The sequence below is a fragment of the Euprymna scolopes genome, chromosome 46 (genome assembly GCF_053919585.1).
Source record: "Euprymna scolopes isolate OS-2025 chromosome 46, ASM5391958v1, whole genome shotgun sequence".
Lineage (NCBI taxonomy): Eukaryota > Metazoa > Mollusca > Cephalopoda > Sepiida > Sepiolidae > Euprymna > Euprymna scolopes.
In genome coordinates this window covers 68,247,065-68,319,153 of record NC_136527.1, presented here as the reverse complement: position 1 = coordinate 68,319,153, position 72,089 = coordinate 68,247,065, and the positions used below count along the sequence as shown (strand labels likewise).

General features: G+C 31.2%; 1 long non-coding RNA gene across 2 annotated transcripts; it reads right to left on the bottom strand.

Moving 5' to 3' along the window:
• Nucleotides 1-31,538: 31,538 nt before the first annotated feature.
• LOC145270524 (uncharacterized) lies at nt 31,539-71,766 on the bottom strand. 2 transcript variants are annotated; one of them, XR_013865419.1, is made up of 3 exons: nt 71,677-71,766; nt 71,080-71,376; nt 31,539-31,661 (listed from the first exon to the last, which is right to left on the bottom strand). It is a non-coding gene; the product is annotated as an uncharacterized LOC145270524 (long non-coding RNA). The 2 variants fall into 2 exon arrangements; XR_013865418.1 differs by lacking the exon at nt 31,539-31,661 and adding an exon at nt 62,178-65,659.
• Between the last annotated feature and the right edge of the window lie 323 nt (nt 71,767-72,089).

The window sequence follows — 72,089 nt, the reverse complement described above, 5'->3', positions numbered from 1 at the left end:
TTTAAGCGTAACAGACATTTTCTTTCTTAAGTCACTGTAACATCTGTATACATGGCCCCAATTAGTAGCTCGTCATGTCCTGCTTGTTTAGGTTAAAAAGTAATAGAAACAAGACAAAATCTCAATTTCTCTCAACAAGAGAAAGACTTGAGTTTGCATTACCAATCTACTTTTTAAAGTTTGGTTGCTTTACATCTGCATGCAACCGTAATTGTTTTCAAATCTTCATTCAATTATCGTTATTCTGAATTTATTGTAATCAACTGCTAATTTTTAATTCAGTTGGCATAAATGTTATGTAACGTACAGTTGATCCTGTGTCCATTACTGCAAAAGTGGAGTAAGCTCTTCCTATTACAATTGGGTGTAGTCGAGACGTTGTATGTCCGTCATCAAACATCTGACTCGGAATAACTTTCAACACATGAAATATAATTTGTTATTCTTATTATTCCAAATAAAATAACGAGCCTAATTTTATTACGGAATATTTTTTCCCTTAAAAGCTCATTTGAATAAAGAAATTTAGTTATTAAAATTTCTTATGTTTTTAAGGATTTATAAAAACAACTATGGCAAAATATTTTTATACAAAATGACGATGCATTTATAAAATATTTAAAAACATGTTTATTCAGTTTCAGATATTGTCATTGTTTACAATATTTTACGTACATTTTAAAACTCAGTAAATGTGATTTTGTGAAAAAGAATATATCTGTTACACATTTCGATTCATTTTGAATATCTTTATTGTTTCTTAAAAAACTTAATTCTATTTTTATTTAAATAAAATTCATATTAAAAAATATAATTTTATTCAATACAATGAAATATCAAATTAGGAAATATTTGATAACATGTGAAAAAGATGAATGAATTTATTTGGTATTTTCTGTAATGTAAACAAGTATGGGTTATTTTGGTGATTTTGATATTTACCTTAGATTAATAAAAAATCCTTTCTAGAAAAATTTTAACGAAAATCATAAAAATGATTAAAGAAGAAATTAAAAATTCCCGTCACGCACACGTTTTAAAGTGTTTCTACGTATTTTTAAAATGTTTGAAACTGATGACCCCACCCGCACCCTATTCCCTCTTCTGCCCCAACCCCTGCTCCCAAACTTTAAAAAATGCTAATGATTACATGTCTGGCTATGTCGCCAAGATATGGGGGTCTCAATTTATGTTAAATTCATATAGGAAAGTTATCCCCTACGCTAAAATGTTAAAATTTAATTATTTGAAAAAAATCTCTTTTTTATATTATTTATAAAGGTCGTTGAAGTGTATTAACCACGAAAAAGTAGATTTTAATGTCTTTTGTGGGGTAAACTACGCTGGATAAGCCATAAAAACCAAATATTTTTTTAATATGTAAATTGACCTAGTAGTTGTTTTTACATTAGAAAAAGATTTGCTTTTGTCTTTTGTTTGAAAACAATTCCAATTCGCAATGAAAAATACAAATAAAATAATCTTAAATAATTTTTGGACGCGAAAAATGTCTTTATAAACTATTTCTGCAGGTTGTTTCGTACTGAACTACCAGATTATAAAACAATTGGAAAACATCTATTTAGATATTTGGAAGCGGGTTCAGTTTTACATACAACATTCAAGTAAATCGATCGCCCATTTTCAGAACCATTTTATAGCCCAAATTTGAGTTTGGCTCTTTCAGCCACACCCCGCCTCAATTATTAAAATTTTGTTTCCTTTTTTGCAACTTTTCACTTGTAGAAAAGTTCGGGTTGCCCCCACTTCATTATTTTATATTAATTTATTTACAAGTGTTTAAGGATGTTTTTGTATTTAATGACCTGTGCTACTTTTCAAATAGTACTAGTCTACGTGGTGGGCCATTTTGTATGTAATGACACGCACTACTTTTTAAATAGTACTAGTAATTCTGGTGGCCATTTTGCATTTAAATGCTTCATCATTTTATATTTATTTTGATCGATCGATACCTTCATTCAACGTTGAAAAAAGAAGCAACTCATATTTCACAAGAATGTAGTTTCTTACATTTGTTTTTATGTAATTCAATCATCTGTTAACAGGAGCCAAAAGCCTTTCCAGCAATATAGTATCAATTGACTATGCCACACAGCATGTAGCTTATGTGTAAGACGAAAACAATATTGTTTCAATCATAGATTTATTTCTGTTCGAACATATGATGTTACATTGTATATGATGTTTCAAGATCCAGCAGGAACCGGTGTGCCAACATGATTATGCCGTACTTAATATTTTTTTACAATTTTTCAGAAAATGATTTCGTATTTTATGACCTGCGCTACTTTTTAGATAGTACTAGTCTACCTATTGTCCCTTTTAGGGTAAGATGAAAAATATTCAAAATAAAAACGACTAAAAGCACTACTATGACCAATTTTATACCCCCTTCCTTAAGAGAAAATATTTTTAAAGTAAGACCTTAATTGTTAATCCACAGGCGCACCATTAAAAGCAGTAAATGTAGTTATAAATATGGTTATGGTTATATAGTGTATATTGATATTTAAATCAGTTTTTTAGGTCCATAGGATTAAATTACATTTATTTGTAAGGAAAACACGTTGAAATAAGTTAAAACATATTGTTAACCTTGTGTATGATTTGATTACCAGCAGTGGATTTGATATTGGACTTAAGACGGCGGCCATAAAATCGGTAATTCCAATGATTGCTTTTAGCATACAATATGAAATTATTTCTAATTTATTTTTTATGAAGAACTTAGTCTATACCTGAACGTCATAAAAATAATTATGTTTGCAAAAACGTATAAAATTAATATATTTTAATGAAATTTATCTTTTAATTGTTTTTAATTTTGCAGAATACCAAGTAAACAACACAAGAAAACAAATGAAAATGGATGAAACTTAAAAGCCGGAAATTACAGAAATGTGAACTATAAATTTTTTATCAAATCGCCTTTTCTGAGGATCTATTAAAAAACAGCTTTGTGTTTACTAAAAATATTTTTTTTCTTATCATAATCTTATTGAAACACAACTTAGCTTGAATGCTTTTTTTCATTTCATATAATTATTGTAGTTATGGCTGCATATGACTTGCATAATTACAAGTGCATATTATTAGTCTTTACATGTATGCATATGACTTGCATAATTATGAGTTCATTTGATTAGTCTTTACACGTGTTCATATGACTTGCATGATTATAAGTTCATATGATTAGTCTTTAAACATGTTCATATGACTTGCATAATTATAAGTTCATATGATTAGTCTTTAAACATGTTCATATGACTTGCATAATAACAGGTTCATATGATTAGTCTTTACACATGTTAATATGACTTGCATAATTATAAGTTCATTTGATTAGTCTTTACACGTGTTCATATGACTTGCATAATTATAAGTTCATATGATTAGTCTTTACATGTGTTCATTTGACTTGCATAATTAAAGGTTCATATGATTAGTCTTTACACGTGTTCATATGACTTGCATAATTATAAGTTAATGTGATTAGTCTTTACACATGTTCATATGACTTGCATAATTATAAGTTCATATGATTAGTCTTTAGACATGTTCATATGACTTGCATAATTATAAGTTCATATGATTAGTCTTTACACGTGTTCATATGACTTGCATAATTATAAGTTAATATGATTAGTCTTTACACATGTTCATATGACTTGCATAATTATAAGTTCATATGATTAGTCATTGCACATGTTCATATGACTTGCATAATTATGAGTTCATTTGATTAGTCTTTACACGTGTTCATATGACTTGCATGATTATAAGTTCATATGATTAGTCTTTACACGTGTTCATATGACTTGCATAATTAAAAGTTTATATGATTAGTCTTTACACATGTTCATATGACTTGCATAATTATAAGTTTATATGATTAGTCTTTACACAGTTTCATATGACTTGCATAATTATAAGTTCATATGATTAGTCTTTACACATGTTCATATGACTTGCATAATTATAAGTTTATATGATTAGTCATTGCACGTGTTCATATGACTTGCATAATTATAAGTCCATATGATTGGTCTTTACACGAGTTCATATGACTTGCATAATTATAAGTTCATATGATTAGTCTTTACACATGTTCATATGACTTGCATAATTACAAGTTCATTTGATTAGTCTTTACACATGTTCATATGACTTGCATAATTATAAGTTAATTTGATTAGTCTTTACACATGTTCATATGATTTGCATAATTATAAGTTTATATTATTAGTCTTTACACATGTTCATATGACTTGCATAATTATAAGTTAATGTGATTAGTCTTTACACGTGTTCATATGACTTGCATAATTATAAGTTCATATGATTAGTCTTTACACATGTTCATATGACTTGCATAATTATAAGTTTATATTATTAGTCTTTACACATGTTCATAGGACTTGCATAATTATAAGTTAATGTGATTAGTCTTTACACGTGTTCATATGACTTGCATAATTATATGTTCATATGATTAGTCTTTACACATGTTCATATGACTTGCATAATTATAAGTTTATATTATTAGTCTTTACACATGTTCATATGACTTGCATAATTATAAGTTAATGTGATTAGTCTTTACACGTGTTCATATGACTTGCATAATTACAAGTTCATTTGATTAGTCTTTACACATGTTCATATGACTTGCATAATTATAAGTTCATTTGATTAGTCTTTACACATGTTCATATGACTTGCATAATTATAAGTTCATATGATTAGTCTTTGCACATGTTCATATGACTTGCATAATTATAAGTCCATATGATTAGTCTTTAGACGTGTTCATATGACTTCCATAATTATAAGTTCATATGATTAGTCTTTAGACGTGTTCATATGACTTGCATAATTAAAAGTTTATATGATTAGTCTTTACACATGTTCATATGACTTGCATAATTATAAGTTCATATGATTAGTCTTTAGACGTGTTCATATGACTTGCATAATTATAAGTTTATATGAGTAGTCTTTACACATGTTCATATGACTTGCATAATTATAAGTTCATATGATTAGTCTTTACACATGTGCATATGACTTGCATAATTATAAGTTCATATGATTAGTCTTTACACATGTGCATATGACTTGCATAATTATAAGTTTATATGATTAGTCTTTACACATGTTCATAGGACTTGCATAATTATAAGTTTATATGAGTAGTCTTTACACATGTTCATATGACTTGCATAATTATAAGTTTATATGAGTAGTCTTTACACATGTTCATATGACTTGCATAATTATAAGTTTATATGATTAGTCTTTACACGTGTTCATATGACTTGCATAATTATAAGTGTATATGATTAGTCTTTACACGTGTTCATATGACTTGCATAATTATAAGTTTATATGATTAGTCTTTACACGTGTTCATATGACTTGCATAATTATAAGTTCATATGATTAGTCTTTACACATGTTCATATGACTTGCATAATTATAAGTTTATATGATTAGTCTTTACACATTTTCATATGACTTGCATAATTATAAGTTCATATGATTGGTCTTTACATATGTGCATATGACTTGCATAATTATAAGTTTATATGATTAGTCTTTACACATGTTCATAGGACTTGCATAATTATAAGTTCATATGATTAGTCTTTACACATGGTCATATGAATTGCATAATTATAAGTTCATATGATTGGTCTTTACACATGTGCATATGACTTGCATAATTATAAGTTAATATGATTAGTCTTTACACATGTTCATATGACTTGCATAATTATAAGTTCATATGATTAGTTTTTACACATGTTCATATGACTTGCATAATTATAAGTGCATATGATTAGTCTTTACACATGTTTATATGACTTGCATAATTATAAGTTCATATGATTAGTCTTTACACATGTTCATATGACTTGCATAATTATAAGTTTATATAATTAGTCTTTACACATATTCATATGACTTGCATAATTATAAGTTCATATGATTAGTCTTTACACGTATTCATATGATTTGCATAATTATAAGTTCATATTATTAGTCTTTACACATGTTCATATTACTTGCATAATTATAAGTTCATATGATTAGGCTTTGCATGTGTGCATATGACTTGAATGATTATAAGTTCATATGATTAGTCTTTACACGTGTTCATATGACTTGCATAATTATAAGTTCATATGATTAGTCTTTGCATGTGTGCATATGACTTGCATAATTATAAGTTCATATAATTAGTCCTTACACGTGTTCATATGACTTGCATAATTATAAGTTCATATGATTAGTCTTTACACGTGTTCATATGACTTGCAAAATTATTAGTTAATATGAATAGTCTTTACACAAAAATACGAAAAACGAGGTATCCAAACTATTTAAAAAACATACTACTTATTGTAAAAACTGTAATTTTCGATTGATGATTGGTTACAAAAAATAGTGCATAATCATCTCTTAAATATTTCGACCTTTAAAATTGACTATGAATTTGATATTTAAATGAAACCTTACTCTTGTAGCATATGCAGTTAATCTTTGCAAGGAAATCACATAATTTGCAACATATGAAAACACATACTGGAGAGAAACCATATTAATATAAAGTATATGGCTCTTCCTTTTCAAATAAATCCGACATGGTGAAACATATGCCAATACATACTAGAGAGAAACCATTATGTTGTGAAGTATGTAGCTCTTGTTTCATAAGGAACCCCCATATGTTGCTACATATGTAAACATATACTTGAGTGAAGCCATATTCTTGTAGAATGTGTGGCCCTTCTTTTGCAAGTAAATCAGATATGGAGACACAAATTCATACACATACCGGAAATAAACCATATTCTTGTGAAATATGTGGCTCTTCCTTTACACAGAAGCCAGATATGTTGCGGCATATGCGAACACATACCGGAGAAAAACCATATTGTTGTGAAGTATGTGGCACTTCTTTTGCACTGAAATCCGACATGGTAAAACATATGCGAATACATACTGGAGAGAAACCATATTCTTGTGAAGTATGTGGCTCCTGTTTTACACGGAGAGACTATATGGTAGAACATATGCGAATAAATACTGGAGAGAAGCCATATGCTTGTGAAGCGTGTGGCTCTTTTGGAAGAAAATCACACATGGTGACGCATATACAATCACATACTGGAGAGAAACCATATTCTTGTGAAATATGTGGCTCTTCTTTCGCAAGTAAATCACACATGGATGCGCATATACGTACACATACCGGAGAAAAACCATATTCTTGTGAAATATGTGGCTCCTCTTTTACACAGAAGCCACATATGTTGCAACATATGCGAACTCATACTGGAGAAAAACCCCATTCTTGTGAAGTATGTGGCTCTTCTTTTGCACAGAAATCCGACATGGTAAAACATATGCGAATACATACTGGAGAGAAACCATATTCTTGTGAAGTATGTGACTCTGGTTTTACACGGAGAGACTATATGGTAAGACATATGCGAATACATACTGGAGAGAAGCCATATGCTTGTGAAGTGTGTGGCTGTTCATTTTCAAGAAAAGCACACATGGTGACACATATGCGATCACATACTGGAGTGAAGCCATATTCTTGTGAAATATGTGGCTCTTCTTTTGCAAGTAAATCAGACATTGAGACACATGTACGTACACATACTGGAGAGAAACCATATTCTTGTGAAATATGTGGCTCTTCTTTTACACAGAAGCCACATATGTTGCAACATATGCGGACACATACTGGAGAAAAACCCTATTCCTGTGAAGTATGTGGCTTTTCTTTTGCGAATAAATCCAACATGGTAAAACATATGCGAATACATACTGGAGAGAAACCATATTCTTGTAAAGTATGTGGCTCTTGTTTTACACGGAGTGACTACATGGTAAAACATATGCGAATACATACTGGAGAGAAGCCATATTCTTGTGGAGCATGTGGCTCTTCTTTTGCAAGAAAGTCACACATGGTGAAACATATGCGATCACATTCTGGAGAGAAACCATATTCTTGTGAAGTATGTGGCTCTTCTTTTACACAGAAGGCACAGATGTTGCGACATATGCGAACACATACTGGGGACAAACCATATTCCCATGAATTATCTTGCTCGTCGTTTTCAAATAAATCAGAAATGGGTAAACATATGTGAACACATACTGGAGAGAAGTCATATTCTTGTGAAGTATATGGGTCTGCTTTTATACAGAAGGCAAATATGTTGTGACATACATGCACATACTAGAGAGAAACTATATTCTTGTGTAGTATGTGGCTCTTGTTTTACACACACCACATGATGCAACATGCGAACACATACTGCAGAGAAGCCATATTCATGTGAAATCGGTGGGTCGTCTTTTACACAGCTGTCAAATATGTTGCAACATATGCAAACACATACTGAAGAGACAACAAATGCAGGTTCTGCCACACAGAAGTAGAGAGTGTGAGCCACCTGATTTCTAGCTGTAAGGTTCTGCTGGGGGACGGCTACTATACAATGCGACACAATGAAGTATGAAAATATCTCCACTGGACGATCTGCAATAAGTTAAATATCGAATGCAGCAAGAAGTCATGGGAACATATACCCGAAAGAACAGTCGGAAACAAGTCATATACCATCCACTATGACTATGAAATCCCTACAGCCACGTACCTAGAAAACGGAGCTATAAAACCCGACATTGTAATATGGGACAAGAAGGAGAAGGAAGCAACCTTGGTGGAAGTTAGTGTCCCGAATGATGCTGGGTTAAACAGAGCTGAGAGGGAAAAGATTACTAAATACCAGGGTCTTATGTATGACATGAAAAGAAACTGGAACCTTAAGAAGATCTCTATCATTCCAGTAATTATAGGAGCAACCGGACTTATGAAAAAGAATTTTACAAACTATCTTACAAATATACCAGGTAAACCAAGTGCAAAGGAGATTCAAACAATTGCACTTAAAGGGACGGTTAGAATCTTAAAAAGATCTCTCGGTTGGAGTGTCTAAAATAGCAGGTGTATGTTTGGCATCTGGTAGGATGCCCCATCCCTGGCTTAAACAAAATGATAAGAAAAATGAAACAAAAAGAGAAGCCATATTCTTGTGTAATATTTGCAGGTTCGGCCATAGAGAATTAGAATGTGTGAGTCATCTGATATCAAGTTTAAAGATTCTTTTAGGAGACGGCTACTATACCGTGAGACATAATGGAGTATGTAAGTACCTCCACTGGACCATCTGTCAAAAATTATACATCCAGTGTAGCAGCAAGTCCTTGGAACATTAAACTGAAGAAAAAACAGTTTGAAATGACTTATATATCATACATTAAGACCATGTAATCCCTACAGCCATCTACCTTTAAAATCCTGCTGTGAAACCGGACATAGTTATATGAAATAAGTCAGAAAGAGTGGCAACCTTGGTTCAAGTGAGTGGCTCTAATGATGGCGTTCTGAACGGAGCTAAAAGAGAGAAACAAACCAAATACCAAGGTCTTATGTATGATATGAAAAGAAACTGGAATATCAAGGAGATATCAATCATACCAGTTATTATAGGTGGCAGAGGGCTTATGAAGTCCTACCTAACTAAAATGCTTGGTGAACCAAGTGCAAAAGAGATCCAGACAATTGCACTTAAGGAAACAGCAGGGATAATAAAAAGAGCTCTCAGTTAGTTTCAGTAAAAAGCAGCGCAATATTGGCAGCTGGTTTGACTGCCACACACTCATCATTACAATCTTCAAAGGAACAATATTTAAAAAAAAAGATAAACTATATTCTTGTGAAGTATGTTACTCTTCCTTTACTCAGAAGCAAAATGTGACTCGTGTTTTAAAGTTTGTAATATAGGCGAACTCATACCAGAGAGCTCTATTTTTGTGAAGTATGAGGCTCTTTTGCAATAAAATCATACGTGGTTATGCATTCGAACACATACTGCAGAGAAACCAAATACTATATGCAGCGACATATGCGACCACATACTGGAGAGAAATTATATTTCTTTGAATTTGTATTGCATACAAACATATACAGTAAACAAAATAATATTGTAATGTATATCTCAATTATTTTTCATTGTGTATAACAAGCTACATAAAAACTCTATGGTAACTATGTACCTCTTCATTTTCAAATGTAATATTCTTGTGCTAATGAACAATCTCATACAGATTTGTGTTATTTACAATTTTACAGAAAATCTTTCAACATATGTGAATGAATTGGCATCACATGAAAATCAACTTATTTTTGTGGCGTGTATTTAAAATAATTTCAACTAATTAATTAAATTTATTAAATTCCACTGGGGTATAATATCTTGTAGTTCATATGAAATATGCCCCATAGAAAGTAAAATGTCTTGAAGTATGCTGCTATTGCAATAAAAAACCTTATCTTCTACATGTTGATTTGGATGCATACAAACATACTGAATTGCAATTCCAGTAATCATGAAAAATGACTTTAAAAATTACCTGGCGTTTATTAATTCTGGACTCATACAGGACAGCGTAAATTTTTTCTTAAAGGAACAATTGTAATTCTAAAATAATTCCTTAAGGTTGAATATTTTTAAATTCTCAAAAAATTGCTGATGCAGATGGAAAACATATTTAAGACAAAAAGAGTTTAGTTGACATACAAGGCCAGTTAAAATTTGACAATATTTATAAAAATTTTAATTATTTTAAAAATACACTGTTTAAAAGTACCAAAATATGCTAAATAATACCCTTATAAATAAAAAAAAACAAGTGATATAAATTATTTCATAAATGAAAAAATTTTAACATGACAAAATATGCAAAATATTAATTTAACAAAGAAAATAAGCAAAAAAATATTAGATAAAAAAAATACTTTTAAACAAGAAACCGAAAGTAATTTATTTGATAAACAATAAACAATTTTAAAATGTACAAAAATATGTAAAATATTAATTTAGCAAAGAAAAAAGAAACCGAAAGTAATTTATTTGATAAACAATGCACAATTTTAAAATGTACAAAAATATGTAAAATATTAATTTAGCAAAGAAAAAAGAAACCGAAAGTAATTTATTTGATAAACAATGCACAATTTTAAAATGTACAAAAATATGTAAAATATTAATTTAGCAAAGAAAAAAGAAACCGAAAGTAATTTATTTGATAAACAATAAACAATTTTAAAATGTACAAAAATATGCAAAATATTAATTTAGCAAAGAAAAAAGAAACCGAAAGTAATTTATTTGATAAACAATTTAAAAATGTACAAAAATATGTAAAATATTAATTTACCAATGAAAAAAGAAACCGAAAGTAATTTATTTGATAAACAATAAACAATTTTAAAATGTACAAAAATATGTAAAAATATTGATTTAGCAAAGAAAAAAGAAACCGAAAGTAATTTACTTGATAAACAATGAACAATTTTAAAATGTACAAAAATATGTAAAATATTAATTTACCAAAGAAAAAAGAAACCGAAAGTAATTTATTTGATAAACAATGAACAATTTTAAAATGTACTAAAATATGCAAAATATTAATTTAGCAAAGAAAAAAGAAACCGAAAGTAATTTATTTGATAAAAAATAAACAATTTAAAAATGTACAAAAATATGTAAAAATATTAATTTAGCAAAGAAAAAAGAAACCGAAAGTAATTTATTTGATAAACAATAAACAATTTTAAAATGTACAAAAATATGTAATAATATTAATTTAGCAAAGAAAAAAGAAACCGAAAGTAATTTATTTGATAAACAATAAACAATTTAAAAATGTACAAAAATATGCAAAATATTAATTTAGCAAAGAATAAAGAAACCGAAAGTAAATTATTTGATAAAAAATAAACAATTTAAAAATGTACAAAAATATGCAAAATATTAATTTAGCAAATAATAAAGAAACCGAAAAAAATTTATTTGATAAAAAATTAGCAATTTAAAAATATACAAAAATATGCAAAATAATTATTTAGCAAAGAAAAAAGAAACCAAAAGTAATTTATTTGATAAACAATTAAAAAATGTACAAAAATATGCAAAATATTAATTTAGCAAAGAAAAAAGAAACCGAAAGTAATTTATTTGATAAATAATAAACAATTTTAAAATGTACAAAAATATGTAAAATATTAATTTAGCAAAGAAAAAAGAAACCGAAAGTAATTTATTTGATAAACAATAAACAATTTTAAAATGTACACAAATATGTAAAAATATTAATTTAGCAAAGAAAAAAGAAACCGAAAGTAATTTATTTGATAAACAATAAACAATTTTAAAATGTACAAAAATATGCAAAATATTAATTTAGTAAAGAAAAAAGAAACCGAAAGTAATTTATTTGATAAACAATGAACAATTTTAAAATGTACAAAAATATGTAAAAATATTAATTTAGCAAAGAAAAAAGAAACCGAAAGTAATTTATTTGATAAACAATGAACAATTTTAAAATGTACAAAAATATGCAAAATATTAATTTAGCAAAGAAAAAAGAAACCGAAAGTAATTTATTTGATAAACAATAAACAATTTTAAAATGTACAAAAATATATAAAATATTAATTTAGCAAAGAAAAAAGAAACCGAAAGTAATTTATTTGATAAACAATGAACAATTTTAAAGTGTACAAAAATATGCAAAATATTAATTTAGCAAAGAAAAAAGAAACCGAAAGTAATTTATTTGATAAACAATAAACAATTTTAAAGTGTACAAAAATATGCAAAATATTAATTTAGCAAAGAAAAAAGAAACTGAAAGTAATTTATTTGATAAACAATTTTAAAATGTACAAAAATATGTAAAATATTAATTTAGCAAAGAAAAAAGAAACCGAAATTAATTTATTTGATAAACAATGAACAATTTAAAAATGTACAAAAATATGCAAAATATTAATTTAGCAAAGAAAAAAGAAACCGAAAGTAATTTATTTGATAAACAATAAACAATTTTAAAATGTACAAAAATATATAAAATATTAATTTAGCAAAGAAAAAAGAAACCGAAAGTAATTTATTGGATAAACAATAAACAATTTAAAAATGTACAAAAATATGTAAAATATTAATTTAGCAAAGAAAAAAGAAACCGAAAGTAATTTATTTGATAAAAAATAGACAATTTAAAAATGTACAAAAATATGCAAAATATTAATTTAGCAAAGAAAAAAGAAACCGAAAGTAATTTATTAGATAAACAATGAACAATTTAAAAATGTACAAAAATATGCAAAATATTAATTTAGCAAAGAAAAAAGAAACAGAAAGTAATTTATTTGATAAACAATGAACAATTTAAAAATGTACAAAAATATGCAAAATATTAATTTAGCAAAGAAAAAAGAAACCGAAAGTAATTTATTTGATAAACAATGAACAATTTTAAAATATACAAAAATATGTAAAATATTAATTTAGCAAAGAAAAAAGAAACCGAAAGTAATTTATTTGATAAACAATGAACAATTTTAAAATGTACAAAAATATGTAAAATATTAATTTAGCAAAGAAAAAAGAAACCGAAAGTAATTTATTTGATAAACAATGAACAATTTTAAAATGTACAAAAATATGTAAAATATTAATTTAGCAAATAAAAAAGAAACCGAAAGTAGTTTATTTGATAAAGAATGAACAATTTTAAAATGTACAAAAATATGTAAAATATTAATTTAGCAAATAAAAAAGAAACCGAAAGTAGTTTATTTGATAAAGAATGAACAATTTTAAAATGTACAAAAATATGTAAAATATTAATTTAGCAAAGAAAAAAGAAACCGAAAGTAATTTATTTGATAAACAATGAACAATTTTAAAATGTACAAAAATATGCAAAATAATATCTTAAAAAAAAAGAAACTGAAAGCAATTTATTTGATAAATTATTTGACAAATTTAAATATACTTTTAAAACGTACAAAATATGCAAAATATTTATTAAGCAAAGAATAAAGAAACAAAAATTAATCTATTTAATAAATAAAATACACTTTTAGAGTGTATAAAATATACAAAATAATATCTTACAAAGCCATATTCCTGTGAAGTATGTGACTCTAGGTGTATCAGAAATTTCGTGAAAATAGTGAATAATTCCACCCCATCTTTCCAAGCTTATAACTCCTCGAAAAATGTAATTCAAGCCCTAATTTTTTTTTTCAATTAAAGGAGCAAGGACCAAGGTTTCATGAAAAAAAACAAAAAACAATGTGTTTTTTAAAAAGGTTTTAAACTTCGGACTTTACAGGTAAATTTCTAAAAACCGTTTTTTTTTTTGTTTTAAACTTGAATATATTATTTATTGACCTTTTCTCTTCAATTTGTGATAATAAGACTTTGAAACAAATTAATTATTTACTTTTTAATAGAAACTTGAAAATGGGGGGAAGCGTGAATTTAAAAATAAACGTTTGTCTAAAATATTATATTCGGTTTATTGGAAAGAACATAAAATTTCACATTGACCCTGAAAATATAGTAAAAATAGAATCAATAGAAAAATTTTGATAGATTTTTAAAGTTTAAAAATTGAAAAATATTGAGTTCGAAAAATTCATTACTGTTTTAAAAAAAAATATTTCTATTACTTTTAAAACAACTTTAATAGTTTATTTTGGAAGTAAAATCAATAAAGAAAATAAATAACCCACTTTTAACAGAGAAATTTCGAGATTTTTATATTGTATTCGCAGTTTCGTGTTAGGGGTGTCAAAAATTCCTACACAAATTCTGATACACCTAGTGACTCTTCTTTTTCAAATAATTCAGACATGGGTAAATATATGCAAGTACAACTACCTTGAAAATGCTGCTGCGAAACCTGACAGTTATATGTAATAAGTCAGAGTTGTAACCTTGCTTAAAGTGATTGTTCCTAAAAATGACGGTCTGAACAGAGCTGAAAGGGAGAAACAGACCAAGGTCTCATATATGATATGGAAAAAAACCCTGAAATCTTAGAGAGATATAAATCATACCAGTCGTTATAGGTGTCACGGGGCTTATGAAGAAGAACCTGGAGTCCTATATAACTAATGACTCTACTGAACCAAGTACAAAAGAGATCCAGACAATTGCACTTAAAGGAACAACGAGGATACTAAAAAGAACTCTCGGTTGGTTTCAATAAAAAGCAGGACAATGTTGGCAGCAGATTTGGCTGCTCCGTTCCCAGCGTTACAATCTTCAAAGAAAGAAAATTTTTAAAAAAGCAAAAACGAGAGAGAAGCCATATTGTGGAGTATGTGGCTTTTTTTACAGCTGCGAGGATTGTTGAGAGATGAATTGAAAATTGGTTGGTGTGTGCTGGCATAAAAGTGACCGTGGGAGACCACTAGACAGATCGTTTGTAGTGAACTACGAGGCGATGTTGTTATCGCGTGCAAAGTTTAGGTAAGTTTAGAGGTGATTGTTTCTGTAACGAACCAACAAAGTTGTGCAGAGTGGGGTTAGCTTCGTCTTCAACTTTGAGCTGTTTTTGTCCTCACTAAACACTGTGCTTGTTACCGAGAACTGAGACTTTTCAGAATGTCAGTCATAAAGTTATTTTAATCGAACTGTTCAGCAATTGAATTGTGAGGAGTGGGTTTCCTTTTTTCTTCCTTTACGAAAGCCCGGACTTTTATGTCCTGTTGCCTTCACTAGAAACTGTCCATACCGAAAATTGAGACATTGCAGAATGTCTACCTTAAAGTTATTTTATCGAATTGTTCAGCAACTGAATTGTTTTGACCAACCAGTTTTGGAGCTGAGAAGTCTATCTCTTCTGGTGTTGGGTGGTGCTAAGCCGTTACTTTCCTATTGTTTGTTCCTGATTTTAACGTCTATTCTGCATGTTTAAATTCTTTAAAAAATATACATTAGATGTTATTTAAAAATATTAATTTCTACCGATCGTAAAAAATAAAAATAAAATTATTGTATTAGACGTATATTCGTTTTCTGTTTAAAGCTTAGAATGTCGTTTTTTTACATTTATTAATCTTGATGAAACAATAATCTTTCTATTCGTATTAGTAGTAGTAATAATAATAATTTCGAAATTTATAATTTAATAATCATAATCTTTTATTGAATTAACCGGAAATTGATTTTTTGTAAATTCTTGCTTTTCGCATGAAACATGATTTTAAAAACAATCATTATGAAACAAACACAAAAACAAATGAAATTAAAATACAATTATATAGGCAGATGTGCCGTTTATAGTTGTATAAATATCTTTGAAGTAAACAGAAGTTTGTTTGTATTAGAAAGGTTTCACAAACTTTAAATGGGTAAAATTTAATCACAATATTATTTCACATGTGAGGATGTGATTAAAATATTAAATTAATTAGGTTGTTTTACAAATAAATAAGAAATAATGAAAGATGAAGTTTTCAAAGAATAAAATGTTTTATTTTATAATTTATTATTTAAAAAAATTGAACAATACAAAGTAAAATTTTTGGTACTTTAGTATTTTTGATATTGTGCTGAAATTATAATGTTATTATTCTGAAAGCAATTCTTAACCTAGGGAGAGGAGTGTTTCTAAGTATTCTATGCTTCCACCTTACAAGTGAATAAAATAAATATCGTGAAACTTGAATTTAACCTGAAAAAACTATTTACAAATAGTATGGTATCGAGAATTCATAAGTACTAAAGTTTGGTTGAATGTAATCTACTTATTAAACTTTAAATGGGTAAAATTTATTCGCGTTATTATTGAAAATGTAATCATGCGTCATTTTAATTTAAACTATACACGTTGTTTAACAAATAAAATAATTAAAAAAAATGCGAGATGAAGTTTGTAACTTTTGGGTACTTATGTATTTTTTTGTTCCGTGCTGAAATAATAATATTATTTTAAAAGCCATTTTTACATAGGTGGGTGTTTTGTAACTATTCTGTATTCAGCCTTACAATTACAATCTTTTAATAATAATGATAATAATAATAATGATAATAATAATAATAATAATAATAATAATAATAATGATAATAATAATGATAATAATGATAATAATGATGATAATACTACTACTGCTATTAATAATGATAATAATAATAATGATAATAATGATAATAATAATAAAAATAATGATAATAAAAATACTACTACTAATAATAATACTAATAATAATAATGATAATTATAATAATAATACTAATAATAATGATAATAATAATACTACTAATAATAATAATGACAATAATAATAACAATAATGATAATAATAATAATGATATTAATAATAAAAAAATAATAATGATAATAATAATAATGATAATAATAATAATGATAATAATGATAATAATAATAATATCCTAAAAGAGAATGTCCGATGTTGACGAGAAAAAGAAAAGAGCACAGAGTGAGATAACTCATCGTTTATATATTTTTCAATCGGCTCCGATGTTTTGCACGTGTAATTGGGTTTTTGTTTATTTTAAACTAGAAATGAATGCATTTTTAAGTGTGTTTACCCACACACACTGTATTCAGACAACCTCGTAGTGGCCTCGTTGTGACATGGTTAAAGAATAAGAGACAACGAAATAAAGGTTCATTTTATATTCAAAAGCAACTTTGTCATCCACGTTAGTAGCGTGTACAGCAGAGAAACGGATTAGTAGATACCCCCTTGTTGGATTGGTTTTTGGAAGAAAACCAAAAAAGCTTAGCGAAATAAAATAAAGGTTATTTTATGTGTGTCAGTTGTAATTCAGAAAATTCAAAGTAGTGACGATTTTGTAACATGTCCGTCCGTGACAGCTGCTTATAAAATCCGGGGTTTTTGTGTCAACACGAGACTTGATGCTGTGTTATCATTTGTTTTGAAGAATTGTAAAACATTCCTTTAAATTTGAACAATTTCTGTGGAAACTGAAGTTGTTAAGTTTCTCGTTACTGAACACTGTATTCAGACAACATCGTAGTGGCATCTTGTGACATGGTTAAAGAATAAGAGACAACGAAATAAAGGTTCATTCTATATTCAAAAGCAACTTTATGAAAAACAAATAAAAGTCAAGTGTTAAGAGTTTTCATACACAAAGAATTTTTTTTATATGGAGCTGTTGCGAAAGAAACGTTTTCCTTTGTTTTGTTTGCTTCAAGGAAACGTATCCGATTGAAACGTGTTATCATTTTCCATGATACTATGGGAAGGATTTCTAGTGAAATATGTTTCCGCTAAAATGTTTTCAGCTTTGTTTATGCGACACGTGTCTTTGAACATATTTCAGCTTTTTAGTTTCAAGTGTCTAGCTATGATATTTTGTTTTTCTTTGGGGGGGAAAACGTCCTGTGTAAGAATAGTGTTCTACAGAATTCTCAAGTGATGAATAAGCGACATCGGATGATTGCTTTTGCCTTTAATAAACTGTAGAAGGTTTCATATTCCGAAATATAGAATAGGTTTCATATTCCGAAATACAGAATAGGTTTTGTATTCCGAAATATAGAAAAGGTTTCGTATTCCGAAATATAGAATAGGTTTCATATTCCGAAATATAGAATAGGTTTCATATTCCGAAATATATAATAGGTTTCGTATTCCGAAATATAGAATATGTGACAACAAAATGGAGTTTCATTTTATATTCAAAAGCAACTTTATTTGTTATCTTCACTAGTAGCGTGTTCAAGAGAGAAACGGGTTAGTAGGTGGAAGTGTTCTTGTGTACAGATATATTTAATATTTTGCTGGCTTGTTGAGGAGACAATAATTCCGTTTGCATTTGTTTATAGCTAGTAGTCGTCGGGATGAAGGCGGTTGGTTAAAGGAGAAAGAAAGAGCAAAGTAACATTACAAGCGTATGCTGTATTTTCAAAGCACTAGCAATATTACATACCTAATGTGCTACAACAAGTCATATCTTTTTTTTATTTTGGGGCCAATTTTTAAAAGAATTAGAATCATGGAAAAAGTATAAAATAAGCAATCAAATGATGTTACTTTATATTTCTTTTATGCGTTCGATGTTTTTGTGCTCCAAGTTAAAAATGAAAAAAAAACGGTAAAAATGACGACAGCAAAAAGGGAAACTGGTTTTTCAATGTTCACATTTCATACGTTACGTTTGGATACATATACGCAGGGTCAAATTTGATTCGATATTGCTAACATTATACAGGCTATATAAGCATAGAAGTCTCTTACTATTGGAATTTGATTTATATTTCTACAACCACAAGAAACAAAGTTACGATCGAGCAAATTTGCTGAAGAATATTTATGGTGAGCTACGGTGTTCACTCTTTCGCTGGCGGAAGTTCAAGTGCCCCGAGACGTTTTCTGCGCAAGCGGCTAGAGACGCCTTTTTTTTTTTTACTGAATTGCTTTGGAGGTTCAATGTTTTGATTTTCTGACCAATCAGAGAGTTTTCCGGGCTGTCGGAAATTCGGTATCTGGGAGCCGATGAGAATCTTTAAAAGAGCTCTGTATTTTCCAAAAAAGACCAGTTAACAAAAATTCAGAGATAGTGTTGGAAGGCATATATCACTACTGTCTGCCACTCAAGTCAACTAATCAGACAATGTAGGCGAACACACAGACACAGAAACAGTAACTAACTTTTGCATTCCCCTTTTTTTATCGTATGCTCACTTGAAATTAAATTTATGAAAATAATTATTTTAAAACTTCTCACATTTTTTAATGAACCTTCCAGAGTGATTAATTAACTCTACTCACAAACTTTCAGTGAAAATTATTTTATATAGTTGAGTGAGGAAGTTTTCTTTACGATTTACAGACCCGTGAACTAATCACGGCTCTTGAATTATCAACTCAAACTTCCTCGAAATCTCAAACTAATTTCCCCCTTTTGTTCACTCATAAATGAACTATTATTTTCAATGAAAATATTTCTTAAAATGTAATAAATCTTTTTTCTTTTATAAATTGAGAAAAAAAAAACGGAAAAGGCCAAATATTTAAAAATTGATTCGATAAATCGGTACATATCATCCATTTGCATGTAGATAATAGTTTCATAATTATTTTTATGTATAATCTGTAAACATTTGATAATTATTAATTGTGCGGAAATTTATTTAGAATGTTATCTTTTATAGAAATTCAAACCCGCTTAACGGGGTAAAAAGCCTTGCTATGCGCTCAGCTGACTAAATTAAGCGCATTAACGAGTTTCATTGTATTCTCTTAAAAATAAAAAATAAACTTTTTTTCTGCTTTCAAAACGAAAGCACTAAAATCAGTTTCATTTTATTCTGAGTTTGTCAATTAAAAAAAATATTTTCAAGTTTTTCAAATTTGATTTCCAAAACAATACTATTTTGTTGTTTTTACGCTTTTAGTACACGTGTACCTAAGGTAGATTTTTTTTAGTGATAAACAAAACAGAAAAACACAAAAAACAAATAAAAGGTACTTGTGCACCTATGCTATAATGCTGAAATAATAACGTTATTATTTAGAAATCCATTCTTAACATGAGAAAGGAAGGGTGTTTTGTTAATTTTATTTTTATTTCGGACTATTAGTCTCATCTTTATTAGTTGTTGTTTGTTTGTTTTTATTGGTTCACAACGTTTCGGCCAACTTCCTCTGGCCTTCGTCAGGTGGTAACCGCGACGGATAGGAACTTCGAATCTCCTAACTGCTTTCTCAGCCATCACTGCCATCCGTAGTTATCGTAGTCTCTCCACATTTTTGACCAATTACCTCTGGCACGCTTTGGGTGGGATTGAAACCGCTATCTTCAGACAATGTTCATCTGGAACCGTAGAGATTCAACGCCTCTATCAACTGTGCCACGGGCCCCGAAGGGCGATCAAGGTTAGATTCTTTGATCTTATAAATCCACATTTATTCCTTATCTGATCTTCCATAGTCGGGTCCGTACCGATTGGTATATATATATATATATATATATATATATATATATATATATATATATATATATATATTATTCCTTAATTGGAATTTTTTATTTATTTTGAGATGAGCATTTTTATGTTAATTTTATTTTTATTTCGGACTATTAGTCTCATCTTTATTAGTTGTTGTTTGTTTGTTTTTATTAATTCACAACGTTTCGGCCAACTTCCTCTGGCCTTCGTCAGGTGGTAACCGCGACGGATAGGAACTTCGAATCTCCTAACTGCATTCTCAGCCATCACTGCCATCCGTAGTTGTCGTAGTCTCACCACATTTTTGACCAATTACCTCTGGCACGCAGTTGATAGAGACGTTGAATCTCTACGGTTCCAGATGAACATTGTCTGAAGATAGCGGTTTCAATCCCACCCAAAGCGTGCCAGAGGTAATTGGTCAAAAATGTGGTGAGACTACGACAACTACGGATGGCAGTGATGGCTGAGAATGCAGTTAGGAGATTCGAAGTTCCTATCCGTCGCGGTTACCACCTGACGAAGGCCAGAGGAAGTTGGCCGAAACGTTGTGAACCAATAAAAAGAAGGGTGTTTTGTTAACTATTCTGTACTTTCACCTAACAATTAAATAAAAAATATCATGAAACTTGATTCTATTTTTAACTCATCATCAAGACCATTTCTTGGAATCTGTAAAACAACCCCGTTTTTTAACTGAGGATATCTAAATGATAATAATAATAATAATAATAATAATGATAATTATTATTATTATTATTTTTATTATTATTATTATTATTAAGCGGTTCGATAAAGAATTTATTGTGATGCATTTTGTAAATTTTTACCTTGTTTCCACTTTAACATTTTTCTTTAAAATGACTACCTTTTACTGTTTTCAAGTATGCTGAAAACAAATATTGCATTTAAATTTTCCGCAAATAAGTAGCTTTCCAGATATTAAGCAATGTAATTTCTTATGTTATTGCTGGTGGCCATCTTGTTACATGCATTTGCACATAGTTTTTCTGAGTTATGTTTGCATGCTCCTGCGTACCAAGATGGCCACCCACCAGCGATAACATAATAAATGACATTGCTTAATATCCGGAAACTACTAATTTGCAGAAAATTTAAATGTGATATTCGTTTACAGTATACCCTAAAACCTATAAAAGCAATAATTTTAAATGTTAAGGAGGAAATAAGGTTAAAAAATTACCGCTTTATTTCTTTGTTTACATTGTTGAATTTTCAGTAAAACAACAGAATATATATTACGAAAATTACCATCAACACTGGTTAATATACAGTTGTTGCTTATCAGGATTCCTGGTATCCTGGTACTGTGAAAGCTACATCGAGGATTCGTGTAGAGTACGATTTATGGTTGTATCTCAGAAAATAAAGGTATATTGTGGGCCAGATAGAGAGGGTTTACAAAATTGAAAATTGGACTGGTCCCAAAATGCATAAAATCTGGTAGACTATGGAAATTTTTATCTTTTACAGAAATTCAAAATCTATATGAAAATTTTTCTTTGATTTATTTCTGAGATTAATTCATATCTACTCTATATTTTTTCGTTGAGGGGAGTGGTAAATATCGGCCATGAATACTCTTTAGGCATTCAATGGCTACACCCAAGATTAAGCTCTTCTTTGATGAGGAGGCAGGAAAATTCCTGCTCTCAAAGAGCTATATTTAAATACCACTATAATACTTATTTTTGTTCATGAATAGACACCCACCGTATAATACCATGCACCAGTCTAAAAAAAAGAAATGTGTACATCTGAATTCATAATTCATGACTTATGGTAAATAGATACATCAGATTTGACTGCATAATCAGAAAAAGCACACAATGTTACATAAGAGTGCCAAGTTTCATGAGAATAGCTCGAAAAATAAAATAAATACCGAATTTCTTAAAATGTTGAGGCCCGTAAATTAGCCCACTTTTTCTAAAGAAAAATGTCCACGGAAAGGCATAAATGTTGGCACTTAGAATTCTCATAACTTTTAAACTACTGATGGTATTTGCATAATTCAAACGGTTTTAAGCATCTTGTACATAACTTTTTTCATGCAAGTTGATAAAATAACAATTATCTAATAAGAAAAAAATCAACTCGTAATGCTAAGTCTTCAGTGTATTTACATGTTGTAGTAGGTGTGCGTGTGTGTGTAGGTGTATCGATGAGAGCAGTTCTGCAGCATGATAAAGAAAGTTCGTGTAGGCACCGCACATGGAAATAAGTGTTGTAGTAGGTGTGTTTCAAATCTCGAGCCGCAATAATTTACTCCTGCCCGTGATTGTAGTAAGTTTCGGCTGCTACAGTACTTTCATTTTCAGGTAACAAATTCTGGAGGTGAAAAACATAAAAGAATCCCTGATGGATGTTTCAAATTGTTCAAACAAATTCTACGGAAAAATATTTTACAAGGTTTTATATTTCAAAATGGCAACGCCTAGAAAGAAGAACGACATGTACCAAAGTATTGATAGCTTGGAATGTAAATTTATCAGTTTTTGTCAACATCTACTTGGAATATTTGAAAATGAACTTTACTATTACTATATTGTCCAATTTCTACAGTACACTCTTTAACCTTATCCTCGAGTGGCCTCTTGATCTTGATAAGTGGTGATGTCTATGTAAAAATGTATGCGTTAAAATCGATGAGAATAACGTGAATAAAGTGTAAATTGTGGAATTTAGAATCGGTGTCAATTTCGAAAACGTCTGCCATATTTGCATTTCATAAGTTTTGACTTTCGATCGAACAATATTTTTTATTAATTTAAAGCATGGTTCTCCTTACCCTTTTGTCTCCCAATTTTTCGTCTACTAAAATTGCAGCCACGTGATTACGGTGGAGCGACAATAAAATAAACCATTCATTCAAGTGCCGTTTGTTATGGATGTAGCTGAATACGAAATTAAAAAATCACTTTCTTGGTACTGATGCACTTATGTTTCCGGATGATTTAAATTTGTAATTTCTAATAAAGAAAATAATGTTATTTTCAGTTGCGTGCACTCGTGTTACCGAACAGGCAGTAACTAATCTGTACTTTCACCTAACGATTTGATAAAAAAGATATTATTTGTTTGTGTTTGTTTTTATGTTTATCTGTGACTTCTCTGCAATATATCCCCAAGAGTTTTCTTAATAAAGTAATCCATACGGTTTTAACAACAGAAAATTCAAGTTTTATAATTTCTGAATTGCTAGGTGAAAGTACAGAATAGTTACGACGCAACTGAAAATATTAGTTTCTGATTCCAAATTTAAACCATTGTGAATTGAATCAGACGGTCCTTATTATGCATACGCTTCTTTTTTATTACATTCTTAGGTGGAAGCACAGAATATTTACAAGACACTATCCCCATATTATTAATGGCTTGCGAAATAATGTTAATAATTAAGCACGGTAACCAAAATGATTTTTATCCATAATTTTAAACGTTAAATAATGAGTTTTGTTTATGTTTTACAAAACAATATATACTTAAGTTCGAAAACAGGAGTATATTTTGTTTTTATAATTTTGAATGAAATATTGTTTACATAATACAGTGAAGAAATAAAGCAACTTCCTAAGTTCAAATAGGTTCTAGGACCGTGCTGAGCAAACGAAAAAAGTATGCTTAAGGGTGTGGCCAATGAATTGAAAAACAAATCCCCCAAAATAAAGTTACCAGTAGTTCCAAGACTCGAACACAGAACGATAAGTTGTAGACGAGGCAAATCAAAAATAAACAATCGTGTGACACTTACGTCACCCGCGTGTCGTCTAGTGGTGGAACGCTCCCCGATCGTTGGTCTCCGTGTCTCCTTGATGAGAATGTCAGCGGCCCGTACCTGAAAGAGACTCGTCAAGTGCTTCTGCAATCATGCAAAACAAATCAAAAAGACAAGTCGATATTTGTTTTTTTCTTATGCAAAATTCCTTGTTATCCAGAAAGGTTACAATCGTCGTTTCATAATTCGCTATTAAGTTAGGGGCTGGCCGTTGGTTAACTGCAAAGTTCTTTCTGTTTTGATAAAAACTAAATAGCTACGGGACAGGGTCAATCGATGAGGCAGTCGGCTTTTTTGTGGTACCCTTCCTTCCACTCAAGTATCGGGCTGTCATGGTCAATTAGCGTTTACCGCTTTCTTAGCCAAAAGAAGTATCCTTCGCACATACTATTCTGGCCCTTATCTACCTTTTTTCTCCTTTTGTTTTTTCTCTTCTGTTTACAACTGTTTTTTTCTCTGCCTGTCATTCGCCCCACCACTACCTCTTTTCTCGATCGCCTCTTACCTTTCTCGGTGTCTATCCCGTTGGGTGCATTTAGCTTGCAGTTTACTGCACCTTCGAGCCTGTCTCATTCTGCCTCCCTCCCCACGACCTGTCTTTTACATCGTAAAATACATCTTAACTCTCTCAGGTGAATTGTTTCTCTGCACCTTCGAGCCTGTCTCAATCGTACCGAATGTGCCATGATAAATTATCGCTTTAAACGGTCTAAAAAAAACTTTGTAATGCATGAATAACCTAAATAGCACTGTAACATGACTAATCTCTTCCTCCCTCCCACTCTCTGTATCTCTTTATCTCTACCTGACCCTCTCTCACAGTGAGTGGAATTAGAAGTAGTTTCACGGGTGTCCGTTGATGTTGAATAAATGTAATAGCATCGTTAATGATTCGATTTAATATCGGAATAGTACAGAAATAAAAAAAAAGTTAATGTATTAATCAGTAAATATTGAATGTAGTGTGGAAGGTTCGTATATGAGTGAATATGATATGGAGGAAAATGGCGGCGTCTTTTTAGTTGTTGAACTGTTCGTTTAATAGCATAATTTGAGAATGGCTACTGATCAACCAATAAGATGGGCCGGATTTAGGCATGGGAGAAAACCGACAGCGCTAGTTAGTTTGAGTGGATGTCTTGCAGTATTATGTTTTTTAAAAAATATTTTTAAGGCATTTTAAAAACGAAATATTTACATGTCAAATCGCGGCTATATTTTTGTTCTCGCATAACGCTCAGCATTAAATTGTTTTCGAACCAAAATAATGTTGGAGATTGAGTAAAACAACCAACCACTTTTCCATGTAAGTAGAAGAGTAAATTCTCTTGCTTTTGATAATGTTTGTGTCATATACTTGCATTTTTTCCTATATTTTTCGAATCCCAGTTCATTGTAAAACAAACCCGTTATTCTTTATATTGTATCTCTTTTATAAAATAAAACACTATTTTGTATATATATATTTTATTTTTAAGTTATTTTCAAACTTTAAATAATGAGATGTCAAATTGCGGCCATTTTTATTTTCACGGTGCGCTTGATACTATATATTTTTGGAACCGAATAAACGTTTTAGAGTGATTAAACCAATAAAAACTTTTCTAGATAAGTAGAAGAGTAAATTATTTTGATTTGATAACATTCATTTGTTATATATTTGGATTTTCCATCACTTTTTCCTGTGGATTGTAAAACAAACATGTTATGCTTTTTATTGTATTTTTTGTCATAAAATAAAATTTTAATTTACTTCATTAAATTTGAAGATTTTATTGAAATTCGATGTTTCAATTGCTGGTAGCCATGTTGCCTGAAAAATAGATTAAAAAAAACTTTATTACTTTTGCAAGTTAAGTGTTTTCTGATTATTATTATTATTATTATTATAATAAAAACGTTGGAAAATAGCATTTTTGAAAATTATATCTTCCCCAATTACGTTCATAAAAATCTATTTTCTATCAATAATTCTTGGAGTATTTTTTACAATAGAAAAGAGAACAAGAAAACTGATAAATAAAACCGGAATAAATCTGATCAGTTACATGGTCATGATTCTTGTATACTCGACATTACTTGTTTTCCGAACTGAATAAACGCTTTAAAAAATGTTAAAACACTTAAAACTCATCAAAATATTTTGCCTTTCGTAACAGATGTGTTATATATTTGTTTCTTTTCCACTTTTTCGGTTTATTGTCTATAGTAATAAATGATCCGTTTTTGTATTATTCTATTAATAAAAAATTATTTTATATATTTGGCAGGGGATAGTCTCTTTTTAAAACTCTGGAACGGTCATAAATTTCATTTTCAATCGATATTCAATAATGGCCCATTTCCCCTACACAACAAAACATGCTTTTTTTCCTGTGGCCGTTTTTCCATGGAGCTTTCTTTTTTTAAAACTTAATTTAATTCTCCATAACAGACACATGCAATCTTTTTTTCTTTATGTTTCAATGAGTATTTTTATCTATAAATTTATTGTGAAACTTAAATTTAACCTGAAAAAATATTTACAAATAGCATTGTATCAAAAATGCGTAAACACCAATTTTACAATATTGTTCTCAGATGCATATGATGGCAGAGCACGATGACAATAAAAATTGTAAAATTAAGCCAAAACTTCAAAAATGTATCAATTTATATTTTGGTTTTTCTTAATTCATATTTAGTATATTTGATACTTTTGAAAAGTGTATTTTAATTTACCAAATGAATTGTTTTTTGTTTCTTTTTTCTTTGGAAAGTTATTATTTATGACATAAATTGTTTTTTTCTTTGGAAAGTTATTATTTATCAAATATATTGGGTTTTGTTTCTTTTTTCATTGGAAAGTTATTATTTGTCAAATAAATTGCTTTCGGTTTCTTTATTTCCTAAAATATTATTTTGCATATTTTTGTACGTTTTAAAATTGTTTCTTGTTTGTTCTTTCTTTGCTAAATTAAAAAGTGTATTTTAATTTATCAAATAAATTATTTTTCTTTCTTTTTTTTGCTTTTTTGCTAAATTAATATTTTGCATATTTCGTACTTTTTAGAAGTGTATTTTCCTTTATCAAATAATTTATCAAATAGTTCTTTGCTTTTTATTTGCTACGTAACTATTTTCCATATTTTTGTAGATTTTAAAAATGTATTTTAATTTATCAAATAATTTGTTTCTTGTTTTTTTGGCTAAATTATTATTTTTAAAAGTATTTTACTTTATGAAATAATTTATATTTTTTGTTTCTTTTTCTTTGTTAAGATATTATTTTGCATACTTTTGTAATTTTAAACAGTGTATTTTAATTTATCAAATACATTTCTTTGCTAAGTTAATATATTTCATATTTTTGTACGTTTTAAAATTGTATTTTAATTTAGTAAATAGAAGATAAAACTGAGCAAATTGAAGAAAAAGGAATCAGAAATAGACATTCTTCCTCGAGGTTCTCTCCTTTTGATATCTTCTGTTACTACGTTGTTTTGGGTGAGCTGGTCTTCAACTGTATTCCGGTCGATCATATCACAAATCTGTAATACTCTTGTTTTAATAACGTTCATAAAATGTTCCACTACATTCCCAATATTCTGCGTCTGAGTTGGGTTCTTGATGCTCAGCAGTCACTCAAGTGAAGGACCTGGATGTTGAGTGGTCCTGTCTGTTGAAAAACCACTTCTTCCTAGGTTGTTAAATAATTTTAGTTTTGTAGTCAAGTAAAATTCATTTATATAATTTTCGAATTTTTTTCTATCAGTAAATATTGATCTGATGTCATATCAGAAAGAGTTTTAAACGTTATGTAAATTTCCTATTATAAAAAAAGTTTCTAAAATAGTTTTCATTTTTATATTATTTTCAAATGATTAAAGCTTTTTATTAATATCGTAAAATTGTTACTGGTCTGGTATGTCAACTCAAATCTTTTTCTCTTAAATAGGTTTTTCCATCATGAATCAACATTTTTTTATTGCAATTTCAGCATACTTCAAGACATTTTTCTTTCTATGCAACACATTTCATATGAACTACAAGATATTATATAGCAGTTGAATTAAATAAATCAAATTAGTATAAGATTTTTTAAATACACACCACAAAAATAAATTGATTTTCATGCAACACATTTCATATGAACTACAAGATATTATATACCAGTTGAATTAAATAAATCAAATTAGTATAAGATTTTTTAAATACACACCACAAAAATAAATTGATTTTCATGCAACACATTTCATATGAACTACAAGATATTATATAGCAGTTGAATTAAATAAATCAAATTAGTATAAGATTTTTTAAATACACACCACAAAAATAAATTGATTTTCATGCAACACATTTCATATGAACTACAAGATATTATATAGCAGTTGAATTAAATAAATCAAATTAGTATAAGATTTTTTAAATACACACCACAAAAATAAGTTGATTTTCATGCAACACATTTCATATGAACTACAAGATATTATATAGCAGTTGAATTAAATAAATCAAATTAGTATAAGATTTTTTAAATACACACCACAAAAATAAATTGATTTTCTATGCAACACATTTCATATGAACTACAAGATATTATATAGCAGTTGAATTAAATAAATCAAATTAGTATAAGATTTTTTAAATACACACCACAAAAATAAATTGATTTTCATGTGATGCCAATTCATTTCCCTGTGTTCACATGTGTTGCAAGATTTTCTGTGAAATTGTAAATGAACGAAATACTGTATGAGAATATAGTTATTCATTAGCACAATCTGCCAACATTGCCCTGCGTTTTATTGAAACCAACCGAGGGCTCTTTTTCATATCCTCCCAGTTTCCTTGAGTGCAATTGTCTGGAAATCTATTGAACTTGGTTTACCAGGAATATTAGTAAGGTAGGAATAACGGCTCTTGTTCATAAGCCCTGTGCCACCTAAAATAACTGGTATGATTGATATCTCCTTAAGATTCCAGTTTCTTTTCATATCATACATGAGACCTTATGATTTGGGTCTGTTTCTCTCTTTTAGCTCTGTTCAGATCGCCATCATTAGGGTCATTTACTTGAACCGAGGTGTCCAGTCTTTCTGAATTATTCCATATAATTATTCCAGTTTCACAGCAGCATATTTAAAGTAGGTGGCTGTATGCATTACATGGCCGTAATGTATGGTATATAAGTCATATCCAACTGTTCTTTCAGGTTGATGTTCCCAGGAATTGCTGCTACACTGGATGTTTTATTTTTTACAGATGGTCAAATGGAGGTACTTACATACCCCATCAAGCCTCGCTGTATAATAGCATTCCCCTAAAAGAACGTTGCAACTTGATATCAGATGACTCACACTATCTAATTCTGTATGGCAGAACCTGCATTTGTTGTCATTACTGATAACTGCCATCTTCTTGAATGCATTGGTCCTTTGTCTATGTACTCCTGAGAGAGTTCTGCCAAAAATACTTTGAACGCTAATGTTGGTCCCATTCTTTAAGGCTCATCCCTATCATTCTCCAGTGTGCTTTTTCATATGTTGCAACATATTGTGTTTAACTGTAAAAGAAGTACCACATACTTCACAAGAGTAAGGTTTTTCTCCAGTATGCATTCGGAAATGTTGCACCATATGTTGCTTCCTTGTAAATGAAGAACCACATATCTCACAAAAATGAGGTCGCTCTCCAGTATGTGTTCGCACATGCAGCAACAAACTAGATTTTTGTGTAAATGAGAATCCACATATTTCACAATAATATGGTTTCTCTCCAGTATGTGTCCGCATATGTCGAATCCTACCTTGTTTACTTGTAAAAGAGGAGCCACATACTACACAAGAATACGGTTTCTCTCCAGTATGTGTTTGCGTATGTCGCAATAGATGTTCCTTCCGTGTAAAAGAAGAGCCACATATTTCACAAGAATATGGTTTCTCTCCAGTATGTTTTCTCACATGTTTTATCCTTTCTTGTTTACTTGCAAAAGAAGAGCCACATACTTCACAAGAATATGGTTTCTCTCCAGTATGTGTTCGCATATGTCGCAATAGATATGCCTTCTGTGTAAAACAAGAGCTACATACTTTACAAGAATATGGCTTCTCTCCAGTATGTGTTTGCATATGTCGCAACAGATGTGCCTTCCTTGTAAAACAATAGCCACATACTTCACAAGAATATGGCTTCTCTCCAGTATGTATTCGCATATGTTGCAACATATGTGCCTTCTGTGTAAAACAAGAGCCACATACTACACAAGAATATGGCTTTTCTCCAGTATGTGTTCGCATATGTTGCAAAACATGTGCCTTCTGTGTAAAACAAGAGCCACATACTACACAAGAATATGGTTTCTCTCTAGTATGTGTTCGCATATGTTGCACCATATGGTCTTTCAGTGTAAAACAAGAGCCACATACTTTACAACAATATGATATGTCTCTAGTATGTGTTTGCATGTTGCAGCATACGTTGCTTCTCTATATTTTACTTCAGTGTGCATTTGTATGGGCTGGAACATATGTGATTTCCATATAAACGACTAACTGCATATACTACAAGAGTATAAATATCACTTTGGCTTAGTATGAGGGTTATATTTCAGTTTATGTAACTCAATAAACATAATAAAAAATAAACAATCAGTAGTATTTTTTTTCAAAAAGTTTGCATGCCTCATATTTTGTATTCATTAAATGGTACATAACTGTATTAGTCATATGCACATGTGTAAATTTGCACACATACCTACATTAATCATATGAAGTTAAAAAGTATTCAATCTAGGTTGTGATAGAATAAGATTATGAATAGAAGAAATACTTTACTAGTAAACATGAAATTGTTTTTTCAATATATTATCAGAAAATGTTCAAATTTCTCTCATTTCCGGTTTTTAACTTTAATCCATTGTCGTTTGTTTTCTTGTGTTGTTTACTTGATATTCTGCAAAATTAAAAACAAAAGATAAATTTCAAAAAGATATATTAATTTTATACATTTTTGCAAACAGAATTATTTTTATGGCGTTAAGGTACAGACAATTATTCATAAAAGATAAATTAGAAATAAGTTTCACTATAGTATGCTAAAAGCAAACATTGGAATTTTCATAATCAACCGATATTTGTCTATTAATTAAATAAATTAATACAGTTCGAATTAATAATCTATATAATCATAAAACTCAGATCAGCATGTTTGGTTGGGCGTTTAAACTGTCCATCGGGTTCTGACTTCAGCTTTAAAAAAATTGTCAGCTTACTGATTTTATGGCCACCCTGTCTTACGTCAGATATTAAAACTTATGCTGTTATTCAAAACGTACACAAGGTCAACAATGTTTTGTTTTGAGTTATTTCATATGTTTTCCTTACAAATAAATGTAATTTAATCCTGTTGAGTTAAAAAGAAACTGATTTAAATATGAATATAAATATGGTCCCATGGAAGCTTTCGGAGTTTTATTTTTCACTTAATAAATGTTTCCTCTAGAAAATAATCAACAATATAATTTCAAAATCAGTTTTTATTTTGAACATTTTTCCTCTTACCCTGTAAGGCCAAATGGGTATACTAGTACTATTTAAAAAGCAACGCAGGTAGTTAAATGCAAAAACATCCCTTAAAAGTTGTAAATTAATTAATATTAAATAATGAAATGGGGGTAGACCGAATTTCCTAAAAGGGAAAAGTCGCAAAAAAGGACACAAAATTATATTAATGGCGGGGGGATTGGGTGAAAGAGTCAATGTCAACTCAGGGCTGTAACTTGATTCTGAAAATGCGGGATCGATTTACATGAATGCTGTATGCAAAACTGGACCCACCTCCAAATATCTAAATCTTGATTTTTTTTCAATTTATTTTATAATCTGGTAGCTTGGTCTTTATTAATTAGCAGAAATAGTTGATAAGAGATGAAAAGGAAAACATTTTAAATGTGGTGCCAATTGTCCAGGTGCACTTACATATTTTTTTAAAAAACTTTTTCTGTACCCAAGTTGTGTTTGATTCGAACTAGATTTTTAAAAAAGTACATCTTTTGTATCCACAATTATTTATTCACGATTATTTTAATTTGTATTATTCATTGCAAGTTGGAATAATTTTCAGACCAAAATCCAAAGCAAAGCAAATGTTTTTCTAATGCAAAAATACCTGATCACTTTACATATTAAAAAAGTATTTAGTTTTTTATGACTAATCAAATGTAGTTTACCTCCTAAAAAACATCAAAATCTAGATTTTGCTTCAACGGTCTTTAAAGATAATACCAAGAAGGGATTTTTTTCCAAATAATTAAATTTTAACATTTTAGCGTAAAGGATCACATTCCTATATGAATTTCATGTGAATGTAGACCCCACTTCTTGGCGACGTAGCGAGACATGTAATCGTAAGCATTTTTTAAAGTTTGGGAGTGTAGCTGGGGGCAGAAGTGGGAATAGGTTTCTGAAATGTTTTTGACTCCTGATGGAAGGTATGAGACAAATGATTTCGACGATCGTTTTTATAACCACAAGTCATGGTGAGCAAACAATGAAAAGCTTCTAAAGTTACTATAAAAATTGTCGAATTTTGGATAGAATCAGTTCGCCGCCATCTTTGTTACTGGCAATTACACTCAGGATCTGAACTACACTGCTTCTATGCCACCATCTTTGTTACTGGCAATTATACTCAGGATCTGAACTACACTGCTTCTACGCCACCATCTTTGTTACTGGCAATTATACTCAGGATCGTACTACACTCTGTTCAACATAATGTCTCAACACTAAACAGTAGGGTAAAGTCATACATAGAACCACTTCAAAACGAATGTTACGGAGACTTTTAATTATTTTTAAGATTTGCTTTGAAAATGTTTCATCATTAAATCATAATTATTATTTCCTGGTACTTTTAAGGCTGTAAACACACAAAAAACTAGGGTGAACCTGTATAATTCACACTCCTTCTTTGTATTTTGTGTGAAAATGTTTCATCATTAAATATTAATTATTATTTCCTGGTATTTTAAGGTATTTAACACACAAAAAAACTAGGCTGGACCTGTATAATGCACAATCCCTCTTTGTATTTTTTTTTCATTCTTTTCATTCATTTTTATATAGAGGATTTTTGATTTAATCTAAAGGCAATGATGTTAAGGCCTTTATTATCCAATGTATTCTGTATTGTTTTTATTGATCACCATCTTTGTTTTCATGCGCGCATTCATTCAACTTTTTTGTGCACATGGAAAACTGTCTATTGTTTTCACTCGTCGCTCTGTTTGTTCTTGCATGCATGTGAATTGATTTTTGCACTTTTATACATTAATTCTGTATACTCGCACTTATTATTATTATAATAATCTCGTGACATTTGCAATACATTGACAAATCCTTTCCAATGCATTCAATACATCTGTCAATTCTTTACCATTGCTCTTAGTTCAACAAATAAACTGTCTATTGTTTTCACTGGTCTCAACATTTGTTCTTGCATGCATATGAATTGATTTTTGCACGTTTACACATTAATTCTGTATACTCACTTTCACTTTCATACATTTATTTTGTATAATCACGATTCCATAACTATCTATAAAATATACTGACTCCACAGGTCCCAGGTAGTTTAGTATTTAACCAAATTTTCCCCAAACCCTCAATGAAATCCAAAATCCAAATTTCATCTTTTTAACATAATTTCCATATTTGTATTCAGTTCATAAACGAAATAAATAATTTATAATATTTTAAAAGCATGAATACCTTATTGATGATCTTCAAAAACTGTTATAATATTCTTGATACATTTGCAACACATTGACTAATCCTTTCCAATGCATTCAATATATCTGTCAATTACTTACCATTGTTCTTAGTTCAACAAATAAATATATATATAAATGTATATGTAAATTTTTGAAATCACGTAAAATTGGAGAACATATTAAAATCACCAAAATTATCACCACTAGTTACATTACAGTAAATACAAAGGAAATGCATTCATCCTTATAACATTTTATCAAATATTTCTTTATTATTTTTATTATATCAAATAAAGTTATTTTTCATATGAATTTTATTTAAATAAAATTATTTTTGAATTTATTATTTTTTCATTATATCAAAGAAAGTTATATTTTTTATATCAATTTTATTTAAATCCAAATATTTATAATTTATTATTTTTTATTGTATCAAATAAATTTATATTTTAATAGGAATTTTATTTAAATCAAAATATTTATTAATTTACTATTTTTTCATTGTATCAAATAAAGTTGTATTTTTTATATGAATTTTATTTTAATCAAAATATTTATTAATTTACTATTTATTAATTTACTAAATTTTCTTATTAAAATGAGTTTTCATGCAAAAATATATTCTGTAATAAAGTTAGACTTTATTTTATTTCGAATAATAAAAATAACTAATTATATTCATGGGTTGAAAGTTATTCCCATTATTTGGAAGTACAGATCCCAAAGTCCATCAGTGCGAGGAAAAAAAAGAATTATTAAAATAGAAAGCTGTTCAACATCTCAACATTGAAGCAGTGAGATTTTACTGCTTATCGGTTATTCAGGAGTACTTATGCTAAATGGGTACAAGAGCTATGAGTTCATCAGAGCACATTCATTTAACATATAAAATAGGCAAAAAGATAAAATATTGCAACGATACGACAGATATTGGAGCTTGGTTGAGTGCAAGACTGTGCTGTTGGACCTTGTTAAAGAGGGTAAGACTAGTAGTAGATACACCAACACAGACATCATGGTTAAGTGTTGTGGCATTCCCTCCAGGTTAGTTGGGCCAGCTGTTGCACCATGAAAGTTGGCCATAGTGTTCAATGTCATCCAGTCGATTGCGTATAAGTGAAGAACATAGGTAAGAGAATGCATCTTTGTTGATCGCCAGAATGTATGTCAAAAAAGCATGACTCCTCACCATACATGCAAACTTTAGTGCACGTGGAGAGATATTAGGCTTTGATTAGGTTGAGCAGTTTGAAAGCATGCTATCAACATGTATGACCTTCCAAATGGTTCCACAGTCTACAAAGTCAAGTGCAACAATGAAAATGAAGCGGACAAGATTTTAATTGTGTCAAGGATTTCCTCAAAAAATTGGAGTCAAGATACAAATGTTGAAACGCAAATGTGAATGATGTGGAAACAATACTCTATGCAAATGTGAATGATGTGGAAACAATACTCTATGCGAAGGTGAATGATGTGGAAACAATATGCTATGCAAATGTGAATGATGTGGAAACAATACTCTATGCGAATCTGAATGATGTGGAAACAATATTCTATGCAAATGTGAATGATGTTGAAACAATATTCTATGCAAATGTGAATGATGTGGAAACAATATTCTATGCAAATGTGAATGATGTTGAAACAATATTCTATGCAAATGTGAATGATGTGGAAACAATATTCTATGCAAATATGAATGATGTGGAAACAATATTCTATGCAAATGTGAATGATGTGGAAACAATATTCTATGCAAATATGAATGATGTGGAAACAATATTCTATCAAATATGAATGATGTGGAAACAATACTCTATGCGAATCTGAATGATGTGGAAACAATATTCTATGCAAATGTGAATGATGTTGAAACAATATTCTATGCAAATGTGAATGATGTGGAAACAATATTCAATGCAAATGTGAATGATGTGGAAACAATATTCTATGCAAATGTGAATGATGTAGAAACAATATTCTATGCAAATGTGAATGATGTAGAAACAATATTCTATGCAAATGTGAATGATGTGGAAACAATATTCTATGCAAATATGAATGATGTGGAAACAATATTCTATCAAATATGAATGATGTGGAAACAATACTCTATGCGAATCTGAATGATGTGGAAACAATATTCTATGCAAATGTGAATGATGTTGAAACAATATTCTATGCAAATGTGAATGATGTGGAAACAATATTCTATGCAAATGTGAATGATGTTGAAACAATATTCTATGCAAATGTGAATGATGTGGAAACAATATTCTATGCAAATATGAATGATGTGGAAACAATATTCTATGCAAATGTGAATGATGTGGAAACAATATTCTATGCAAATATGAATGATGTGGAAACAATATTCTATCAAATATGAATGATGTGGAAACAATACTCTATGCGAATCTGAATGATGTGGAAACAATATTCTATGCAAATGTGAATGATGTTGAAACAATATTCTATGCAAATGTGAATGATGTGGAAACAATATTCAATGCAAATGTGAATGATGTGGAAACAATATTCTATGCAAATGTGAATGATGTAGAAACAATATTCTATGCAAATGTGAATGATGTGGAAACAATATTCAATGCAAATGTGAATGATGTTGAAACAATATTCTATGCAAATGTGAATGATGTGGAAACAATATTCTATGCAAATATGAATGATGTGGAAACAATACTCTATGCGAATCTGAATGATGTGGAAACAATATTCTATGCAAATGTGAATGATGTGGAAACAATATTCTATGCAAATGTGAATGATGTAGAAACAATATTCTATGCAAATGTGAATGATGTGGAAACAATATTCTATGCAAATATGAATGATGTGGAAACAATATTCTATCAAATATGAATGATGTGGAAACAATACTCTATGCGAATCTGAATGATGTGGAAACAATATTCTATGCAAATGTGAATGATGTTGAAACAATATTCTATGCAAATGTGAATGATGTGGAAACAATATTCAATGCAAATGTGAATGATGTGGAAACAATATTCTATGCAAATGTGAATGATGTTGAAACAATATTCTATGCAAATGTGAATGATGTAGAAACAATATTCTATGCAAATGTGAATGATGTTGAAACAATATTCTATGCAAATGTGAATGATGTAGAAACAATATTCTATGCAAATGTAAATGATGTTGAAACAATATTCTATGCAAATGTGAATGATGTGGAAACAATATTCTATGCAAATGTGAATGATGTGGAAACAATATTCTATGCAAATGTGAATGATATGGAAACAATATTCTATGCAAATGTGAATGATGTGGAAACAATATTCTATGCAAATGTGAATGATGTAGAAACAATATTCTATGCAAATGTGACTGATGTTGAAACAATATTCTATGCAAAGGTGAATGATGTGGAAACAATACTCTATGCGAAGGTGAATGATGTGGAAACAATATGCTATGCAAATGTGAATGATGTGGAAACAATACTCTATGCGAAGGTGAATGATGTGGAAACAATACTCTATGCGAAGGTGAATGATGGCTTTGTAGAAATATACGATACTCTCAAATGTAATTTTATCATGGTAGAATGATGCCAACTATTTTCCAGCAGTCTTTGCAATATCCTACATATATTTGCTCGATTTTATGCTGCCTGTGACTTTAAAGCCAATGATTTTGAATAAGGAGGCTTCAGGCAGGGTGTTATTTTCCATGACAATCATTTGTTGAAAAAGTTTCTTGTAATTGTTAATGGAAAGAAGCCTCGGTAGCATTAACTATTACCGTGGTCAAATTTTACTAAAACGTCCTTTGCTAAATTTTCTGCCTTTGTTTCTTTTAATTGTTAATTGCTTTTGGACACAATTTTATTGGAGATGTATTTCATGAATATCAGGAACAATAAAGGTCAACAGATCGACCCTTGAGGCACACACACATTGATATCATGTTTTTAGACATACTACCATCGAGAACAACCTTGATTCTTCTCTTTCCTAAAACATATCTGACTACATAAACTATACATCCAGTAATGCCGTATAATTTCATTTATATTAGACGCCATTTAAACCAGACTTTGTCAAAGGCTTTGCCTTCATCAAGGGTAATGCCATAGTTTCCCCTGCCTTATCCAGTGCATGGTATGCTGGTTTAGTAATGACAATTAAAATATCCGCAGTACAACAGGCTAAGCTAAATCCATATTATTAAGTAGCAAGGAGTTTATCATTTATAAAGTTGTAAACTAGTCCTTAATTTGTTAACAAACATTGAAAGGAGAATCATTTGTGAAGAATGCAAAGATGGAAAGGAGAATGATGAAACGATTATTCAGTAGGTCAGTTCTTTTGCCAGAAATATTGAATACTGGCATCATTGAAGCAATTTTCCAATTATCAGGGAAGAAACACTTGGCAAGACATGTTTTGAAGAGTTTGAAGAACATGATTTATCTTAACTAAGCATTTCTTTACTAGTGTAGTAGGGATTAGATCAGGTCCACAAACCTGTGAGTTGTCTAAGTTTGTTTTGATATCACATGCATAAGAAGGAGTGATTCTAAGACCAACAAATGTTGTTTCTATTAGAAATTATAATTATTTAGGAGAGAAGGTTTGTGGGATTGGTATTTTCTTAACATGGTGGAAAATACAATTACATTTTTGGATGAAGATGTAGAAAAACATGTCTTCATTTTAATGTTAAATAAACAATAAGAAAAAGATGTTGACTGGGAATTAAAAAAATCTGGGTCAAAACCCTTATTTTACATCAACTCATAATTTAAAGATTGCAATCAAACTCTTAAACAATCATTAAATTCAATTAATCAAATGTTTATGAGTTTCAATTTCAAAACAAATTTATTTCTTTGTATATGAGTTGGAAATGATGTTTTATAAACAGAACATTAGATTTAAATAAAAGAGGATGATTAGAGTTATCACTCATTTTCAGCTAACCTGTTTTTTCTACACATCGGCATGAGGTGTTTCATTACAGTAACATATAACATCAAACTGAATTCACTTCCTAAAAACTAAAATGAGTTTTTATCTAAAAAATAAACAGGTTTGAAAGCCAAATTAAATAACGGTAAAAGGTAAATAAAACAATATTTGTGTTAAATTGATATTTTTGCTTTTCTTTGCGAATGCAAAGGAAAGGAAAATAGAATGATAACAATGGTTTCTAAGTAAAATAATATTTGCCAGGGATATGAGCTGCATCGTTTTTAATATCAAAATCTTTTTCAAAAGTCTTGCAAAGAAAATAAATTTAAAAACAAAAAAAAATACCTGATAAGAAAGAATCCTATAATTATGTACGTGCAAAATGAATGGTAAATAGCCTAAAAAGTATAAACCTCTCCCTTCAGTTAAAATACAATAAAATTCTGGAAATCAACTGATTTTAATGAAATTTACAGTATTTATTAATTATCACAGAATATAACGAACCCAATATTTTTATTATAACCTTAATGGAAATGTAATATTTTATGTAAACAAAAATGCCCTAATTAATTTTTTAAATTTAAAGTACAAAAATCAAATGAATTTATTTTTCCTTTTATAAAAATAAAGCCTCATAGATGTTAACAATAAAAATAAAAAATATACACATTTCAACAACATTACAAAAAAACCTTAATGAAATGAATATAACCCGAAAAAATATAATGTCTTAAACTAATGATATTATTATTGCTTTCAGCATTGTTTATTCAATATTTACAGCAAAAATATAATAAAAATCGCAAAAAAATGTATTTCTTTTCATTTTAATGGTGATAGTTTCCGGGAAAATTAAAAATTTAGTACTATAATATTCATTTTTTTACAAATGAAAGTATAAACATCAGCAATTTTATTTTAATATATAATTTTTAAAATTAAAATAAATTAAAAAAATTAAGATCGTGTTCCGGGTCATTTTTAAAAAAATCATTAAAAAATTCTATAGATTTCACTGATGATAGATTTTAAGAAGTTTGGGTGGACAGAATGGCGAAGAAGTAAATATTTATAATTTAATTATTAAATAATCATTCTATTTCAAATTTGAATCATATTTAATCATTAATAAATAATTTTTTTCGTTTATTTTTAATAAATAATAAATTTAAAATAAATCGGGTATTGTAATTGCTAAAATTGGCTATTTGAACATTTTACAAACGTTTTATTTCAAAATCTAAGGAAAAACATTAGTAAACAAACGTCCTCAATAATTTTTACACCAATTAAAATATAACACGTTTTTAGAGAAAAATAAAGAATTGTTTTCTTGTGTACATTCAAAAATATTCTAATTAAAGAAATCAATTAACTGTAATTATTGCATCCGTACTTTAGTGAAAATTAGCGTTATTTGCATTTATAAATGGTAAATATCAAGATATGCTACAACAGAACACCAACCACTCTAATTTGTTTTTTATAGGTAATTTAGGTCGCTGACAACGAATCTGATAGTCAAACTTGGGGCAAATTTACCATTTGCATGGTATTAACCCCTGAACCCACGAACTTCTTTCCACCATTTTGCAGCTTCCATTTACGCTAAGTGATGGCTTCACCAAGCAAACTACACTGCGCGCTGTAGCATAAACGATGGCTTCAACAAGCAAACTGCCTTCTTATATGACGTACAAATCCTCCGCGGAAAATTTGAAATTAGATAAAAAAGAAACAAAGCAAGAAAAGAAAAGCACACCAAGTTGTGTGTGTGGGGGGGTAATTTTATATATATATATATATATATATATATATATATATATATATATATATATATATATATATTCCAAAACATAGAAACTTTCTAATTTTCAAAAATACATTATAGCACTTTTTGCGTGGAAAATTTAAAATTAGCTGAAAAGAAACAAAACAAGAAAAGGAAAGCACTCCAAGTTGGAGAAGGGGGGTGTAATTTAATTGTTTTTTTCCTGGAACATAGAATTTTCAAAAAGTAATACACCGACATTTACCAATTAGAACACCATTTAACATTTTTCGAAGATTTTACTGTTTACATTGGGGGCGCATGTGGTGTTGGGGCACGCGCCCCAACAACACACTCGCCCCCCCCCGCGCCCGAGTGTGTTGTTGGCGCCCTAAATGTAAACAGTAAAATCTTCTAAAAATGTTAAATGGTCTTCTAATTAGTAAATGTTGGTGCGTTACTTACGGAAAAACGGTTAACTAAACTGCAGAAGCACCTATTAAGCCACATAAGTTCTATAATTGAATCCCCCGCCCGCAAAAAAAGAATGAAAAACATAAAGATTTTTGGTGCTTATGTTTTTGTAAACTGCATTAAAAACTATGTGAAACAAACAAAAAAAAAGGTCCCCCATTTTGTTGTACTTTTTTTTAATTGTAAGTTATTAAAAAATATCAGTCCATTTTTTTTTATTGGTACGCCATGTGAGAAGGCAGTTTGCTTGGTGAAGCAAGCCGTCATTTATGCTACAGCGTGCGCACGTAGTGTAAACGGAAGCTGCAAAATGGTGGAAAGTAGTTCGTGGGTTCAGGGGTTAATACCATGCAAACGATAAATTTGCCCCAAGTTTGACTACCAGATTCGTTGTCAGCGACCTCAATTACCTATATAAAAAATAAATTAGAGTAGTCGGTGTTCTGTTGTAGCGTATCTGGAAATTTACCTTATAAACTATTGTCGGCATTTTTTAATGGAATTTTTATTTAAAAAAGGTGATGCTTATGCAATTATGTTACCGCCATTAAAAAATAGAATTTTCAATCTAAATTCAAGTTTTAATTTTTTTTTATTTATTTAATTGTAAGGTGAAAGTCCAGAATTACTAGAAAACATCCTCTTATCTCCATGTTAAGAATGGCTTTCTAAATAATTTCAGCACGGTATGTTCATAAGTGCCAAAAAAGGTACATTTTCTTTGTTTCGGGATATTATGAGTTTAATTTACGAATTATTGTGGAAATAATTTCTTTCCAAAGATTCTTTTAATTAAATTTATTCGGAATTGAAATTAAAAAAAAAAAGAAAAGTTTTTCAATATTTTTTATTGTTTTTATTGTTTACACGTAAAGAGATTTTAGAGATTAACTTCGGTCTGATTTTTTTTTTTTTAAACAAAAACTATTTTTGAAAAATGTAAACACATGCACCTAAAAAATTCAGACGTAAACTAAAAAAAAAATCTCATTTAAGAAGCATTTTCTTTGTCCATTTTGTCCGTACCTATCTATAATATTATCAATTTTGTTTATATGCAAACATTTCTATGTTAAAACCATTATTAAAATCAAACGAAAACATTTCAAGTAATACTTACCTTTTGTTTGGCAATCTGCTTTCAACAAAGAAATGATTATAAGTTTGACGGATGGAGGTTGATATTTCAAATGACGACCGGAAAAGATAGTTCGCAGAAAATTAAAATAAGTTCGCAGAAAAAAAATATTTTCATTTACTGTAATTTCAAGTCTTGTTTTGTTTTTGTTTTTTGTTTTTTAAATAACAAATTTATTAAATATAAAGGATATTTTTCTATTGTTAAAAATGCATTAATATATATATATATTTTCCAAATAATAATAAATCTCCTAATTTTTAATGTACCAAAAATATAACCTTTTGTAAGTTTGGGGTGAGAAGAAAAAAATCAAGAAGGTAAATATTGCATCAATGTTAAATATTGTTTTTAATGTAAGAAGAAAATGGATGGTAATTTATATTAAAAAAAAAAATTGTTGGCAAGGTCAATGGGGATAAAATGTAAATAGAAATAAAATGAACAAAACAATGAAATTAATGCCCGTTTTTTAAATTTACATCAGGAATTTAAAAATGGGGCAAAACAGAAGAATAGGTGACTCGAACAACCTGTGCCACGTGAAATTCTCGCTTCGATGTAAAAATGTTCCGCTTACAAAACTGGACTTCCTGTTTTAATTTAAAATGAATAAACATAACATAATGAATAAAAGCTACTGTTTTTACTGTTTATTTTTTTGTTTTAACTTAATACGATGTTCTTTTAGTTAATCTGGAAGAAAGAGAAAGCCTGCTCCTCCGTTTACTGTCCACCCAGTTATGAAAGCACAAAATGTATATTCTGCACTTTCATCTAAGAATTCAATGAATAAAAGATAACAGAATTTAACTTGAAAATCTGATCTAATGGTGCTTATGCACTTATTGTACCGCGCTATTTTTTTTTTATTATTATTGTAGTTTCAAGTAAATTTTACAATATCCTTTTTTATTCGCGGAAAAGGTAAAATAAAGTAAAAGTGCAGAAAAATTTTTTAAAAAAGTGGGGGGGGGTATTAAAAAAAGATAAAACGAAAACACGTTGCTGTTTTTTTTTTATTATTATAATAGCGTAAAAATACTCGCGGTAAAAACGGTTGTACTCATAAATATGTCTAAAAGAAAAATATAGCAAAAACATTTAGTTTATGCTTGCAAAAAAAATTTAAAAAAAAAAAAAACGTAAACAGAAACCAAAATGTTTGAAAATAAACAAACAACAAAACGTAAATGTTTGGAAAAATAAAACTTAAATATGTTTGCAAAAAAAAAACAAAAAAACAAAAACAAACGTAAATATGGATGAAAAAAAAACTTAAATATGTTTGCAAAAAAAAAACAAAAACAAAAAGAACATGTTTAAAATTAAAATATGACAAAAAAAATTTTATTTTTTATTTCAAGGGTGTCATTATATACATTTTGTGCTTCCCGTAACTGGGGGGGGGGGCAGACAGTAACGCCACCTATACTCAAACGGAGGAAACAGGCTCTCCCTTTCTTCCAGATTACCGGTTTTTAAATAGTTTGAATATGTTTTTAGTATTATAAAAATATATTACTTTATTAAATATTTATTGATTTTTTATATATTTTTAGAGAGTGCATTTTTTCTATTACTGGCTCACAAGGTGTAAGGTTTTGAAGGGTTTAGTATAAGAACAGAACAAAAAGAAAAATATGAAATACGACAGGATTTATTGACTCACTCTTACAGCCCGCGTGGGGCTCGATTACATTACATTTTTTTGTCTCTCATTCCAAAAGAGTTCAATAAGAGGAAAGCGGGTTAACAGTCCAAGGGAGGTAATTCCGATTATTCCACATCCCCCTTTCAAGTCCCAAATTCATAGTGAAAGTTTCTCTGGTGGTTGAACTTTTCTACCACTCTTTGTATATTTTACTTTGGGACTTTCCGAGTTAAAGGATTGGATATCCTCGTGTACAATTGACTGCACATCTGTCTGGTTAGTTTGTCCCATTAAATTATTGTAGCTGCGCTCAGGAATATCTCTGGATGCATTTGGTAAGGCAGGCAATTCTGTCGGTGCATCTATTTGAGGAAAATCGATGTGTTCATTTCTTTTTCGAAGATGGTTTCTGTTTCTACGAAACAATCCTGAGTCAATTTCAACCAGGACTGATCTTGGAGTAACAGTATCTACCACTTTGGCTGGGCTCGTTTTGGGTGTTTTCACCTTGGTAACAGGGGTTTATTCTCTAGTTCTATGACGTTTATCAAAATACAATTTTTGTTTCATTTTCATCCGAGCGTCTACTTCTTGGAATTTTTCGACACTTTGTTGATAATTTTCATTTTGGTGAGGAAGTGCTGGAATGCGAGTCCTGAGTTTCCTATTCATCAACAATTCTGCAGGGCTTTTGCCATGCTGTAGTGGAGTAGTACGGTAATTAAGTAAAGCAATGTAAGGATCCTTTGACGTTTTAAAAAGATTTTTGACTGTCTGAACAGCACGTTCTGCTTCGCCATTGCCTTGAGGATGGTGTGGGCTGCTGGTAAGGTGAATAAAATCATAGATTTTTGCAAACTCCAGAAAATCTTTAGACATAAATTGAGGGCCACTGTCACTTATTACTATTTCAGGTGTACCGTACTTAGCAAATATTGATTTGCAGTGGTTTACGATATAACTTGCATTGGTATTTTAAAGATGTGATATTTCTATCCATCTTGAATAATAGTCTAAAACTATGAGGTATTTGTGGCCATTCAATTCGAATAAATCCATCGCAACTTTTTGCCAAGGGTAGTCTGGCAACTTGGTTGGTTGTGTGGGCTCTGGCGAATATCTTCTTTCTCTTTCACAAATACTACATTTTTCTATTTTCTCCCCTATTTGCTTTGAAAGTCCTGGCCACCAAACATTACTCCGTGACAATGCTCTACATTTCACTATACCTTGGTGTCCCTCATGAAGACGATCCAATATGTCTTTTTGAAGATCCGCAGGGATTATTAGTCAGTTCTGATACAGTAAAAGTCCTTGGAAGACTGTAAGGTCCTGCCTTATAAATCAGTAGGGTCTTAGCTGAGGGGCTTGTGTAGCGGTTTCAATCCAATGGTCCATTTTATAATAGTTCATGACTTGACTGCAGATTTTGTCAGAGTGTTGTTTCGCCCTTATTTCTTCCAATCTCCTGTCGGTAACAGATGTTTTGTATAACTGAACGGATGAACATGTCTGTCTCTGTCTCCTGCTCAAATTAATGTTTGGTTGGTAGGCTGTTTGGAGCTCTATATAGAGTGTCTGCTGTAATGAGATTTTCCCCAGCGGTATTCATGATTTCATAGGTGAATCTCATTAAGCGCATACGGAAATGCTGTATTCTTAGGGTTAGTTCATCAAGCCGTTTTGTTTTTAATAATGCCAATAATGGTTTGTGATCAGTTTCAATTATGAACTTATGCAGCCCAATCAAAAAGTCGGCAACACCAAGTGACTGCAAGGGCTTCTTTCTCAACCTGAGCATATCTCTGTTCCGTTTCAGTAAGTGCTCTTGATGCATAAAATGCAGGTCTCCAGTCATTCCCTTGTTTCTGGAGCAGTACTCCTCCCAAGCCATAGGAAGATGCATCAGCCGAAAATTTTGTTGGCTTATCGGCACTATAATGGAGCAGTACCGGTGCAGAACTCAGATTTTCTTTAGTGTTTTAAATGCAGTTTCCTGAGGCTCATCCCAAATCCATGCATTGTCTTTCCTCAGGAGATCTCTTAGTGATTTTGTGGTCTCTGCTAAATTTTCAGCAAATTTATCAACATGATTTGCCATCCCTATCAGTCGTCGCAGTTCAGACACGTTTTGTGGTCTTGTCATGTTCATGATTGCGTTAATCTTCTCTGGGTCTATTTGGATACCTTCCTCTGAAATGAGTTGCCCAATAAATTTAATTTTGCTAACAGAGAATACACATTTATCCTTTAATGTTATTCCTGCTGCCTCCATTTTTTCTAGCACTATTTTTAAACGCTGGTCATGTTCCTGTTGGCTTCTCCCACTGGCAAGAACATTATCTATGTCACAGATGACTCCTGGTATTCCTGACAAAATGTGTGTCTTTCGCGGTAAAAAATTTCATGGCCTGAACTTATTCCAAATGGTAGGCGCTTATAGCAATATCTTCCAAACGGCGTAATAAAAGTGGTAAGCTTTTGAGAATCTTCATGCAACATAATTTGATGGAAGCGTCTGTTGCAATCCAGTTTACTAAATATCTTGGCTCCATCAAGTTGAGCTAATAACTGGTCTTAAGAAGGTAGTGGGAAATGTTCACGCTTCACACTTTCATTAAGTTTAGTGAAGTCAACAGAAAGTCTGATTTTACCATCCTTTTTTGAAACTGCTACAATAGGAGCACACCAATCAGTAGGCATTTCGATTGGGCAGATGATATATTCACTTTATAATCTTTTAAGCTCATTCTGGACTTTTTTTTTCATAGGAAGTGCTAGTCGTCTGGGAGTTGTAATTAAAAAGGTTGAGCATTCTTATTCAAATGTATTTTATAAACATGCTTCAGTTTTCCTAGTCTCGTAAATACTTTTGAAATTTTTTTTTGTATTGGTAATCTCTGCCTTCTATAGAGTTGATTTTGCTAAACAAGTTCAAAGCTTTAATTGCTGGTCCACCCAACAATGGTTCCATCAAGTCGTTAACGATGTACAACTCTTGCAGTGAATATTTTTCTCTATAACAAAGTGTAATATCTACTTTTCCAATCACCTTTATCTTTTTCTGACCTGGTCCATCTAGTCTTTTATCCGTCTGCTTTATTATAGGAGAATTTTTCCTAAAGAACCGGTCCGGCACAACAGTAACATCAGCGCCTGTGTCCAACCTGAGGTTGACTATTCTGCTGTTCTTCGCGGTGGTGACCTTTATATTGGCTTGCCAGTCAATTTTTCCTTCCTCTTCACCGTTTTTAATGTTTCCCAATGAGATCGACCCTAGGAAGTCATTTTCTTCTTTTGCAACCCCCCTTACCGATTTTGTTCTACATTCCGATGCATAATGTCCTAGTTTTTTTGTTTTTTTTTACATTTATTGCATGTTGCATGCATCGTTGGGCAGTCATCTCTGCCGTGTGAGGTAAAATATACACATCGTATGCACTTTCTTTTAGTCATTTTATTATTGAACTGAATTTTTTTTTCTAAATACACGGTTTATTTGTGTATCTGGTTCTGCTGAGGATATAGCTTGTGACTGTTGCTTTGACGTTCATGTGCTCTACCAATTTGCAGGCATTTATCTAGAGTTAAGGTTTTATCGGCTAAAAATTTTTCCCTTAAAATATCATCCTTCACCCAAACAACAACTTGATCCCTAAATAACAATAATTAACAAATCCTAATATTACCAAAATGGCAACTGGTTTTTGTTTTTTTGTTTTTTTTCTTAATTTTGACAAATGTATTTTAACTATATGCGCATATATTGTCTTTAACTCTTTGCTTCCATGCGAGTCGTTTGTTCTATTACTTTATTTTTTATTTATTTATTCACTTTGTTTATTTATTTCTCTTTTTGCTTTTACCAACTGTATACCTTCTCTTTAAATGTATTTATTTAATGCATTTTAATTACATATGCGTAAAAATGGTCTCTAACACTTAGTCCCACGCGAGCCGTTTTTATGGTCAGAAGAACTCTACTCGATAACGAATAGCCTATGCAAGAATATAGAAGAGCTAGGACCACCTTTCTTTCTACTATAGAAGACAGAAGAACTTTATTAAGTAGTATACTTAGTATATGCAATCACCGTACGCTTGCTTGTATTAAAGTGTCCTCCATGATACCCATGCTATACCAAACCACTGCACGTTGCTCATAATTTGACTGACACTATATTTGTAACTGCAATATACATAATCCCAGCTGTGATACTAGGGCTAATTTTCTGAATAGATGCAACACTCTGCGCCTGACCTTAATGACTACAATTCCAAATCCCAACGAACTAGCTGTCCCTATAACTGGGAGGGAAAAACCTAATAGCTAGCTACGAAATCTTATACATTTTACCTCCAAGACGATTGCGTTTGTCTTACCTGCATGCATGAAACAAAAAATAATTTCCTCCCTTCTTCAAACTAAACCTTACCTGTAACTCAAATCCTAATGGAAATCCATCTGTAAATAAATAACCCCTCTTCTCTTGAACGCTAACAATCTACTCCTTCCAACCTATCCGCCACTAAACTCCCACATTGCTCCGCATCTGTAGTGGAATCGCTAACTTCCAGCCCCTAATCCCTCACATGCAAACTGATTTAATAGCCATCACGAAACATCTATACATTTCTACCTCTAAGGCATGCATTACAGCTCATTCCTATCCAGTAAGGGACTTAACAGCCTATGCACATAAAGGCAGGTACTTAACAGCCAAAGTACCTAGAAACAAAGCGATATGCACTACACAACTGTCTCCTCGAGTTTTGCAACGACTAATTACGTTATTGAAACGACACTCCTTGTTATGCAAAACACCCCATGACTCTTACTAAAAAATACCTACAACTTCAACTCTATTCGCACCTACTGAAAACCTGCCCATATATCTATTCACCTAATTACGCATGACTCAAAACTTGCTGTCTTATCCATGCTATATTGCCCTTACATCTTAACCCTCCTATCATCTAAAATAGCTTGGGCAAAACTCGTAGCTCAATTCTTAATACCTACTCATACTGTAACACTATACTAGACCTAAGCTAACATTAATAAAATAAAAAAAGGGTAAGACTAAAATCACATTATCTCCTCCCTAACAAGCCCTCTTACAAACATAGACGCTTACACTGCATGAACTTCACCCCCCCCCTTTATCCATTAACAAGTAAATAGCATGTCCCTAAATCACTTTGAGGAGTGTAACTAATCAGTAGAGATAAAATCCCTCACAAACTAACCCAGTAACACTAACAACGCGGGGTCGCAGAAATACCTGGATTAGAACCTAGGCGCGGAGAAAACCCTCTCAGGGCTGACGGACCCAGTAGGTCTTCCCAGATCATCCGTCTAGGAGAAGGAAAACTCTGAAACTAAACCAAAGGGGAGAGAGGCCTCTTCAGTCTTGGATGACAACCTTCCTAGAGCTGGTGACTCAAACAAATTCACCGGTTTGCAAACCTAAATTGCTTAAGGAGTAGATAGGCTCTGTCTATCGCCCGGCTTCCATACTCCTTCTTTGCCTATTAGTCAAGCGCAGAGACACTATCTCAGTGATTCGACAGAAACACCAGCGGTAGATCTTGTTTCCTGGCTAGGGCAATGAACGCCGTTCTTCCCCATTCCCAGCATGCCCCACCCCTAAAACTGAACATTTGGGAGTGCTTGAGTATAAGATATGCCTGAGCGATTAGATTGGGTTGACCTTCTTCTAAAGGGTTGAGGGTACCAGATTGACAGTTCCTGGCTGCTGTTCCCGACTGGTAGTACAGGAGCCCTAACTCTTTGGTAGCGCTTAGAGCGGCTGCTCCATCAACAGTTGAATAATATCGGGTTGTTTGCAGTGCCATGACGCGCATGGAAAGGGACCCTGCACTCATCCCCGGTGGGCTTTCCTGAGGCCACAATCCTAATTGGAGAAAGGTCAGCTGATGGTCTACTTGTGATGCATGTCTGAAGCTCCGCATAACCTCTTGTTTAGCTCCCCCTTACCGAAACTCTTAAAAAAAAATATGACGACAGTACAATCTAAAAATAAGCTTAAACCAGGATTAGGGACAAACAAATTCAACTTGCCTCTTCCCTTGAGGCTCTCATTCACAAATATCCGTGGGCTTAGAACTAACTTAGCTGATGTTGAAGCATTTCTCTTAACAAATACCCCGGATATCTTAGCACTAAGTGAGACTAACCTACACTCCTCCATTCCCTCTAACCACTTTAACATGCCTGGATATCTCCCACTCTGCCGTAAGGACTCTGACAGACATATGCACGAACTTGGAGTTTACATTCGTAATACCCTTCCCTTGACTAGAGAAACAAACCTTGAAACAGATGATCAAGCCTTTATGTGCTTTAGACTAAACGTGCAACACAGTATTAGCTACTATTATTTTCTCTACCGCTTTCCCTCGACTCAGGACTGCTCCATAATAAACAAAGTATCTGACAGCATAGACACGGCACTGTCCCTCGACACTAGCGCACAAATACATGTGTTTGGTGACTTTAATGTCCACCACAAAAACTGGCTTGGATTCTCTACTCACACAGATGCAGCGGGCAGCACAACCCATAGCTTCGCTATATCTCACTCCCTATCACAAATTGTTACGTTTCCAACCCGCTTCCCTGACCAGGAAGAACAACACGCATCACTTCTAGATCTGTTTTTGACCACAGTTCCCGATGACTGCATAACGAAGGCCCACAGCCCACTCGGGAACGCTGACCATGCAGTGATAATGGTTGAAATCGCCCTAAACTCTAGACCCAAAACTGAAGAGCCAGTGATCAAAACAACGAGATATTATAATAAGGCTGACTGGGAAGCCATCAGGGAACTAATTAGAGATGCTCCATGGAAAAATATTTTCTCGCTCCCTGCTGAACAATGTGCAAACGAGACCACTGACTGGTTCAAAACTGCAATCGAAGCGCATGTTCCCATGCGGAAATTTTATAGTAAGCCCTACTCTCCCCAATGGTTTACGTCGACTTGTGCAACTGCCATTACTCAAAAGCAGCATGCATACCGTAGGTTTAACCGACATAAGTCCAGTTCAAACAGACTGAAGTATATAGAAGCTAGAAATAACGTTAAGAAAGAAATAGCGACAGCTAAGAGAGAATTTACGGAAACCACTAAAAAGCGCATCGAAGCACAAAAACTAGGAACTCGAGACTTCTGGAAAATCTACAACAGTGTAGTAAATAATGGGCAATCAACAATTCCCCCACTAACCAACAATCACGAGGTTGTCTCCTCAGCAACCGACAAGGCTAACATGCTTGCCAGTCGGTTTGCCTCAAACTCCACACTGGACCCTTCCAACCACCCCCTACCTGACTTTCCTATGCGGACAGACGCCACACTAGACGATCTGAAAACCACCCCTGCTCAGGTGCATGCTATCATAAAAAACCTTGACACCTCAAAAGCATGTGGACCCGATCTTATCCCAGCTGTGCTATTAAAAAAGTGCTCAGCCGAAGTAGCTCCAGTTCTCTTCAAACTCTACAACAAATGTCTTAATGAAGCTTGCTTTCCGGGCTGTTGGAAAACTGCTTCTGTTGTACCAGTATTCAAGAATTCTGGCGAAAGGACAGACCCATCAAATTATCGCCCTATTAGCCTCCTCCCACTTTTTGCCAAAATATTTGAGACCATAATTAACCATGCTCTAGTCCATCATCTTACAGATGCTAAACTACTGACTGACAAACAATATGGATTTAGACGAGCCCGTTCGACAGCAGACATCCTCACTGTGATCTCTGAACGTATATACCATTCATTGGACAAAGCGGGGGAAGGCAGAGCGGTAGCTCTAGATATATCTAAGGCTTTTGACAGGGTATGGCATGAGGGTCTCCTCAGTAAAATCAGATCATACGGTATCACTGGTAGAATACTTAACATAATTAAATCCTTCTTAGATAAGAGAAAAATCCAGGTAGTCCTCGACGGTCGCACATCTAAACAATATGATATAAATGCGGGAGTGCCCCAGGGTTCTATCCTTGGACCTCTATTGTTCCTGATATTCATAAATGACCTCCCCGACAACATTGCCTCTGAGATGGGTATATATGCTGATGATACTACACTCTATGGCAGACACGACAGGAAGACGAATGAACACATTTCTAAAGAAATGGCAGAAACACTAGAGGAAGACCTCCAATCTGTAGTGGAATGGGGACAAAAGTGGTTGGTCGCATTCAATGCTGCCAAGACTAAACTAGTTTCATTCAATAATTACAAGAAACCCTCTCTACCACCCATAGCAATGGCCAACGACTCTTTATCTGAGAGTCTATCTTTCAAACTCCTTGGCCTAACGTTCACAGGAAAGATGAGTTGGAACAATTACATTGAAGGCATTGCCAGGGCCGCTGCAAGAAAGGTAGGCTCTCTCTACCGTGCTAGAAAACTACTAACACCCGAAAGTATCCTGTACCTCTATAAGGCCACCATTCGCCCATGTATGGAGTATTGCTGCCACATCTGGGCTGGTGCATCTGCTACTAGTCTCTCGCTCCTTGACAAGGTTCAAAAGAGAGTCGCAAACCTGATAGGCCCTGAACTGGCATCTAAGCTTCAGCCTCTGTCCCATCGACGAAATGTTGCATCCCTCTGCCTTTTCTACAAGTATTTTAGTGGTGAATGCTCTGACGAACTGCAATCACTTGTGCCCCCACGACGCGAGCACCCTCGACAAACCCGACAGGCTACTAGATCCCACCCCCACACTGTAGAGGTCCCTAGATGTAAAAGATCTTTTTACTCCAATAGTTTCTTCCCCAGAACCGCAAGACTCTGGAATTCCATTCCAGGTCCCTGCTTCCCCAACAGTACTGACGTGCAGAAGTTCAAGTGTAACGTGAACCGACACCTTGCTGCCCAAATCCCTACATAGTACCCCAGTAGTTGTTGCCCCTGATAGTAGCCCCCTACACCAAAGTGGCAATTTGCCTTGTTTGGGGTGAAAATGTAATAATAATAAAAAAATAATAATCTGTTCGTTAATTGTCCAAAATTGCAACTTTTTGCAAGCTGGCGTAGAACCGCTTTACAGGTTTCTATATTTTCTTCCGGTTCCTGCTTTCGACGGTGAATTTTTTATGACTCGTACGCTTCATACGTTTCTCCAACAAAGAAGTCCTCAAATTTTTGCAAGACTTTTTGAAGATTATTTCGTTCCTCTTCTGAATTAAAATGTAACCCTTCAAAAATATCTAAACATTCCTCACCGATTATAGAAAGGAGAACAAAAGTCTGATATACTGAATCAACCTCGTTTGACAATCGACACAGAATAATTTAAAAACTTTCGTTTAAATTTCCTCCAATTGTTCGCAACATTTCCTGACAGAGACATTTTTGCCGGGGGCGTAATATTGGCGTTGAAAATTCTTTGATCCATAATTATATTTTATTTATTTATTTTTATTTATTTTTTTTTTTGTAAAAATAAAACAAACTTAGTATTTTCTGACGAAACTCTTCTTTTTTTTCTTTCTTTTTTTGTAACATACTTCCAGGTTTGTTTGCTGTTTTGATGCATTTCTTTTTTCTTTTATATATTTTTTTTTTTTTTTCGATCTCACTTCTAACTCCATGTAAGGTTTTGAAGGGTTTAGTATAAGAACAGAACAAAAGGAGAAATATGAAATACGACAGGATTTATTGACTCACTCTTACAGCCCGCGTGGGGCTCGATTGCATCACATTTTTTGTCTCTCGATCCAAAAGAGTTCAATAAGAGGAAAGAGGGTTAACAGTCCAAGGGAGGTAATTCCGGTTATTCCACACAAGGAGCTTTCACACAAGTCATCAAAGATCTCTCCTTGAAAACAACCTGTGATCTACCCTGGAAGCTGAGTGGCAACGAATCTCCTCAGATATCAAATATTCTCCACCTCTTTCGATAACATTTACAAATAAATTTGCGTTATCACAACAGCTGCTTACCATTGATTTCTTGCTGGTAGTGGCCATAGGTCTTCACTTAATTATAAGCGGCAATAAGCCTCCCCAAGATCCCAGTTCTCTTGGTACTTGTCCATCGGAGATCTGGCATTGGTCTTTCCATCCTCCTTGACCCCTCTCGACTATTTGGCACCACTCCGTTCGGGAGAGCAATGGATGGGATGGGTGAGGAGATACAGACATGCAGCTTCAATGTTCTTGGTTCCATGTAATGCTTTTTTGTGTTTTGCCTCTGCAGAAGTTTGTCTGCCCCACACATGTGGTTCATGTGTATTAGTTTCCGCATTCAAGAATTTTCCGTAATATTTCAGTTGTTTTCATTGTCATTATTTGTTGTATCTTTGCAGCCATTCCTCTGATTCCAATTTCTCACATTCTATTTTTAAATTTTTTCATAATTGTTCCTAGTATTCCTAATATTATAGTTATTATCTTGATTTTTTCATCATCCATATCCATTTCAGCTCCCTGGCTAGCTGTGTATTTTCTCTGTTTCTCCTTTTCTTTCATATTCACCCTTTGGTCAGCTGGGACAGCAAAGTCTACGATTTGATAGGACTTTTTTTTTTGTCAATTATTACGACATCCAGTCTTCTTGCTTGGATGGGCTTATCCGTTTGTATGCCCATGTCCCATAGGATTTTGTGATTCTTGTTTTCAAGTACTGTTGCCAGTTTATGATTGTACTATTTGTCTGTATGTTTGAGATGCAGTTGTTTGCATAATTCTCAGTGTACTGCCTTCCTCACTTTGTCATGCCTTTTCTTGTATTTCTGTTGGGTCAGTTTGCTGCATTCATTTACTATATGTTTTATCATTCCGTCTCCTTGTCCACAGAGTCTGCATTTGCTGTTTTCTTGTGTTTTGTCGATCTTTGCTTTGATGTGGTTTGTTCATATCGAAGTATCTTGTGCTGCAGTTATTAGGGATTCAGTTTCTTGGTTCATGTGCCCTTTTCACATCTATGTCCAGGTTTTTGTCATTATTCTCATCTTTTCTCATTCTTATAAAACTTCGATGTAGTTGTTTTTCTTCCCATTTTTCTTTTCTCGTTTTATCCTTTGTCTCTCTGTTTTCTGTTTTGTTGATTTTTTTAAGTGTCTGTTACTGCCATAATTATCCTTTCATTATTTTGCATTATGTATTTTTCTAGTTCTGTTTTTTTGTCATTCACATAGTCTTCTATACACACCAGTCATCTCCTGCCGTCTTCCTTTTCACATATAATTATTATTATTATTATTTCACTCACTAGAAGTTGTCACCAAAGATTGCTCACTGAGAAAGAACAGTGGTATGCCCTTGAACCTCGGTGACAACAAGTCTCTTCAGATCTCCAGTAATCCTCAACTCTTCCCACAGTCTTTCTGCATTCTAGCTCAAGTAATTTTCGAAATCTTTTATGTATGTGTGTGTATGTGTGTGTGCTTTCCTCTTTAGGTCCAGCCTTTCTCCTTCATTCCTGAAGATTTGATAGTGTCTGCTTCCAGGACACCCAAATATTTGCAAGTGTCATCTTCTCCAAGCACCCCCGTCTCCTTTTAGTTAGGCAGTTCAATACCTTTGATGTTTCTAGTTTTCCCTTTTTCTTCTCCGGTAGCGCACATATTTCCTCCCAAATTTCATTCCAATATCCTGGCCAAATATTCTGGCCGCGTTAATCAGTGTTTATAGATTCTTTTTGGTTTTTATTTTGCAAACCGCTTCAGGTCATCCATATACATCAGGTAGTTTATTCTTTGTTCTGTGCCTGTAAACTTATAAGCGGCATTATATTTTCTAAGTACCTAGTAAGGTGGTATCATAGTTAAGCCAAACAGAAATTTTGATAGCGAGTCTCCTTGGAAAATGTTTGTATTCTTATTTCATTCAGTTGTTGTCCCGCAGCTGTCAATTCCAATTTCCATTTTTTTTACATGGGTGTAACCACTTATCAAGGCCCAGGGGCCACTCGAAGATAAGAGTTAATAGTCATTAGTCATTGTGATTTTAGCATAGTAAACAGTGGGAATTTTGTAACTTGGATTATTTAGGGGGACGGTTCAATTAGAACTTGTTCACATTGGACTTTTTCTTTTTTTTTCATAGGCATCAACACATTATCAAGGCCAAGAGGCCACTCAAGGATAAGGGTTAAAGAGTGTACAGAAGAAATTGGACAATATAATAATCATTAGTAATGAAAATTTGTTAAATTTGATAACTTATATGGAACGGCTCATCAAGAACTTATTTACGTTAGACTTGAAGACAACCATATTGTAGTCAGCCGGAAAGCAGGAAAACGGAAGACAATTCCACAGGCGTGCAGTTCTAATAAAAAAGCTTTGTTCATGGAATCTACGTTTAGGTTTAGGCATAGATAATTAATAACATTAATAATTTTTGTCAAATATTTTGTACATTTAAGGCATTCAATTATTCATGTTTGTGGGATTCTGTCATAGGATTTCTTATAATCGATCCATGCCATGGCTATGTTATTTTTCCTGCTTTTAGCATCTTTCAAAATATTTTGTTCTATGTATAATAAGTCATGTGTCCCTCTTTTTCTTTTCGGCATTCTTTTTATTCTTCGGGCAATAGTTCACGAGTGCTAAGAGAGGAGTATATCTGTTCACTCAGTTGTGCTATTAAAATTTTCCACATTGTCGGTAAGCATGTTATTGGCCTGTAATTGCTTGGTGTCATCCCATTTACAGCGTATTCTTATTTTTTTATTACTATTATCATTATTACAATTATTATTATTGTCATTATTATTATTATTGTTATTATTATTATTATTATTATTATTATTCCATTTACAGCGTATTCTTCTTTTATTACTATTATCATTATTAAAATTATTATTATTGTCATTATTACTTTCATTATTATTATTATTATTATTATTATTATTATTATTATTATTGTCATTATTAGGAAGGACCCTGCAAAGCATGTTATTGGACTGTAATTGCTTGGTGTCATTCCATTTACAGTGTATTCTTCTTCTTCTTATTATTATTATTATTATTATTATTATTATTACTTATTGGTGTCATTATTACTTACATTATTATTATCATTATTTTCATTCTTATCGGCATTATTATAATTATTATTATTATTACCGGCATTATTATTATCATTATTATTATTATAACGATGGCACTAATTTGGAAAGATCCTGCAAAGGGAACTGATGCCAGCAATTATAGACCAATTACATGCCTACCACTAATAATGAAACTGTTAACTGGAATCTTTGCAGAAAAAAAAATATGGACATCTCGTGAGTAATAGTGTTTTCCCTGATGAGCAGAAAGGGTGTCGGAAAGGCTTGAGGGGTTCCAAGAAGCAATTACTGATTGATAAGGCAGTAATGCAGAATGCAAAGAAAAGGAAGAGGAATGTGAGTGCAGCATGGATCGGTTGTGGAAAGGCTTATGACATGGTTCCTCATTTATGGATCCGTGAAACACTATTGATGATGAATGTTGCTAGGAATGTGGTAGGGCTTTTGGAGACAAGTATGGCTCAATGGAAAACGGTGCTGAAAGCAAACAGAGAGATGCTGGGGCAGGTTGGCATTAAACGTGGAATATTCTCAGTATTTCTCAGTACCCTGGGACAGGAATGTGAGAGAGAATGGGAACGAGAAGGCAAATGGAGCAATTATGCCCCATTTTCCTTGGAGATAACATAAAATGAAATAAAATTTAAATTTAAATTGAATTGATAGAGTCTTCAAAAGGTGATTGTGATTTTAATGTTTCAATTTGTTGCGGAAAATATAGATTAAAATATAACTTTATTACTTATTGTAAGCTAAGTGTTTGAGAACACGTTCTTGTTTTACTTTTTTCAAATTATTATATTGAAAAATATGTTGGGTGGTATAGCCTTTATTTAAAACTAGCAGGACCCGTAAACCGGTGTTGTTCAGTGGAAGCATGCCCCCTCCCATAAAAAATTACACTACTGTTGTTGGTGGTGGTGGTGGTTTCAGAAGACTTATGAGGGGTGGAGCTGTCCAAGTATTTGCCCCAAGTTCGATCTTGATATATGTTGTCAGCAAAAGATTATTAAAAAATGAGAGTGGCAGTGCGTGCAGAGAGAAGTACGCTTTTTTATTGCACGAACACTGAATTACAGTGCATAATGCTTGTCATTATATCTTGAAAATTACTTTTAGCTAATTTAATAAAGGGACCATTTGTATTTTAGCAGCGTAAATTATTTGACAGAAAAGGAACATAAAATAAATAGTGTAAATGTAGTCAGATACAAATTGACTGAACAGTAATGAAAATCACTATTTATTTGGAGGTACATCAGGCAAATGTGTTTAATATAAAAATATACAGTTTTTATAATTTGGAAAGTTATATATATATATATATATATATATATATATATATATATATATATATATATATATATATATATATATATATCATCCGAATCTAGGTTTAGTGCCACGATGATATATGGGGGTACTACAACTCTCTTTTATTAAAAGATTTGGTGGACGTTTATGACCCCGACCCGTAAAATATAAAAACATACAATTTTTATAATTTGGAAAGTGATATTATATATATATATATATATATTGGGGTGTTTAAGGAATATATATAAAGAAAGGAAAAGATAAAAATGATTAAAAAATGTATTTTATGACTTTTATCATTGTGGATCAGTTTTCAATTATAACGTATTACTAAATTGAACACATACTTTGTGACCATAACTGAGAAAAATATTGCAGCTAAATTTTTGTCGGTGATGGTCACAAAGTATGTGCTAAAATCGATGAGAATAACGTGAATAAAGTATAAATTGTGGAATTTAGAATCGGTGTCAATTTCGAAAACGTCTGCCATATTTACATCTCATAAGTTTTGACTGTTCATCGAACGATATTTTTTGTTAATTCAAATCATGGTTCTCCTTACCCTTATGTCTCCCAATTTTTCGTATGTTAAAATTATAATCACGTGATTACGGTTTAGCGACAATAAAATAAACCATTCATTCAAGTGCCGTTTGTTATGCATTTATTTAACTGAATACGATATTAAAAATCACTTTCTGAGTATTTATGCACTTGTGTTACCGGATGAGTTATATTTGTAATTTATAATAAAGAAAACAAGGTTATTTTCAGTTGCTGAACTCATGTTACCGAACAGGCAGTAATTAATCTTTACTTTCACCTAACGACTTGATTTAAAAAAAATTATTTCTTAGTGTTTGTTTTTATGTTTATCTGTGACTTCTCTGCAATATATCCCCAGGAGTTTTCTTAATAAACTAATCCATACGGTTTTAACAACAGAAAATTCAAGTTTTATAATTTCTTTGTGTTTACTGAATTGTTAGGTGAAATTACAGAATAGTTACGACGCAACTGAAAATATTTATTTTCTGATTACAAATTTAAATCCTTGTGAATTTGATGAAACAGTCCTTATTATGCATAAGTTTCTTTTTTATTACATTCTTAGGGGAGAGCACAGAATACTTACAAGACACCCTCCCCATGTTATGAATGGCTTGCGAAATAATGTTAATAGTTAAGCAAAGCACGGTAATCATAATGATTTTTAAACGTTAAATAATAAACAGTTTTTTTATGTTTAACAAAACAATATATACGTAAGTTTGAAAACAGGTGTATATTTTGTTTTTATAATTCTGAAAGAAATATTGTTTACATGATACAGTGAAGAAAGAAAGCAACTCCCTAAGTTACAAATAACATCTAGGACCGTGTCGAGCAAACGATAAAAGTAAACAGAAAAGAAAAAAAAAGTTACCGGCAGTTTGAAGACTCAAACAGAACGATAAGTTGTAGACGGTGCGAATCAAAAATAAACAATCATACTGAATGCGCCACAATAAATTATTGCATTAATCAGTCTGGAAACAAACCTTACAACGCGTGAATGACCTAAATAGCATTGTAACATGTCTGATCTCTCCCTCCTACTCTCTGTATCTCTTCATCTCTAACTGCCCCTCCCTCACAGTGAGTGGAATTAGAAGTAGTTTCACATAGCGGTTTATGCTTTCGGGTGTCCGTTGATGTTGAATAAATGTAATAACATCCTTAATGATTCGATTTAATATTGGAATAGTACAGAAATTAAAAGTTAATGTATATAATCAGTAAATATTTAATGTAGTGTGGAAGTGAATAGATATGGAGGAAAATTGCGGTGTCTTTTAATTGTCAACTGTTTATTTTAATAGTGGAATAGCGAATAGCATAATTCTAGAATGGTCACTGATCAACCAATAATCTGGGCCGGATTTAGGGAAGGGAGAAACAGACAGTGTGAGATATTCTGAGTGGTTGTCTTACAGTATTTTGTGTTTTTTAAAATAATTTTGAAGGTATTTTGAAAACTAAATATTTACATGTCAAATTGCGGCTATATTTTTGTTCTCATGTAACGCTCGACATTATATTGTTTTCGAACCGAAAAAACGTAGGAGAGTGAGTTAAACAACCACACACTTTTCCATATAAGTAGAAGAGTAACTTTTCTTGCCTTTGGTAACATTTATTTGTCATATAGGTAGAAGTGTTGCGTTGTCTATCATAAAAGGTGACGAATCATAAAGGGAATCGTGTGTGATCGTCTAATCAGAGTTAATATCATGTGATCGTCTAGTGGTTCTGTCTAGTTGTTCATATGCCGTTGTGTGTGTGCGTGTGTGTGTGTTCGTGTGTGTGTGTGTGGTACATGTATTTTTCTGCGTCTTGGATGTTGGTCCATCTGGAAATCTCTCGTCTTGGAGGGGAGGCTGGTACTTGTTTTAGACGAATATTTATTCACTCCAAAACGATGAATTGGTTTTATAGTTTATTTTACTTTCCAGATGTCTCGCATAAGAAGGAAAGTGAATCTCTGGCTTGTGTTGTTCTGTTCTACACACATCAGCGTTCCATCCCTCCAGTGAAGAAGAGGAGACAACGGTGAGGCTGTTCGTCCTCTCTAAGTCTAAACCAAATCTTTATGATTCAACTAACCTGATCACATGACTCACACACAATCCGATCAGCTGATCCTGACTTCCGGTCAATGTGTCTCAATATAATTTACACACTTCCCCCCCGCTCCCTCTCTCTCTCTCGATCCATTCTCTAACAGAAGAGTAACTTTTCTTGCCTTTGATAGCATTTGTCATATACTTAAATTTTGGACTATACTTTTCGAATCTCAGTTGATTGTAAAACAAACCCGTTATTCTTTATGTTGTATTTCTTTCATAAAAAAACGGTATTTTGTATTTTTTTATTTCTAAGTTATTTTTAAACTTTAAATAATTAGATGTCAAATCGCGGCCATTTTTCTTATTTTCACGTTACGCTTGATACTATATTTTTGGAACCGAATAAACGTTTTAGAGTGATTAAAACCACTAAAACCTTTTCTAGATAATTAGAAGAGTAAATTATCTTGATTTGATAACATTTATTTGTTATATATTTGGATTTCCAAGCACTTTTTCCTAGAGATTGTAAAACAAACTCGTTATTTTTTTATATTGTATTTTGTGTAATAAAATAAAATTCTAATTTACTTTATGAAATTTGAAAATTTTATTAAAAATATATTTGAATTCCTAACCACTTTTAAGTCAAGTGTTCTAACAACACTCTTGTTTTATCTCTCTAATCATTATATTAATAAAAATGTTGGAAAGTAGCATCTATTTACAATTATATCTTCCCTCTAATAGCGTTCATAAAAATCTGTTTTGAATCGATACATTCTTCGAGTATTTTTTACAATGGAAATGAGAACAAGTAAACTGGTATATAAAACCGGAATATATAACTAATAAATCTGGCGGTAATATTTATTTGATGTGTTTCTTACAATATATTGTTCAATGTTCTATTTTTGAGTTGTTATTGAGACGTTACGTGTTCACGATTTTTCTCTAACGTAACACTCGGTATTACTTGCTTTCCGAACTGAATAAACGCTTTAAAAGATGTTAAAACACTTAAAACTCATCAAAATATTTTGCTTTTCGTAACAAATATTTGTTATATATTTGTTTCTTTACACTTTTTCGTTTATTGTCTATAGTAATAAATACTCTGTCCTTGTACTATTCTATTAATGAAGAATAATTATTTCTATATAGTATACCAACAAAAAATCCTTTTTTGTGTGGCTGTTTTTCTTCTGGGCAGTACTCTTGTTTAATTTAATTCTCTCTAACAAACACATGGAATATTCTTTTTTTTCTCTCTTTTATTTTTGGAGTGAGTGTTTTTATCTGTAAATTAATCGTGAAACTTAAATTTAACCTGAAAAAAATATTTTTGATAGCGTGCTATTTTTAAATAGGTATTTCAGGTTAAATTCGATTTTTGCGATATTTGTTTTATTCAATTGTAAGGGGGAAGCATATAATCCTTACAAAAAACTCTCCTCTCCCCATGTTAAGAACGGCTTTCAGAATAATAACATCATTATTCCACCACAATATCAAAAATACTAAAATTTTTACTTTGTATAGTTCAATGTTTTTAATTATAAATTATAAAATAAAACACATTTAATCATTTTAAAACTTCATCTTTCATTATTTGTATTTATTTGTTAAACAACGTTATTAATTTAAATTAAATTTTAATCATACCCTCACATGTTAAATAATAGTGTGATTAAATTTTACCCATTTAAAGTTTGTGAAATATTTCTTATATAAACAAACTTCTGTTCGAAGACATTTGTACAACTAAACGGCAAATCTGCCTATATAATTGTATTTTAATTTCATTTGTTTTTGTGATTGTTTCATAATGATTGTTTTTAAAATCATGTTTCATGCGAAATGCAAGAACTCTAATAAATTCCATTTCCGGTTACTTCAATACTAGATTATAATTTTAAATTATAAATTTCGAAATTTTTGTTGTTGTTGATATTATTATTATTATAATTTATACTACTTCTACTATTACTACTTTTTTTTACATAGGCATCACTACATTATCAAGGCCAAGAGGCCACTCAAGGATAAGGGTTAAAGAGGGTACAGTAGAAATTGGACAATATAGTAATCATTAGAATATGGTTTCTCTCCAGATTAAACATATTTTGCTTGTGTGTAACGGAAGAGCTACATACTTAAAAAATATAGTTTTTCTCCATTATGCCTTCACATATGTTCCAACATATATTTTCTTGTGAAGGAGGCACATATTTCAACATATTGTATCTCACAAGAATCCGGCTTCTCTCCAGTATGTCATCATATGTTGCAACATAGTCTTCCCATATAAAACAAGAGCCGCATAAGAATGTGGTTTCTCTCACCTATATTGTTGCTTATGTTTACCTAGGTCTGATTTATTTGCAAAAGAGCCACATAATTCATGCGAATATGGTTTCTCTCCAGTCTGTATTCGCATATGTATATCCATGTCTGATTTAATCGCAATAGGATAGCCACATACTTCACAAGAATATGGCTTCTCACCAGTATGTGTTTGCATATGTTGCAACATATGCGCCTTCCATGTAAAAGAGCTACATATTTAACAAGAACATGGTTTCTGTCCAGTATGTGTTCGCATATGTGTAATCATGGTTAATTTATTTGCAAAAGAATAACCACATACTTCACAATAATACGGCTTCACTGCAGTGTGTGTTCGCATGTGTTGCAACAGATTTGCCTTCTGTGTAAAAGAAGAGCCACATATTTTACAAGAATATGGTTTCTCTCCAGTATGTGTTCGCATATGTGTAACCATGGTTGATTTTCTTGCAAAAGAACAGACACATATTTTACATGAATATGGCTTCTCTCCAGTATGTTTTTTCATATGTTGCAACAAATTGTGTTTCACAGAAAAAGAAGAGCCACATATTTCACAAGAATATGGTTTATCTCCAGTATGTGTTCGCATATGTGTAACCATGTTTGATTTATTTGCAAAAGAAGAGTCACATACTTCACAAGAATATGGCTTCTCACCAGTATGTGTTCGCATATGTCGCAACATACTGTGTTTCACAGAAAAACAAGAGCCACATACTTCACAAGAATATGGTTTCTCTCCAGTATGTTTTTGTATATGTTGCAACATATATGCCTTCAATGTAAAAGAAGAGCCACATATTTCACAAGAATATGGTTTCTCTCCAGTATGTATTCGCATGTGTTTACCCATGTTTGATTTATTTGCAAAAGAAGAGCCACATACTTCACAAGAATATGGTTTCTCTCCAGTATGTGTTCGCATATGTTGCAACATATGCTCCTTCTGTGTAAAACAAGAGCCACATACTTCACAATAATACGGCTTCTCTCCAGTATGTGTTCGCATATGTTGCAACATATGTGCCTTTTGTGTAAAACAAGAGCCACATACTTCACAAGAATATGGTTTTCCTCCAGTATGTGTTTGCGTATGTGTTAACATATCTGATTTATTTGAATAAGAATAGCCACATACTTCACAAGAATATGGTTCTTTTTTATGTGTTTGTATATGTTACAACATATGTTGCTTCTCTATAAAGGAAGAGCTACATATTCACAAGTATGTATTTGCATATGTATCAATATCTTTCTGCATAAAAGAGCAAGACGCTTCGCAAGAATATGGTTTTCCTTTAATGTGTGTTATCATATGCTTGAGCATATGTGATTTCCTTGTAAGGAATAACCGCATATACTACAAGAGTATTGTTCCACTTTGCGTTATTATATTTCAGAGATGATTATACAGTACTCTTTTTATAACCCATAATAAAGCTAAAATTTCAAATTTAACAATAAAGTGTTTTTCAAATAAATTTAAGTTCAACAATAAATGTTTTTTCAAATAAATTGGATGTTTCATATTTTGTACACATGTAAAGACTAATCATATTAACTTATAATTATGCGAGTCATATGCACCCATAACTACAATCATGTGATGTTAAAAAAGTATTCAATCTAAGTTATGATTGAATAAGATTATCAATAGAAGAAATGCGTTACTAGTAAACGTGAAATTGTTTTTTCAGCATAATCTCAGAAAATGTAATTTGGTGTAAGAAAAAAAATGTATAGTTGACATTTCTCTCATTTCCGGCTTTTAACTTTAATCCATTTCCATTTGTTTTCTTGTGTTGTGTACTTGATATTCTGCAAAATTAAAAACAAAAGATAAATTTCATGAAAATATATTAATTTTACACATGTTTTACAAACATAATTATTTTTATGACGTTAAGCTATAGACACAGTTAATTATAAAACATAAATTAGAAACAAGTTTCAGTATATTTTGTTAAAAGCAAACATTAGAATTATCATATTTAATTTATTTAAAAGTCTTAATTCAATATCATTTAATTTAAAAATTGAATGGGGATATTTTTACGATACTTATCTATTAATTAAATAAATGAATACATGTTTTACAGATAATCTATATAAAACTCAGATCAGCATGTTTGTTTGGGCGGTTAAACTGTCCATCTTGTTTTTGACTTTTAGGTTTCAAAAACTTCATTTACTTATCAATTTCATGGCTGCCCTGTCTTAAGTCCGATATTAAAACCACTGCTCTTATTCAAAGCATACACAAGGTCAACAATATTTTTTGTGTTGACTTATTTTAATGTATTTTCCTCACAAATGTAATTTAATCCCGTTGAGTTAAAAAACTGATTTAAATATAAATATAGTTATAGTTATATTTTCCAAATTAAAAAATTTTTTTTTAACCTGGTAGCTTAGTATCCAATAATTCACAGAAAAAGAAAAAATTGAAAGGCTAATTGTTCACCTACATATTTTTTTATATGTTTCTTGTACCCAAGTTGTGTGTAATTAAAACTAGAACTTGATTTTTACAAAAAACAGTTACGTTTGCATATATATGCACAGGGTCAAATTTGATTGAATATAGCTGAAATTTTACAGGTTATATTAGCGTAGAAGTACATCTCTACTGGACTTTGATTTGACCACAGGAAGCAAAGTTACGACCAAGCAAAATTGATGAAGAATATTTCAAAATTGATGAAATAAATCGGTATATATCATCCATTTTCATATAGATAATAGTTTCAGAATTATTTCATAATCATCAATTATGCGTTTCTGTTATTGTACTTATATCTTCTTATACTTAAGGTAGAATTGTTTTTTAGTTGTCACAAAGAAAACAAAACAAACAAAAACAAATATATAACAAAATGTACTTGTTTGCGTACATATGCACAGGGTCAAATTTGAACGAACGATGGAACTAATATAGCTGAAATTTTACAGGTTATATTAGCGTAGAAGTACATCTCTACTGGACTTTGATTTGACCACAGGAATCAAAGTTACGACCAAGCAAAATTGATTAAGAATATTTCAAAATTAATGAGTAATATCGGTATATATCATCCATTTTCATATGGATAATAGTTTCAGAATTATTTTAATGTATAATATGTAAATATTTGATAATTATTAATTGTGCGGAAATTTCTTTAAAATGTTATATTTTATAGAAGTTCAAATCCACTTCGGGAAAATTGCTTGCTATGCGCTCAGCTGACTAAAGAATAACAAAAAACTGTTTTTTTCTGCTTTTAAAATGAAAGCAGAAATCAGTTTCATTTTTTATTCTGAGTTTCTCAATTTATAAAAAAAAATTTGATTTCCAAACAAACAAACAAAGAAAACAAAACAAACAAAAACAAATATATAACAAAGGGTACTTGTCCACTTATGCTACCCTGTGTAAATAATATTATCATTTAGAAATCCATTCTAAACATGGGGAAGGGTGTTTTGTTAACTATTCTGTACTTTCACCTATCAATTAAATAAAACATATTGTGAAACTTGAAATTGTCAAGACCATTATTCGAATCTGTAAGACAAACCTGTTTTTAACTAAGGATATCTAAATAATAATAGTAATAATAATAATAATAATAATTAAGCGGTTTGATAAAGAATTTCATTGTGATGCATTTTGTAAATTTTTACCTTGTTTCCACGTTAACATTTTTCATTAAAATGACTCTTCATGTATGCTGAAAACGAATATGCATTTAAATTTTCCACAAATAAGTAGTTTTCTGGATATTAAGCAATGTAATTTCTTATGTTATTGCTGGTGGCCATCTTGTTACATGCATTATCACATAGTTTTTCTGGGTTATGTTTGCATGCTCCTGCATACCAAGATGGCCACCAGCGATAACATAATAAATGACATTGCTTAATATCTGAAAAACTACTTATTTGCAGAAAATTTAAATGCGATATTCGTTTTCAACATACCCTAAAACCTAGAAAAATAATCCTTTTAAATGTTAAGCTGGAAACAAGGTTAAAAAATACCGTTTTATTTCTGTGTTTACATAGTTGAATTTTCAGTAAAACAACAGAATAGAAATTACGAAAATTACCATTAACTGGTGAATATATAGTTGTTGCTTGTCAGGATTCCTGGTATCCTGGTACTGTGAAAGCTACATCAAGGATTAATGTAGAGTACGATTTATGGTTGCATCTCAGAAAATAGGGGTATATTTTGGGCCAGATAGAGAGGATTTAAAAATTGAAAATTGGACTGGTTCCGAAATACACAAGTTCTGGTAGACTATGGGAATTTCCATTTTTTACAGAAATAAAAAATCTATATGAAGAATATTCTTTGATTTATTTCTGAGATTAATTCGTATCTAGCCATTTTTTTTGTTTTTTGAGGGGAGTAGTAAATACCGGCCATGAATGCTCTTTAGGCATTTAATGGCTACACACCAGACTAAGTTCTTCTTTGATGAGGAGGCAGGACAATGACTATTCTCAATAAAGCTATATTTAAATACTGCTATAATACTTAGTGTTGTTCATGAATATACACCCACTGTATGATACCATGCGTCATTTAAAAAAAAAATGAAATTTGTACATTTAAATTTATGATTCATGGCTTATGGTAAAGAAATACATGAGATTTGATTGCATAATCAGAAGTAGTGAGAAAAATTAAGGTTTTTCCTTTCTTGCGTTTTTTAACCATTAAAAAAAGTTAAATGGAATCCTACTAATTGGGACAATGTATACAGGAGATGATGCAATAAATTGAGCAAATTGTCTGTGTTACATTTTAACTTCTGCATTCGAGTACAGTCATAGACGCTGGAACCTTTGAGGGAATTACAAAGTCTAGCAGTACGAGGAAGAAAATAACTATTAGAGTAGAAAGCTTTTTACATTTTAACATTGAACAAGACAAACCTGTTTTTAACTTAGGATATCTAAATAATAATAATAATAATAATAATAATAATAATAAAAATAATAATAATAATAATAATAATAATTATAATAATAATAATAATTATAATAATAATAATTATAATAATAATAATTATAATAATAATTATAATAATAATAATTATAATAATAATAATAATAATAATTAGGTAGTGAAAAAAATTGAGATTTTGTCTCGTTTCACTCTTAACAGAAAGCTTTTCTACATTTGAAGACTGAACGACGTTGCTTGTTGGGTTATTCAGGAGTAAATATGCTAAATGGTCACAAATACTATGAGTTCATCAGAGCACATTCATTTAACATACTTATAAAATAGGCCCAAAGATTAAACATTGCAACGATGGGACAGAGGTTGGAGCTTGGTCGAGTGCAAGACTGTGCTTTTACACCTTGTTAAAGAGGGTAAGACTAGTAGTAGATACACCAACACAGACACAGACACAGGGTGAGTGTTGTGGCATGCACTCCAGGTTAGTTAAGAGAGCTGTAACACCATGAAAGTTGGCCATAGTATTCAATGTCATCCAATCGATTGTGTATAAGTTAAGAACGTAGGTAAGAGAATGCAGCTTTGTCGATCACCAGAAGTCTACTTTGATATACATTCTGGCAAACTTTAGTGCATGTGGAAAGATATTAGGTTTTGATTAGGTTGAGCCGTTTGAATGCATACCATAGGCATGTATGACCTTCCAAATAATTCCACAGTCAATAGAGTCAAATGCAGCAATGAAAATGTCTCTTTCTATTGCGTGCTGTAACCCAAAATTAGTATTTTGGGGCCACGTTAGTGTAAAAATGAACACATTCATTTATTTTTACCTTAAAAAAACAGTCTGCCGATTTTTTTTTATTCTCTTAATGAAATACATGAGTTTTTGATTAATATATTTTATTCCTTCTTCATCAAGTGATTTTTTTTAAATATCTAAAAAAGAAAACATTGAATGAAATAGAAAAAAATTGTCGTCAGCATCCGATATTTACTTGAAAATCTAAGCATAACATGAGCTTTCAACGTGTTTTTAAAAAAAGGGTGTTACACTTTTGACTTTACAGAAAAATTTCCAAAAAAAATATCTTTTTTTTTGTTTTAAATTAGAATATTTTATTTATTCATCTTTTAGCTTCAATTTGTGATATATAAAAATTTGGTGAGTAAATTAATTATTTAAATTTTAATAAACATTTCAAAATGAGGGGGAGGTGAATTAAAAAAAACGTTTGTCTAAAATATTATATTCGGTTTATTGGAAAGAGCATAAAATTTCACACTGAACCTGAAAATATCGTAAAAATTGAACCAATAGAAAAAGTTTGATAGATTTTTAATGTTTAAAAATCGAAAAAAAATTAGCTCATAAAATTCAATTGATTTCATTACATAAAAAAATGGCTGCATGAACGCCCGCAGGCACTTTGTAAACACTGTGTTTTTAAATAAAAAATAATATTTCTAGTTTATTTTGGAAGTATATTCCTTAAAGAAAATAACCAACCCACTTTTTAAAAAAAATTCCATTTTTTTTTATTTTATTCGCAGTTTTTTGTTAGGGGTGTCAAAAATTCCCCCCAAATTCTGATACACCTAGGGCAGCACGGGGCGGTCAGCTAGTTTATAATTAAATAGTGTTTTTACAACTAGAAATGAAATAGATTAAAAATTTGCTTAACCTTACTCGTTTGCCTATTTTTGTTGTTGTGCCGAAAAAGCTTGCGGTTAAATACGTTGGTATTATTAAAAAGTAAAGTTCAAAGAAAGAATTCATAACCATTACATACGCCTCCTCACAATGAGAAACCCCAGCGCACACCTGTCAGAACTTACTTTTGCCAAAGAGACACCTCATCCTCTCCCCTCTCTCTCTCTCTCTCTCTCTCTCTCTCTCTCTCTCTCTGACACACAGGCTTTTTATTTGAAAAACCGGTTGTATCTCATTTGCATATTTCCTCCAAATCTTGTTACATCATGTTGACCACCAGTTCATAAATAGCAGGAGCAGCCATTTTTTTTCCTTAATCCCTTTTCTAAAAGAGAGGCACGTTGTACAAGATCAGGTTTGTACTATTTTAAATCACACAGTGTATTTTAATAAAAACATTATCGTCTCCAAATCGTTTGCTTTTCTTACTTTCTTTATGTATTCATGGGCCGTTAAAGTTAGGTTAGCGTACATTAATAACAAAACAACGAATTTGCAACGTTTTCAATATCTGTGAAGAAAAGGATTAATGATTACTTGAGAAGAGAAGGATCGGCGTGCACTTACCTTGAATACTAACCAAGAATTATTGCTGTTGTTATCCACCCTTTTAAAGTTTTTTTTTGTGTTCCGGATCATGTGATAGTTAATCATCTGATCCTTATATTATATAAGAGGGGAGATTCCCTTTTTTTTCTCTTTCTTTCACCACAAGTTGATTCGGTTGCTGGCGATTGAACGTAAATCTTTTTCACTTTCATTTGGTGAAGATACTACAAGACGGTTTCGTCGCGGAAGGGGGCAATTCTTTTGCAACTTAAGGTAAGTGCATTACTTCCTTCTCGATCTGGAAATTTATTTTTTCTGAGAGCAAAAAAAAAAAAAAAACAACTTTAAAACAACAGCTAATAATAGCAAAAGAACGAATTTGCAATGGTTTCAATATCAAAAACATTTCCTGAGATAAAAATGAAAACAAACTTTTAAAACAACAGCAACAAAAATTATTCGGTCGGAAAAAAATCTATAAAATTATATCATTCTTCGTTTATATGCGAACATGGATTGTTGACTTATTTATATATCAAAAGCAAATGGAAACATAATGGGTTGGAGGCAACCATGTAGTAAAAAAAAAAGCAATTAAATTCAAGTTATATTTACCTTTTGTTTGGCAATCTTTGACAAAGAAACGATTATAAAATCTATTAATCAAAACGAGGTGCGTTTGACGCGTGGAAGTCGACATTCAAGATGGCGACCGGAAAAACTAGTTCGCAGAAAATAGAAATAACATTTTTTGGGGGTCGTACTAAAAATGTACGTCTACTTTATTTCCTGATGATTATGAAGCAACTTCTTTAAAGCCACTTCCGGTTTTTGCCAGTGGAAATTATCGTGTGCTATCAAAATAAAAAATATATATATATTATCTTTGTTAAAGAAAATACAATAATGTTCGGACAAGTGATCTTTTCCTAAGAATTTGTAAAATACAATAACAGATCTGCATAAAATAAAATTAGAATTATATTTAGTAATTTACACTAGTTTTGGGGGATTCAAAAACAAGAAAA